At 41.5% G+C, this 72,089-nt stretch overlaps 1 protein-coding gene across 1 annotated transcript; it reads left to right on the forward strand.

Annotated features, from left to right (window-relative positions):
- Nucleotides 1-15,626: 15,626 nt before the first annotated feature.
- Nucleotides 15,627-40,652, forward strand: LOC147460456 (uncharacterized). Its single transcript, XM_086498617.1, has 7 exons — nt 15,627-15,699; nt 19,289-19,295; nt 34,788-34,854; nt 35,619-35,683; nt 35,960-36,032; nt 40,488-40,518; nt 40,597-40,652. The coding sequence occupies exons 1-7, from the start codon at nt 15,627-15,629 to the stop codon at nt 40,650-40,652; spliced, it is 372 nt and encodes a 123-aa protein (XP_086354743.1).
- The last annotated feature ends 31,437 nt before the right edge of the window (nt 40,653-72,089 follow it).

Genomic DNA, 72,089 nt, shown 5'->3' on the forward strand with positions numbered 1-72,089 from the left:
TAGTTTTTCAAGCTCGCACAAAGCACATTGAGGTGCATTACCACTATGTCAGGGAGAGGCTCTCAATAGGAGAGATCAGCTTGGCTTATGTGCCAACACAGGACAACCTTGCAGATCTTTTCACAAAGGCATTGTCTCGTGAGAAGCTTGAAGCTTTCCGCAAAGCTTTGGGCTTACTCCCCTTTGTGGACTGATCCTGTCCTCAGGGCATGGCACTTCCCTTTACTCATGTGCTAGCTCTCGTTCACCGCATCACTCCATGGGGGATTTGTTACCATATACATGTGGTAGTGATGTGTGTGAACACAGTAGGACCGCCGGGGCATTTTTTCCCTCTTTAGGAGGTTTTTTCCCTCGTGCATTGTATATACGCCATCACTCTAGGGCTATCCATCTTTCCATTGCACACTAAGTAACACACTCTCTATTGTGTGCCTTGAGCATCCTTTGTCTTCTCCAAGCTGTGTGTGTTTCTCTGCAACCCTAATTCCAACACACCAAACTGAGATTTGATCATATGGCATGGTTCCTGACATTGTGGGGAACACATTGACGTGTTCTGTGCTTGAAAAAGTTTTGTCATGATGCCTCTAAGGGCCCTTGACCTGTTCGACTCAATCCGACTTTGATTTGATCCATTCGCCCGTTTGTGCAATGATCCGCGCTTGCATGCGTAATAGAATTGATCTTTACTTGATAAGGAACATACCTGTGAAATCTGGTATGAAATGCTGGCTCCGAACGTGCGTATGGGGTGGAAATGTGGCAGCTCGCTCTAGGTCAAGAAGCTCTCTTCTTCTCTCTCAACATGTGAAAATGATCAATGAGCTAGAATTTGGCCTACCTGACCCATATCTTCCCGAGGTTTTCGTGACATAGGTATTATTTTCATTACCTTTGATCCCGATATAATCTACATATCATCTGTGGGTCGAACTGTTTGTCATTCTGGCGTCGTATGACCATTTGATGTGATTCTGGCGAAATGTGGTCATGATCATTAAGGCTGAAATTCGACATCTTTAGATTAGCTTCATATCTTCCATGCTTGATAACCCTATCATGATACTTTGGCGTTTGCTTCCAGAACTTGATTCCGACACTGTGGGCGATATTTTTTAATTTTTGGAAGATTATTAACAAAAATCAAACAAAATAAATTGAAAATACTAATTAACTTTCAAAAAATTAGCCAAAAATTATTATACTGACCCCTAAGCATATATTTTCACTAGAAGCATCCCAATGCTCCAGATTTTGTCATTACAGCTTATTATTATGTTGGTTGAATGATAAAAACGCTAAAAAATGCCAGATTTTGATCAAATTTGTTCGAAATTGAACTCTAAAAAATGAAAAAAACATAAAACACACACATTTTGTACATATATACACGTTGGACCCCTTAATGGTCCTGACTGCTGCTAGATTCAACAGTTACTCCCCCCTTCCTAAACTGAGTCGGCCAAGACGAAGGTTGTGTGCATGTGCATGGGTTTTGAAATCTGTGTCTATGCACGGCCGTGTAATGTGGCCCTATCCTCATGTTTGAGACAATGCATTGAAAAACAAAGTGCTGTGCAAGATGCGGGGACTGAATGTAATATTCAGTGGCTTTGGATGGCGAGGCTAGCTGTTTATGGAACAGAAGAGCTTGCAGTGTAATTGCTCTCTCCTTGATTGTTGGTTTTTTGATGGCAACTATTTTTGGAACCCATTTGTATTCAATTTTTTTTCATATTTGCCAATTTTAATGTAGGTTCCTGAATTTTCTTAGGTTTCCATTGCCATTTTGTGAGTTCAGGCTTTCTGTGTTGACTTTTTGGTCTCCGTTCGATTTTTGTCGCTGAATTTTTGGTTGTCTCCAACTTTGGTTGCCATTTCCACTCTGGATTAGCTCCTGAAGGTCTTTGATATGGTGTTGCTTTCGTCAGGATTTGTGCCTTGGGTAGCCATATTTGAATCTTTTTGTTCTTCATGACGGTTTTCTTTATCCATACTTTCCGAACAGCCGTTTTCGGTGTTTCTGGCTGATGAGCTGATTTCTTTTTGTCGATGGGGATAATCGGCCACCAGTGATCTGTTTTGGCGAATGGAGTCATGTACGTGTTAGAGTTGTGTGTGTACATCAACGCATGTTCTGACCATTCGGTAACTGCATTGTACGTTGTCATCCATGGAACTCCCAAACATAGTGATTCTCTGATTTCTCCATCTTTCATTACGAAAAATTGATGAGGACAACTATTTCCATCAATATTGATTGGTAAGTTTAATATCCCCAATTTTGGCATTGTTGCCCCGTTTACGGCTTGTAAATCTCGTGTGGATTGCACTAGAGGTTCGTTGGTAAGCATCTTGTAAGTGGAGAAGTTGACCACATTGACTCTTGCCCCTGTGTCAATCAATGCTCGTTGATATCTGCCATTCGAAAGTTTGACATTAATGCGAACATCGATTCCTATCTCCCATTGCTCGTCAGTGTGAATTATAGAAAGAGAAATTTGAGCCGTATCTGCTGGTTGAGTAAGTCTTTGTTGTTGTAATTTCTATTTCCGCTTTAAAATTCTGATTCTAGCTTCCTCCTGTGCTTGAGCCTTTGTCTCATTTGCTTTGTTCTTGCGCTCCTTCACAGCGTGGATTCTGGCAAGCATCTCTGAGGTTAGTGGTAGGTTGTACTTCTTTAATCTGCAGCCACTAATCCAATTAGGCATCTCCTCTCCCTCTTATGTCGCAAGCTTAATGGCACCACTAGATGATATGTCATGAATCACGTAGGGTCCATTGCCTTGCTTTTTGAGTTTCCGGGAATGTTGTTTCAGGGTATACATTAAGACGTAATCCCCCGTAGCAAATTCCTTGCTGATAACATGTTGGTCAAAGAATGATTTTATGTTTCATTTTTGCACATAGATTGATGCAACTACTCTCAATCTAGTTTCATCCAGTTTTTCTAGGATATCTATTTGATTGGATAAATCAAGGCCCCTCCATTCTAATTCTTTAGCTACCCAAAGTGTGGGGATAAGATATTCAAGTGGCAAAATCGCTGAAATTCCATAAACCATGTTGAATGGAGTCATTCTGATTGAGGTTTTGTACGCTACTCTATACGCCCATAAAGCTGAATGCAGCTTCTGATCCCAGTCGGCTCTCGATTCACTAACAATTTTTGTGAGAATTGTCACCAAAATCTTGTTTTTACTTTCTGCTTGGCTGTTAGCTTGTGGATGATAGGGAGCTGACTTCTTGTGAATTACCATGAATTCATCCAATAGGAATTCGATCACTTCATTGACGAAATGAGTCCCTCTATCACTCACTATCTCTATTGCTAAGCCCATACCTGGTGAAAATGTACTCATACAAAAACTGTGCTATCGTTTTTGCATAATTTTTGGTTGTTGCTTTCGCTTCAACCCACTTTGTTAGATAATCTGTTTCCACAATAATGTATTGAACGTGTGTTTTATATCCAGGAGGCGCAATCGGTCCTACAAAATCTATTCCCCATCTTGCAAACGCTCTTGCCCCCATCATTGGCCTCAAGGGCATGTCATCTTGTGCTTTAGGAATCTTTGTCCTCTGGCAATCGTCACATTGTTTCACAAACTCTTCGGCATCCATGAATAGTGTGGGCCACCATATGCCAGCAATAAGAATTGCTTTGGCCGTTTTGTCAGCTGAGAAATGTCCTCCAGCTTGTCCGCCATGTGCTTGCTCTAAGATACGAACGTATTCCTCTTCCATCACACACATTCTCAATTGATTGTCTTTTCCCCTCTTGTAAAGATTGTCCTCAATCAATACATAGTTTTCTGCCTCTTTCGTGATCGTTTTGATATGTGATCTTCTCATCCCTTCAGGCAGTATTCCGGGTGAGGTATTCTACAATGTAGTTACTCCATCTCGGTGCTACAGATAATTTGAATAGAGTCGCGTGTTTTATCGGCTTTTGAAAAGTGCAGATATCACATGATTTGATATGCACATGAACACTTTGTTGCATTTTCGGCCAATATACACCCATTCTCATCAATCTTTGATACGTCTGTGCATGCCCATTGTGAATCCCCATTGTTTGTACATGAGCCTGGTTTCGATACAAGTCCTATTCACTTTGTTCAACAAAAAGCCTAAGGATTTGATCCGATCCCTGTTTGTATAGCCTGCCAGCCAGCATTACCAATGATCTAGATGGTGCAATGGTAGATGGTTTTCTTGTCAAATTCAATGACCCAATAGTCAACAAAGGAATGACATCCTCGCTCCATCTTGGAACCATTTCTATGTTGAAGAGATATGCAAATGGCAAATCATCATCAAATCCTACAGGGTTTTCTCCATGCACCATTCTAGATAAATGATCCACTCTTTGGTGTGTAGTTCCTTTTTTGACTACAACCGTGAAGTCAAACTCAAGCAGTATGATGAACAATCGTACAATCCGCCCCATAATGCAGGGTTTGTTTACCAAGTACAACAGTGTTTGGTGATCAATGAAGAACACAAATTTATTGGAAAGTAGGTAATGTCTAAACTTTTTCACAGCATAGATCATACCCAAACCCTCCCTTTCATTTGTGGTGTAATTCTTCTCTGCACTGTTTAGTTGTCTACTGGAGTAACTGATTGGAAAATCCATGTTGTTTTCTCCAGGTTGTGCAAATATGCATCCTATAGCATATGCTGATGCATCTATGTGGACATGGAATATCTTTTCCCAATCCGGAGCCTTCAAAATTGGAGCGGATATCAATTTTTGCTCAAAGTTTGAAAAGCTTTCTCGCACTCATCTGTCCACTCAAATTTAGTTATCAATGCGTAAAGTGGTTTTGCAATTATAGCGTATGAGTAGATAAATCTGCGATAATATCCACAATGGCCCATAAATGCCTGTACCTCCTTTACCTTTACTGGTCGTGGTAGATCAACAATTACGCTGATCTTCTCCATGTCTGTCAAAATACCATTTTTGGACACTATATGTCCCAATATTTTACCTTGTCTCACCATGAAGACACATTTCTCTGGATTCATGCAAATTCGATACAGTTTGCATTTTTTGAACACTTTGGTCAAGTGCTCTATGTGCTCCAATCTTACGAGAGAGTGAACGCACAAGTCATCCATGTAAATTTCTAAGAACTGTCTTAGATATTCTTTAAAAGCATGACCCATCAGACTCTGAAATGTGGCTGGTGCATTCGTTAAGCCAAAAGCCATTACCCTGAATGCAAAAATGCCCCATTCAGTTGCAAAAGCCGTCTTGTGATGATCCTTTGGCTTTATTGCGAGTTGGTTGTAGCCTGAAAAGCCATCTAAGAAACTGTAAGCTTCTTTTCCTGCCACTCTTTCTATAACATGATCAGTAATGGGGAGGGGATACTTGTCCCGAATTGTAGCAGCACTTACTTTCTTGAGATTGACGCACACTCTCAACTTTCCATTTTTCTTTGGGACCACCACAATCGGTGAAACCCAGTCAGTGTGCTCAATTTCGTAAATAAACTCTACCTCTTTCAGCTTATCTATCTCCTCCTTGATCTTCCTTTTGCAAACGTCTCATTGTAAGTATAAGGACGTTGTCTGCTTGGTTTAGCGTCATTCTTAAGGGGTATTGTGTGTTGACAGATACTTGGATCCACCCCCTTAAGATCTTTGTATGACCATGCAAACACATCTCTATACTTTTATAGAGTAGCTATCAAAAGCTTTTCCTCTTCTTCAGTAAGATTCGTGGCAATATATGCAGGTTTTGGATCTTCTCCTGGCTCCGCTAGATCTATTTTTGGCTTTTTCAGGACCGTCGTATGATGTACTAGGTTCCTTCAATTCTCTCATCGGTTGTTGCACTATGATTTGTCTATCTTGTATGGTATACTTCTTATAATGGGATGGCACATCCATCTTGTTAGAATTCGTGTCCTCATCTTTTTCCATTTCAGTTGTCCATATGTCTTTGAGGGGTCCGTTTGAGCTTATTGTACTCCGTTTTCCTCTCTGTTTTGGTCATTCTAGACCCTGTTTCCCCCTCCTTATGTGTCTCAGTCGTTTGCTTTTCACGCTTGTTCTTGTTGTTGTTTTTCCATGGTTTAATTTTCATAAACAGGCCAGTGACCTTGTCTTTGACACAATCGTCAGCTTTTACAAGCCTTGGATATCCCGTTTTGTCATTGACAAGAGGCATGGGTTTATGCTTATTCGCTCTTGATTTCCTTGTTCTCTTTGATCTATACTGCTTTTGTCGACTAGGTTTTGGTTAGGAAACTCGTAAAACCTGTCCGGTCTTGACATATACTTCCTATTCGCCACTTGATCTTTCGTCATCAGTATCTATCATTTGGATTTCATCACCCAGTGATGGAAGGTCATTGCTTAGTGAATCTGTGAATTCCTCTTCTGTTCAATTCCTATCGTCCACCACAGATATCTCATCAACTATTCTTTTACACTCAGTCTCACGTTGTGGTTCTTCTCGTTTCTCGCTATCTGATCTTGACTCAAGGATGATGCTAGCCATTTGCAACGTTACTAGGTCGTATCCTTCATTGTCACAAAATTTTGTAGGCGTGCATTCGTTAACACATACATCCAAGATTGACAATATTTGAGTCCACCCAAATGGCTCAAATAAGTGTTCAGGGAAAGGTTCGGGGAGATAAGATTCGTCTTCTACGGACCTTTCCAACACACATTCCTCTTTGATTAAGTCTCCACATTCAGATGCTCCACACATCCAGAGATGCGCTTTCATTTGTAACCACGCAGGTATTTCTTTTCCGTTCATAGTGGTTGAATCAAATTCTTGCACTGGTGTTTTTGCAATGTCTCTATAGCTGTGATCCTTCATGTTGATTTTCGCTATTAGCTCCTCATGCCTTAGGTAAATTTGGTCGTACCCCCAATCTTGTATCATTTTGAGTTGACGCATAAAAGGTCGCCCCAAAATAATATCAAAGTTGTTCGTTTTTCCAAAATCTACCACGACAAAGGTGTGCTCATAGTTAATTCCACACGAAGTTACAACTATTTGGTCCAGGATTCCCAATGGTCTCTCTACATACCCATCTGCTAGTTGCAGTTTCATTCTCGTCTTTCTGAGAGCTGGACGACCCCATTTCTCCCAGATTTCTTTGTAGCAATCGCAACTCCCGCTCTACTGTCTAGGATAGCTATCGTCTTTATATCCTGATATTCGATAGGTAAGGTTGTATTACCTTCCTCACCTTCACAATAATCTCTGACCTTGTTTATGGGCACAGGTTGGGCTTTGGGTTGACCTTCCCGTTTGTTTTCTTCTACTGTAGGGTTTGTCTGAAGAGGAATATTTATTCCTTTGTTCTCCAAATGTTTTCCCATGTCTTCCCATAAGTGTGGTCTGACTCTCAAGAGTTCTGACAGTTTAATTGTGCATGTTACAGGTGTCGATAGCATCTCTTGAAGACTTTTTGAGTCAATCATTTGTGGAATAGCTCTCATCTGGGATGGAACTAATCTTATCTCCGATTGTGCCTCGTGTTCACCTATAAATGAAGGCAGGGTTTTCAGGGATTGAGCTTTGCTTTCCATTGAAGCCTTCGTTCCTACGTCTCCATACAGCGATTGTATATCTCCTGGATAAAATTCGTTGTCAATGTTAACCTCAGGAATTGGTGCAGACTGTAATGTAGTGCTTCCGTTCTTTCTATTTCTAATGGTTTCCCATAAGTGTTGCGGCCATGGTTCTTCCACTTCTGGAATTGGCATTATAGTCATTGACTTAGCATCATCAGTGGTGTTCGGCACTACTCGGTGATCCAATGACAATATCGTTTCAGGCCTGGGTCCATTTACATGTTTGGATTCATTGATCTTCAGTTTTTCTCACTCTTTGTGAATCAATACTTCTTGTTCTGGGGTTCTAATCGCATTAGGTTCCATCAATGCCTGGTCTGTTTCAATAAGGTGTTTACACATTTCCAAACGCTTCCTTTCCACTTCTGGTTGAGGATAAGTCAACCATCTCTGCTCTAAGGTTTGGTTTGTTTTTAGCCTTGCTTCATAGGCTTGTAATAGAGCATCTAAAGGCTCTAGCACTTTCTCGACCAAGACTGATCCCCCTGAGGATGCTTTCCTGGGCTTGTTATTGCCCTCAGTAGTTTTACTATCTCTCTCTTGTTTCAGTTGCTCTTTCGTTTCATGTAATTCATTTTGCATGGCAATTTGGGTTTTAATCCTTCTTGCTTTCATTCTATCTCGCTTTGCCTTCCAGGATTTCCGCTTTGTTCTCACAGATAAACTCTCTTTTTTAGTGGGTATTGGCAACTCGACCTTTTCTTCCAATGGCTTATTTTTCTCTAAGTCCTTGGCTTGGGATCTGGTTACCGCATTGATCTGGATCATGGGTTCGGTTTCTGATCCATTGCTTGCACTTGGTAACACCCCCATAATATTCATAGTTGCTTTTCCCTTGTTGTCCGGATTCCTTGGGCAATCACAACCGTCACAAAACCCAAAAATTTTTACTCTTTCGCCCTTGAAAGGACAACTACGCTCCCAATGATCTGAACTTCCACAGTTATAGCACGGTCCAATTGGTGGTTGATTTTGAGGAGGTGGTTCCATAGGTTGTCTCGCCCTATTAGGATATCCTCTTGGTTTGTAGTTCTGGTTCGCAATGAACATTAGCGTTCTTTCGTCGACCAAATATTGATCCCTTGAAGGTTGTGCTACATACGTTGGTGGTGCCATACCCTCGTTATTTCCCCATGGTTGATAGGCTTTGTCTGCGTACATCTGTGGTTCAGGTTCAGTTATATAAGGCTCATTCGGTTCCTCGTAATAAGAAATTTGAGGTGTGTTATTTGTTCCTAGTGATGCTTCGTAAGGTTGAGCATACCTAATCATGGCCCTATTTTCCAGTGGTAATGGAGGTTGTTGACCCAACACAAGTTGAGGTCTGTCTGTTCCTGCTACCATATTCACATTTGGCCCAACTTGATATCTTGGAGGAGGTGGTTGGGGTGGTCCTGCTGGAGGTCCATACGGCCTTTCCTTCACATAGTTTTTGTTGTAAAAACACTCATCCGTGCCATGGTTCGTCCATTTTTTATCTATGGCGCACCATTTCAGTACTCGTCCATTCGCAACTGGTGCTCTCGGCTATTGTGTGCACCACGGCATCGGGCGATCCCCCACACATATGTCACATTTCCTCGTCTGAGACTGTCTCATCACCGGATATGATCTCATATGTTGCTGCATTCTCTTCGTTACTTCCTCTATCATTTGGTCAGCTATCGACATCAAGGAAGCCTGAGCATCTTTCTTGGTAGCGGGTTCACTCTTAATAGATGAAGAGCCACTGGTTACTGAATCAATATCCTCTGACACTTTCCCATATGCTTTGTAGTTATCAACAAGATATAACGCTTCCCTTATAACCTGTTCAAATGTGCTACAGGCTTTCAAGTGAAGGTCCTTTTTCAAGGTTTCATTTCTAAGTCCTTCAATGAAGAGCACAGACAATATCTCATCCTGCGGTAATTCTCTCCCTGGGCACCTCTCGATGTATTGCTTGAATCTCAAGGATGCTTCCTTCACTTTTTCGTTCTCCTTTTGTTTAAATGCATATATCTGTGATACAGTATTATGCTTTATACCCCGTTTTGAGAATTTTTCAACGAACTCCCGCAATACATGTTCAATATTTGGACAAGTTTCAGGGTTCAAAGGTTGAAACCATGTTAAGGCCGTCCCTTCAAAGGTCAGCCCGAATCCCTCATCTTGAGTATGGAAATCAATGATCTGCTCTGCTCTTAAGACTTGCTTGAAGAGCGAAACATGGGCATATGGATCCCCTGATCCACTATACTTCTTTGGCATGCACTTCGCTACCTGGGATGGCCTCATCCGTTTATGGTCTGCGACCAACCTCAATGCTCCCGCGTCTCGACTTAATCGTTCTCGTACATCATGGATGTCGTGGGTTGCTCTCGTTGGCTCCCCTGTCAAATCTACTACTAGGAGGCAAATGTGATGGTGTGGCTGCAAATGTCAGACCTACTATGGTATGTGTAGAGATAGGAACCGCACTACCCCGATTTGTAGCCATTGATTCTCTGGAACGTAATTTTCCCATGGGGCTTGGCATAGAATACTGAGGTCGACTGAAAGAATCAGCTACATGATTCCTCTCTCCTTCTGTTGTCATCGGGTCTGGCATGATAGTTGTAGGTGCTGGTCTCAGTGGGCTTGGAGTGACATAATAATGGTGGAGTGGTCCCCCAAAGTACATATATCCTTCCAACTCCTTTTTATCTATTGCTGCGTATCGTCTTCCATATTTGTCGTATGCGATGATTTTCGTTTCTGATCCCTCTGTGTAGAAAGTCTTTTCCGCTCTGTCAACTCATCAACATAGGGTTCCTCACATCTATAATAGAGATCTTCCTCTCCATTATTATACTTGTATAACCCCACGTAGACGTTGTCTATGTTGACTCTGAAAGTTTCATTTTCTTGCCTTAACCTCGCATTAGGGAAGCTCATTGTTGGTGCTTTCTCCTCAGGTTCCTCATCTACCTTGGCTTTCGTGCCCATTAATCCCCACTTGTCCACAATGTTAGGATTCAGGACTACCAAGTACATAATACCTTCGTCGTCTAGGTACCTATTTCCGCTATAGCTCACAGGCACTAAGTCCTTGAACTCACTTGGTCTATCTTCTATTTTCAAGTACATAATACCTTCGTCATCTAGGTACCTATCTCCGCTATAGCTCACATGCACTAAGTCCTTGAACTCACTTGGTCTATCTTCTATTTTCACACAGTAGCGGTCCATACCATCTTTGTAGATCTTGGCACCTTGCTTGTTGTCATACTGACACTTGATGAACAATAGCTTCATTGTGGCCGAAGGATTTGATGGTCCTGCTACTATGTTTTCTCTTTCGTTTAGTTTTAAATGTCCCAAGTGTTCCGTGAAATACTCGTAAGATCTCTTTGAAGAAGTATTGGAAATACTTTCCTTAAGGATCGGCTCTAATGGTCGTACTACACCTTGGTTTACACTCTCCTCCGTTGATAAAACACTTACTTGATCAGCTAAATTTCGGTGTTGGTTGTTGATTTGTTTTCCCGATCTCAAAAACATGAAGAAAGTGGAATTTACCGATTGAATCCAAACCTCTTACCTGGAGATGGAGCGATCTTCCAAACCTCAAGACTGCATGGTTTGTTACTTGATCGGTCTCTGCAAATGAATACACTTGATGGCTATGAGATCACTGTTTCATTCCAACTGTCAGCAGATTCAACAATTTCACAATGACTTCAACACAATTTTGCTTGCAGATTATTGACAGTATGTCCAATTTGGGTTTTGACAACTCCTGATATCTTAAAGAGACTAGGTCTATGAACATGCCAAAAATGAGTCAAATCTGGCACAAAGGTACACCGATCGTGATCGTAGTACAGTGCCCAAATTTGATGAAACTTCACTAGCTTGTTTACTAGGCTATTTTAAGGCTACCCACCAAATACTTTTGTATTCAAACCCCAAAAAGTCAAGCTTTTACCAGTTCTTGGTTGGAAGTGTCTGTTTCACCAATTTTATCAGGTTTGATTGATTTTGATGTTCGTTTTGGGATTTGAGAGATACCTAGGCTTGTCCTATGCACGGCCTATTCCCCTGCATAGTTTCTTCCCAGTTTTGATGTGTTTTGGTCTACTGAAAGTCAATGTCTATGCCAGTATATCAATTTTTGACTTGAATCAATACTCGGATGATTTGACAGGTATTTTGAGGTTTTTGGCTCTTGGTCCTGTATACTTTTATGTTTATATACACATGAGGATCTCACAGATGAAATATGGTCAAAATTTGGCACTTAGGCACACCGATCGCGATCGTAGTACAATGTCCAAATTAGACCAAATTTGGTGTGCTTGTTGGCAAAGGTGTTCTAAGGCTATTTCCCCATTCACTTAGCATTTGGATCACTAAAAGCCAAGATTTTGCACTTTTTGGGTTTGTTAGGCTAGTTTTGCTCAAGTAGCCTGATTTTCTTGATTTTTGATGTTTCTGGGTGTGGTTGCTTTAGACAAACTTGTTACTTCGTTAGCATAGTGGAGATTTTCAGGTCTCTCCCCTCCCATTCACCCACGTGGCAGCTATTTCCAGCGCTAGTAAAAAAGCTGCGCTTTTGATTCTAGCGCTAAAAAAAAAAACTGCGCCGTCAAAACCTAATAACGAAGTACTAAAAAACAGCTACATCGAGTACGCTAAGGATTGACGACGCGCGGGTCCCTTCAGAGTTCGCAGCCAGGCTCAGGTTCTCTCTCAGCTTCAGGTTCTCTCTCTCTCTCTCTATCTCTCCTCTCCCTTATGCACAGTTTTACAGAGTAGCATGGGTCTCTGGTTCTTTTTGCTACCTGCTTTGTCTGATGGTGTTTGTTTACTCACCACTTTATTCCTTGGATTCAATCGGTTGAAAAGGTCTCAGGTTCTCTCTCTCTCTCTCTCTCTCTCTCTCTCTCTCTCTCTCTCTCTCTCTATACTTGCCTTCCAACTTTGTCTGGGCTGTACGAAGCATCTTTCATGCCGAGCCTGCTAGAACCTAGACATCTACTTGAACCGTGGGAGGTCGCAGGAGAAGGGTTGGGGGAAGCGATGCCGGCAGCACGTCCCTTGGCAATGGAAGCGCCGGCGGCAGCAACATGCTACATTTCTACACAGACGACGCCCTTGGCTTCAAGATGAACCCCACCTTCGTCCTCGGCATGAGCGTCTTCTTCATTGCAGCTGTCGCACTCATCCACGCTGTAGGCAAGATCTATGCATATCGATCTGCTGCTTAGCTATTAAGGCCTCTTTTCTTGGTTTGAGTCATAATTTTTTAAGGTTGTAAGGATCTGTATGGTTGCGAAATTGACTGCCTACAAGTCTGTTGTAAAATCTCTTGAGCAATTTTGCATTGCATACATCTGATTCATCACGAGACGTCGTCGTTTTTGACAAGGTTGGGTATGGTTGGATGCTTGTGAGTCTTTGTGCATACAATAATGTATATGTGCATACATTAACGTACAACGTATTTGTCTGGGATGTGCGAAGCATCTTTCATGCCGAGCCTGCTAGAACCTAGACATCTACTAGAACCTAGACTTCTACTTGAACTGTGGGAGCTCGCAGGAGAAGGGTTGGGGGAAGCGGTGCCGGCAGCACGTCCCTTGGCAATGGAAGCGCCGGCGGCAGCAACATGCTGCGTTTCTACACAGACGACGCCCTTGGCTTCAAGATGAACACCACCTTTGTCCTCGGCATGAGAGTCTTCTTCATTGCAGCTATCGCACTCGTCCACGCTGTAGGCAAGATCTATGCATATCGATCTGCTGCTTAGATATTAAGCCTCTTTTCTTGGTTTTAGTCATAATTTTGTAAGGTTGTAAGGATCTGTAAGGTTGCAAAATTGACTGCCTACAAGTCTGTTGTAAAATCTCTTGAGCATTTTGCATTGCATACATCTGATTCATCACGAGACGTCGTTGTTTTTGACAAGTTTGGGTATGGCTAGATGCTTGGGAGTCTTTGTGCATACAATAACGTATATGTATGCAAGTTCCAAAGTATGTATGTGTGTTGCTTTTCTGAGATTTAATGTTGGTCTCTGTTGCTCAAATGTGGAAAGTTAAGTCACACCACTTCACTTATGCTCGTGAGTGACTCTGATCGGCCTTAACATGAACTCCCAGTGTGCTGCTATGTATTTGCGAGATCGATTTTCTCAGCAGCTATGGGTAATTTGTTTGTCTGAGGCAATCATCATATATCAAATGCAAGATGTTTGCTGATCTCGTTGCCACATACATGGAAAATACCACTATTGATACGATGCAGTCAGAGGTGAATCGCCTCTTTTTTGAGTGCACGTGGTTCTGTAGATATGGTGCTTGAATGTCAGAACCTGAGGATTTCCCCTCAGTGAGAACTCAGCATGTCCACTGTACTCGTCGCTCATGATGTGATTATGATGCAAATATGGAGTGATGGCAGAAGAGTTGAAAATCTTGCAGGAAGCAGATCTTCCAAGTCTTGTGCTCTACAGACATTGTCGATGGCGATGCATACAGATGCTCCTGATGTTTGTAGAGTTTCCAACCTTTCTTTCAATTTTCCTTTCCCCGCCAGCACACTTTGGAAGTATGTGGCTTGACCTCCTAATTGCCACAACAGGGATGATTGCGTCTCTCTGATCCCCATACTATCAGGGCTTTCATTCACAAATTCCACATGTGCCACATGATTCAATGCACATTGCGATTGTTGCATCTCTTCTAAAATGTGAGCCAAGAGCGTCTCTTTGCCGAGCCCACCTTCACCCACTATACCCACTAGACAGAGCCGTGGTGCCCTAAAACTCAATGCTCCAGAGTTTGTGGAGATGATGCAGGGTGTGGTAGTAGCATTGGGGCAATACGGTATACTGCATGTTGTCCGTAAGAGTAGTTGGAGGACCTTGAGGGCCATGGACTACACAGATGGCGTTAGCAGACCAAGGCTAGTCACAGCGCACAACACTACTACCAAATCCCTCTTATCAACTCTAATTGTTTGGTTGGTGATTCCTCGTTTCACAATGTTGCCAATTGTCCTGTAGATCTTCATTACTTGCTAGTGCATCTTACATGGATAACTAATTTGATGTTTTGAGACCACGTCCACCTTGTGCAACGTCTAGGAGGGGAGAGTTATTATGCACAGGTAGAGGGTGTCCATGCTGATGATAAAGGGGTCTCACTAGAAATTATAGAAGCTATGTGTGTATGTCCACCTTCAACTAACTTACTTAGCTCGTTTCTGCAGGTGCAACTACTTATGGCCTAACTCTACCGTGTTTCATTGCAGACTGATCAAGAGAAACTTGGACGCAACTCCTCTACATTTGCAACGGCGACATATTCCAACGTGCGGTGAGTACAAAGTGCCACATTTTAATCTTCAACACTGAGGACACAGTAAAAAGGAACACACCGAAAATTGCATGCTGCCGCGGGAATGGCACGTTCCCTCGTATTATAAAAATTGAGGAGGACTGTGCAAATTCCCCCTGTGCAGGGACACCGACACATTTTCTTTTTTTTCTATAACATAAGAGATAAAGTACACATACAAATAATGAGATTACTCTCAGAACCTTAAACATTGTGCTATTACTTTTCTAACACTTCGTACTTATTCTTTGCAAGGGACATTCAAGAAATCAGCTACCGCTTGCCTCTTCTCACTCCGAAACCGCACAACAGCGCAATCCAGCACCAGGTACATAGTTGTTTCAAACGCTTGAACTATCCGTTGCTTAGCCGTGACTAGTAACTAAATATCACAAGGTTCTGATCGCATTGAACCATTAAGATTGAGTCCGACTGAAGCCTTCAATGGACCATCACCGAAAGCGTAGGATACATCATATATCAAATGCAAAATGTTTGCTGATCTCATTGCCACGTACATGGAAAATACCTCTATTGATACGATGGAGTCAGAGGTGAATCGCCTCTTTTTTGAGTGCACGTGGCTCTGCAGATATGGTGCTTGAATGTCAAAACCTGAGGATTTCTCCTCATTGAGAACTCAGCATGTCCACTGTACTCGTCGCTCATGATGTGATTATGATGCAAATATGGAGTGATGGCAGAAGAGTTGAAAATTGTTGAGCCAGCAGAGGATCACACCCGTATTTTTGCTCACACCCATCATTTTGTAACCATTGATTGTAATAAATGTCTTTCCGACATTTAATTTTGATTTGAGCCATTCATTAAGTAACGGGACTCAATTGAGTTTCCAGCTTGTAATCCCGACGTAATTTCACCTGCTGATGTAAATAATTAGAGATGTTTTCACCTCCAAGGCTGAGGTATATAAGCCAAAGTTTTGTAACCTAAGGGAGGATTCAATTATTAATCAAGGGGAGTTTTTGAGCGTCGTGACTGTGTCAGAGAGAGAGAGAGAGAGAGAGAGAGAGAGAGAGAGAGAGAGAGAGAGAGAGAGAGAGAGAGAGTCTTATCTCCTTGCTACGCGAGCTACGCGACCGCCATTGGAGAAGCGACACCACCATTGCGTTAGCAACGGTGAGAGCTACGCACAGATACCAAGAGTGCGCGCTATCGGCTTCTACGTGTGGTAAGTTCCTACGAGCTTCGGTGTGAGTTTTCTTCCAACTCGTGTGTCGGAATAGAGCGTGCAGCATATCTATAGAACCACAACGAGTAGAGCTACACATTAGTACCATCGGGGTCAAGTTTCGGTCACCTGTAATTTTCGGCCTGTCTTCATACGCGTTTACCGCACGGAGTGATTATAGGTTGATTTCGCAGTTCAAGTCTTTAGGGTGTTGTTCTTACCTAGTGTATAGACTTCCCCTTGAGTTTGAGATCAATTCGATGATTCTAGATCCTGTTTCGTATAGCATTCGTTCGTAGTACGGATTTCAGTCACTTGCGTATTTTAGAACTTAGATTTGATTTCCTTAGTAGTGATTGTCATTAGAAGGTCGAGTAGGTGATTTGACACCCACCTAGTTGTTTCCATGCGCCTGCGGGTCAAGCTTCGTCCTCGTCTGACAAATTCTGTTGTTGGTTGAGTTCTCGCTATTTAGCTTCCGCTAGCGGCGTAACCGCCTTAACATTTGGCACCGCTGCCGGGGACGAGAGCCCTAAGTAGGTGACCTTAGACTAATCCTACGAGGTGAGTCGTATAAACTACTTTGTATACTTTAGTTAGAAAAGATCTAGGAGTGGTGGACTCCGAAGGTCTCGAGAGATACTAGGAAGTGGGGTATTCCTGGGTCTTCCGTGTTGACAGTATTTTTAGTCTAGCTTAGATTAGATTGTTTTTTGATGGTGTTTAAGTGGTTGTTGACATAAAAAGCATTTGCTACTCCTTGTGTGGTAGTAAATCTCTTTATATTTTCAATTGCAAAAAAATCCATTTTATGATTAGAAGTAGCTTAGGTAGGGCCTGATTTGATCCTGATCTAGAGCTATGAATTGGTGTTCTATTTGCTTGATGTGTTTGATTGCATGTTAGATCACTGAAAAAAGTCGCTTTGGTAGTGAAATATGCAATACACAAGTTCAGAAAAATTTTCTGTGTAACTGATTGTTGCTGAGCACTTAAAAGAGCTATTGGAAGAGTTCTGTGCTGAAAAACTGGAAATCTGCAACTTTAGACATCATACGCGTATGATGTCTTAGGACCTAAACAGAGACTAAAATTGAAAATTTGACATTGCCAGAGTGTTTAGAAGGGGGGTTTTACCCTAAGATCAACTTAAAACAAGAGCATTAACACTCAAAGAAACCCAAAAAGACAAGTCGGAGTCCAAGAAACGCAAAGAATAGGAAATTTTGGATTCAAATCTTGTTTTTACATTCAGACCTGACTAAAACACTTGAAACTCAATTATAAACATTGGAGAAGGCTTAAAACCAAAAATAGTCAAAATCTGTGAAAAAAGACATCATACGCGTATAATGTCTTTTGGCACTTCCACTACTTATTTTTGAAATCTGACCTGATAAGATTGTCACAAACACTGTTGAAAGCATAAATATCAAGTTTGGACCCAAATTGATGAAAAAGACATCATACGCGTATGATGTCTTTGACCTAATTTTGGACATATTTTGATACTTTGCTAACACAGATCCATTGTAATAGCTGTCTAGAGGTTATATTTCAAGTTTCATCCCATTTTGATCACAATTGACCCAAAAAACAAGTCAAAAGCAGAAAATTGCCAAGAAAAGCCTGAACTAGCCATAGCTTGCTCAAACAGAGTTCAAACTAAATTTTGTGAGTGAACAGAGCATAAAGGGGCCATTGAGAGTGAGCATAACCAAAATAGTCAAAATCTGTGAAAAAAGACATCATAAGCGTATAATGTCTTTTTCAGCATAACAATAACAAAATTTTCACTTGATGAAACAGAAGTTGTCCAACTGACAAGATTAAACAATTGACCAAGTATCAGTCAGTTTGGATCAATTCTGACCACAAAAACTTGGGGAAAACAAATTGCCGAGACGGAAAAGTTACAGTCCTTTAGGGGAATTGATGAATTTGAGATCGGGCAGGAATCTCCGGAATAATCAACCAAAACAAGGGGAACCATCAAGTGTCATATCAACCGAGGGAAGTGTAAACCAAAGTTGGGTGCAACCATTAGAGCCGATCTTTGAAGGAAGTGTCTCTGATACTTCTTCGGAGAGATCTTACGAGATTTTCACTGGAAACTTGGAACACTCGAAAAGGAACAACAGAGAAAATATGGCAGCAGGATCATCAAACCCTTTCGCCACAATGAAGCTACTGTTCATAAAATACCAGTACGACAATGAGCAAGGTGCCAAGATCTACAAAGATGGAATGGACCGCTATTGTGTAAAGATAGAAGATAGACCTAGTGAGTTCAAGGACTTAGTGCCTGTGAGCTATAGCGGAGATAGATATCTAGATGACGAGGGCACCATGTATTTGGTAGTCCTAAACCCTAACATTGTGGACAAGTGGGGATTGATGGGCACCAAAGCCAAAATAGATGAAGAACTCGAGGAGAAAGCACCAATAATGAACTTCCCTAATGCGAGGTTAAGAAGAGAGAATGAAACTATAAGGATCAACATTGATAACATCTATGTGGGGCTGTACAAATATAATAATGGGGAGCAAGATCTCTATTATAGATGTGAAGAACCCTACGCCGGAGAGTTGACAGACCAAAAAAGACTTTATGTCTTTACCTACACAGAGGGATCGGAAGTGAAAATTGCCGCTTACGATAAGTATGGCAGGCAATACTCAACAATGGGCAAGAAAGAATTAGAAGGATATATATACTTTGGGGGACCACTACATCAGTATTATGTTACTTCTAACTCACATAGACCAGCACCAACAACTGGAGTGCAAAACTCAATGACAACAGGAGGACAAAGAACTCAGGTTGCTGACTCTTTCAGTCAACCTCAGTACTCGAAGCCCGGACCAATGGGATCATTACATTCCAGAGAGTCAATGGAGACGAATCGAGGTAGTGCAGTTCCAATCCCCACCTATACCACGCCAGGTCCAAGGTTTGAAGCGGAACCATCACATTTACCTCCCAGTAGTAGATTCAGGGCAGAGGAACCGACAAGGGTAACCCATGAAGTCCATGGTGCTAGAGAAAGCTTTAGCCGAGACACAGGAGCAATGAGATTGGTAGCAGATCATAGACGTATGAGACCATCTCAAGTAGCCAAGTGTGTGCAAAAGAAGTATGGTGGTTCAGGAGATCCGTATGCACATGTGTCACTCTTTAAGCAAGTCTTAAGAGCTGAGCAGATAACAGATTTCCATACACAATACGAGGGATTTGGTCTTACTCTAGAAGGTACCGCATTGACATGGTTTCAACCAATGAACATAGAGGGATTCCATGACATTGACCATTTGCTAAGAGAGTTTGCTGAGGAATTCTCAAAACGAGGGATTAAGCACAATACGGTCTCACAAATATATGCTTTTAAACAGAGAGAACACGAAAAAGTGAAGGAAGCTTCACTTCGCTTCAAACAATACATTGAGAGATGTCCAGTACGTGAACGACCACAAGATGACAGACTATCTGTTCTCTTTATTGAGGGACTGAGGAACGACACTCTCAAGAAGGACTTGCACTTGAAAGCTTGTACAAGTTTCGAGCAAGTAACGAGAGAGGCATTGTACTTAGTGGATAACTGTACGGTTTATGGAGAGGTGTCAGCGGATACAGATTTTTCATCCAGTAGCTCCTCATCCATAGCGAGCGAGACTACCACTAAAAAGAATGTTCAAACAACAACCATGCCAAATGTAGAGCAAATGATAGAAGATGCTCTAAAAAGGATGGCACCATACCAAAAACCATTGCCAAAACCCCTGAAATGGTGTGCGATTGAGAAAAAATGGACAAATCATCCAACAGAGGAGTGTTATTACAACAAAGGGTATGTAAGGGAGCGCCAGTATGCACCTCCAGCTCAATTAGCACCACCTCAAGTACATCCAGTACCTCGATACCCAACGGGAAATGTACCAGGACCTATGGGGATAGAAAGACCGCAACCGGTATTGGGACAACAACCACCTTTACCAGGAGCAAGACCAGTGGGCATTAGATATGCACCAACCTTAGAGAATCAGGAAGAACAAGCCTTAGTGCCTGTTCAAGCCTATTATGAAGAATCGGGTGCACACATGTCTCCGACAGTGTATTACCCACCAGAAGAACCAAAACAACCAGAACCATGGGGCATGATGGGGAATGTTGGAATACCAACAGTTACAAGTGCTTCTGATGAAGAGAGATACAATTTGGACGCAAGAACCTTAATGTTCATAGCTCATGGAGGGTTAACAAGACAAAGACCATCCTATCCACAAAGGATGAATCAAGCGGGACCAAGACCAGCACTAGGACCCTGTTACAAGTGTGGAGGTGACCATCTGATGAATGTTTGCCCACATACGGAAATCATTAGAATTAACGCTTATTGCACTGAGTGTGGGGTTACTCACTTCATTGAGGATTGTTCAAAGAATCCAAACAAAGTGCAAAAGACGACATTGAATATGCTAGAAACTATTCCTACCAGTAGTGGGTCTGAAAATGAAACTCTGATACCAACGCAAGTTGTTACTAGAGCTCAAGCTAAGAAAACCACTAGAGAACCTGAGAATAGAAAGTTAGCGACTGAAGTGGTTAGTCAAGGACCGCGGAGTCAGAAAAACACATGGAAAGCTAGAAAAGCACGCATGAAGTTGAGAAAAGAACGTGAAGACGCTATTCTAGCTGAGGAACTAAAGCAAACTAAAGCTAGATTAGAAAAACTTGAGAGTCAAAACGGGAAACGAGAGATGAGCCCGGAAAGAACGAAACAAAAGAGTATCAAAGAAACAACGAGCTTAAGCTCCGGGGGATCAGTGCTAGTCGACAAGGTACACGAACCATTGGATGCACTGATGAGAGCTTACGAAGCTAGGTTAAGGAACAACCAAACACAAGAACAGAGGTGGATAACATACCCAAACGCGGAATTGGAAAAGCAGAGACTTGAAATGTGCCAAAGAATGATCGAGACTGCACAAGCCTTATTAGAACCACTAAAAGAAACAATGGATTGTGGAAAGGAAAACCCAATTCAGCAAGAGACTATCGTTTCACGGGTAGCTGAAAAGACTCCCAGTGCACAAAAGCCTGAAAATACACAAAAGGATGACCGCATAGTGTTGAACACAACCGATCAAGAGATAGAGAGTTTTCATCCAGTCATACAGAGGATTTACGGAAAAGATGAGGATTACAATGAATTTTGGAAACAAGTGAGAGAGGCAAACTTTGCAAACGAGCTAAGTTGCCAAGCTAATCAGACAAATTGGGAAAAGGACATCAGGAATCCTCCCATAGTGGAATTTGAGGCAGGATCTCAAGTGGACTTGGATCTGCAATCTTACTGGGGAGATGGGGGATCTGTTAGAACAATGGAGAGCAAACCTCATTCACTGAAAACTTTACCTTCATACTTAGGAGAGTATGAAGCAAAATCCGAGATTAGAGCACTTCCCTCACGAAAAATCTCATCAGAAAAAGTCATGGACTCGCAAGGATTGATAGAGATTTTGTCAACACCAGTGACATGCACTATCACTCTAGCTGAGCTTTTGAGGCTAAGACCACATATGTGGACCACTGTAGGAAAATGCTTGGAGAAATTCGGGATAAAAGATCCAACATCGAGATTGCAAGAGAGCATAGAGGAGCTGAGCAAGCCACAAAAGAACGCTAAGCCTGTACCCTTAAACAAGGTCGGAGAGTATTGCGAAGGTGAAGAGGGGAATACAACCTTACCAGTTGAATTCCAAGGAGTGAAGACGATGGCAATACTAGACAGCGGAGCTGGGGTAGCCATTGCTACAAAAGAAATCTGGAAAAAATGGGGGAAACCAGCAATAAGGAAGACTAGGTTGAAACTCCAATTAGCAGATGGACACATGGAGAAACCTATGGGGTTATTAGAGAAAGTTGTAGTGACTTCTTGCGGCATTGAATACGAACATACTTTTGCTATTGTCGATTTTGGCAAGGAGAATAACTATGATATCATACTGGGAAGACCATTCATGAGACAATTGAAAATGGTCCAAGATTGGGGCTACGATCACATATACTTGAGAAATATGGAAACCACTACACGTGTGAACCTGAAAGACCATAGCTACAAAGATGTGAACCGAACACCGGTGGAGGAGTTTGATTCAGCTACTTTGGCGGGATCCGAATTTCCAGCTTGGTTAGGTAAACCCAAGGAGTTATGGATGTGTGGAGCTTCGAAATGTGGAAGTCTGAAACGAGAAGAATGTGTTTTAGAAAGGGCTATCGAAGACGAAACTTATGTAAGAGAACCCTTTCCAGAGGACACGTTTGAACCATTAGAATGGACACACATTCTAGCAACCCTAGATGTTTGTGCAATTCCGGATGGTCCCACAACGAAATTTTGCGACAAGGACGGGTACGACGTGGTTCCGTATTTCATGTTGAGAACTGTACTCAAAAAAGAAACTGAAAAGAACGATACACTGGAAAAGGAAGATGAAGAAGAGGTGTTTCACGACATTCCCAATCATCCAGAGTGGGGAAATGAAGCAGACAACGAGTCAACGGACAATTCAAGCGGAAACGAAGAAACTATAATGGATGTCCGATTTTATGATTTTCCGAACCAAACTAAACAACGCCAGAAACACTATAGAGCAAAGAAGAAAACAAAAGGGGTTAGAACCAATCCGATGCCTAGAATAAGAGGAAAAAATCAATTCCTAATGCTAGTAAAGGCTGAAGATTGTGTTAAGGATAAGATTTCTGAAGAATGAGAGGCAGTGATCAAAAGAGCTTACGAAAAGACAAAAGAGGCTCAAGAAATCAAGTTCAAAAGAATGGAACGAAAACTGAAACAGAAAAATCAGAAAAGAACAAGCGCAACAGAGAATACACGGAGTCCAAGTTAGAACGTAGAAACAAGTACAGAGAGCTCAAGAAAACTCTGAAGGAAGTTTGGACGACAGAAATTGAGAGTGGAGAGGACGAAAACGTCAAAATCAAGGAAAACATGGATGTTCCCTCTCACTATAGGAAATTCACAATAGAGGATAGGAAGGTGATATTAACCCCACCTATTCGAGAGAGGAAGGAGAACGAATCTTATGACGGACCGGAGGATGCAAAAAAAGTTGATTTAGCAGCTCCAGGTGAGACGCCTAGACCGGTGTACATAGCCACAGATTTGTCTCCAAGCGAGGAAGAGAGACTTTTGAGTCTTCTCAGAGAGTATAGGGATGTGTTTGCATGGTCTTATAAGGACTTAAAGGGAGTTGACCCATCGATATGCCAACACACAATCCCACTGAAACAAGACGCAAAGCCTAGCAGACAGAGACCATACACATATAATGATACGTTTGCTAAGCGAATCAAAGAGAGATAGATAAGCTAATGGAAGCTGAATTCATATACGAGATTGAACACACTGATTGGGTATCTCCGATTGTGGTAGTACCTAAGAAGAACGGAAAACTCCGAGTGTGTGTCAACTTAAAGAAAGTGAATGCTGCAACAATCAGGGACAATTATCCCCTGCCGATAACTGATCATGTTCTAGAGCGTGTATCAGGGAAAACAACATACTCCTTTCTTGATGGTTTTTCAGGATATAACCAGCTAGCCATAGCACTGGAAGATCAACATAAAACAGCTTTTGCAACGGAGTGGGGAATTTATGCTTATCGGGTTATGCCTTTTGGTCTAACCAATGCTCCCGCAACCTTCCAGAGGCTGATGACGCATGCTTTCAAAGAATACTTAAGGCTGTTTCTCGAAATTTACATGGATGACTTATGTGTACATTCTCTACTGAGAGATGAGCATCTAGAACACCTAAGAAAAGTATTTGAGAAATGTAGGACATATCGCATTTGTCTCAATCCTGAGAAATGTGTGTTTATGGTCCGACAGGGCAGAATTCTGGGACATATTGTCTCACAAAACGGAATATCCACGGATTTAGAGAAGATAAAAGTTATAGTGGATATGCCTAGACCAACCAATGCGAAACAAGTACAGAGCTTTATGGGACATTGTGGATATTATAGACGATTCATTTACATGTACGCTATAATAGGCCAACCACTTTACAGGCTAATAGTGAACTTTGAATGGACAGAGGAGTGTGAGGAATCGTTCAAGAAATTGAAAGAGGCACTCATTACTGCTCCAGTCTTGAAATCACCAGATTGGGAGAAGATATTCCATGTGCACATAGATGCTTCGGCATATGCAATAGGATGCATTCTGGCTCAGCCAGAAGAAGGAAACATGGATTTTCCTATCTGTTACGCCAGTCGACAGCTCAACCATGCAGAGAAGAATTACACCACAACAGAGCGAGAAGGATTAGGAATGATATATGCTGTGAAGAAATTTCGGCATTATCTTCTAGCCAACAAGTTTGTGTTTTTTACGGATCACCAAGCCTTGCTCTACCTAGTGAATAAACCATGCAATACCGGGAGAATAGTGAGATGGTTCATTATCTTACTGGAATTCGACTTCACGGTAGTAGTAAAGAAAGGAAAAACACATCTTAGAGCTGATCATCTTTCGCGATTGACGAATGGAGAAGACCCTATAGGAGTAGATGACGACATGCCAGACGCGTACTTGTTCAACATAGAAATGATACCGAAGTGGTCTCAAAATGTCGTTGACCTATTAACCTATGGAGGAGAGTTTGATAGAAGAGAATACAACCTGAAACATATTGCTATTCAGCAATCCAAGAATCTTCAATTGATTGCAGGAAGGTTGTATCAATTGGGAAATGATCATGTTTTACGACTATGCATCAATCCTGAGGAATATAATATATATCTGCGCGAAGCACATGTTCAGGAATGTGCATTTCATTGTTCAAGAAGGAACACATATAGGAATTTGTTACAATTGGGAGTCTATTGGCCAGGAATGAAAGAAAGCGTACATGAATATGTCACTGTATGTATTGTATGTTCATCAAAACCGCCAGCCGAGTATTCAACATTATATCAGATAATGATCGCTCCAGAATGGAGTCAGTATATTGTTGAATATCTCACAAATAGAACTTTCCCAGAAGGAACGTCAAAAGCTCGTCAGAAATCTGTAGAGACAGAAGCTAGAGATTACGCTTTAATAGGAGATCAACTCTATAAGAGAGGTAAAGACAACCAGCTTAGGATTTGCGCATCAGAGTCTGAGTATGTGATAATCCTGGAGCAAGCTCATGGAGGAGTAGGTGGAGGCCATTTCTCAGGTGATAAGACAGCAAAACTTGTCTTAGCCGCAGGAATATGGTGGCCAACATTACATATGGACGCTGAGGAATACGTTAAAAGGTGTGATGACTGTCAGCGGACCAAAGTACCACTTAAAAGAGATGATATGCCGCTTAGACCAATGATGGGGGCAAGAGCTTTTGCAAAATGGGGGATTGATTATGTCGGACCCATTTCACCTCCTGCATATAAGACTCATGCACAATACATCGTTGTGGCTACAGACTATCTAACAAAGTGGGTCGAAGCAAAGGCAACTCAAAAAGCAGATGCCAGGACCACGGCACAATTTCTGTATGAATACGTCTTTGTACGATATGGATTGCCAATAGAAATTGTGAGTGATCGAGGCACACATTTCATAAATGAAGTGATAGAGATCCTTCTAGATGAATTCATGGTAATCCATAGGAAATCAGCCCCGTATCATCCACAAGCAAACGGACAAGCTGAAGCAACAAACAAAACCATATGCACGGTCCTCACGAAGATTGTATCTAAGTCGAGAACTGACTGGGACCAAAAGTTGCATTCAACATTATGGGCATATAGGGTGCATATAAAACATCAATAGGAACGACCCCATATAACATGGTTTTTGGGCTAAATGCTATCTTACCAATAGAATTCTTGATTTCAACCTTAAGGGTGGCTAAGGATCTAGAGTGGACAGGGCACGAGCTCTCTGATAGAATAGATGACCTGGAAAAGCTAGATGAGCTTCGCCTAAAAGCAGTAGCTTCCATCTACGCTCAAAAAAGGCGACAAAAGGAATTTTTTGATAAGCATGTGCGGACTAAAGAGTTTAAAGTTGGGGACTATGTCCTAGTTTACACTCTGAAACAGCATGCTAAGAAGCTTAAAAAGCGAGGGATGGGACCTCTGGTGATTAAAGATCTATCACCAAGTGGAGCCGTCAAGCTTGCTACATTAGACGGAGAAGAAATGCCCAATTGGATTAGTGGATGCAGAGTGAAAAAGTATCTGTTGCCGCTAACACAAGACATGCTTCTCAAAATACATCAAGAAAAGCTGCGTGTCCAGAAAAAGAAAAAGATTGTGGAGGAAGCGCAAGCCGAGGCGAAGGAAAGAATGGAGAAAAGAAGACTACTGCGTCAGAAACAGCGCAATGAAGGAGCAATACGAATAAACGCAGTTAGTATAACAGAAATGGATAATGACAAAGAAGAACCCATCATTGAATGCAAAGTAGGAACCAACCAAATCAAAGCCAGAGCACTATTGGATTCAGGAGCTCAAGCTAACCTACTTTCACTCAGTTTGTATAGACAATTGACAAATGACACTAAACTAAAACTGCCAAGCAAGAGTTAAAGAGTTACTCTGAGAATTCAATCAAAACTGTCGGATGCACAGTTTTACATATACAGATTAACCAATATGTGTATCCTCATATGTTTTACGTGGTTGAAGACCAAGCTACACAACATCCATTATTGCTAGGACAACCATGGCAGAAGCAATACAATGCAATGATTGACTGGAGTTCTAAATCAGTGCTTATCAAATACGAAGGTGAAAGTCAATCAGTTAAGTTCACCAAAGGAGCAGAGCCAACTCCAAAGGAAGAATCCACGGACAAGGGCAAACAACAAACAGAGAAAAGAAGAAGCAATGGCAACCAAAAGTTTCTATACAACCGGATTACTCTTCGACGAGGAATTCTCAACAGTGGATAAGGAAGACAAGCAATAATATAACAGCTCAACCTTGGAAAAAAAGGAGTCAAAGTTGGTATGGAGACCAAAAAAGGTTGTGCCAGAGAACAAAAGGTGGAAAACAGAGTCTTCAATACCAGACAACAGAGTGATCCCAGACAATCAAGGACAGTGAAACAGATCTGGATTCCAAAGAAGTTCATGACGGCACAAAGCTACAGCAAGCAAATTTGGATCCCAAAGATTTGTAAACAGGAACTCCCTTCAATACAATCAACGGAAACTCCTAGGTATTTCAAGGCGAGGAAATCAACACACAGAACAAAGCAGGTTTGGGTCGCAAAGAGTTTGTGGCAAGCACAAGCAAAGCGGAAGCAGATTTGGATTGTAAAAAAAGACAACAAGGTAACGAAGAATCCATCTACTGATTCTACTACCGAAGTGCCAAAACCAACCCAAAACCCGACCACCAATCCTTCAATCAAACAAAGAGCAGCTTTATTGGAAAGACTGTTGTATCATCGCTCTACAATTGCATTGGGAACTGATGACCAAAACAACTACAATGCTTCACCCACAGACACTTCATAGTCGTCCGGGAGGACTCAGACTAGGAGGGGGGGAGGTATACAGGAGCTACAAAGCAGCTACAAGCGGAAAAAAACAAAGAAAAACAAAAATTATATTACAAGGGCAGTGTCTTACATGATTTTGCAATTTTTTATGTTTGATTGCGGATATTGATAATATTTATGCCCTTATATACCTTGTTTTGCAACAAGAAGAGATCAAATGATGAATTTGGGTCTCTAGATGTGTAAATATCACTAAATAAAAGTGTTTTTGGAGCTACAAAGTGGAAAAAAGTGGTAATCCAAGTCCAAAAATCACAAAGAAGTGTATATTCTTATACACAGGGTTACCAGCTATTTATCGTGTATGTTTGTAAATTTTTTGGCTTCAATTTGCTATTTTCCTTTATTTTTTATGATTTTCTTAATAAAAATAAAAGAAAAATAAAAAAGCAGGTGAAATGAGATCGGAAAAAAGAAAAGAATAGACGGTGATGGTCCTAATGACAAGGGCAACCCAGGATAAAAATTGGGTACAATTCTGAAAAAGTTGCGGAAAGCCCGAAATGACAATATTTTGGCAAAGTGGACAGATTTCTCAGAAACAGGTCAAAAGGAGTCCAAATTGAGAAATTTCAAATCCTAAAGTGCATTTCACGACGAGATAGGAGCACATGTCAAATTTGGTAACAAGTGATCCGGGAAGCCGAAGTTAAGTATTTTTCACTTCACTATCAAGCTCATTTCCACTATTACCTTCTTGGAGAGAGCAAAGAGCACACAGGAGCATCCGACCTTCTACCGCCTTCTACGACTGCTACGAGAGCTCAGAGGACACCAGACATGAGAGGTAGACTCGTTGCCATAAGCTTTTGATGCTTATCGTTAACTTTTGTCGCGAAAACTCACCAAAACCAAGAAACAAGAGCAGACGGGGAATGGGGAAGAACGCTAGGTAGGGGCACAACCGCCTAACCAAACTTTGCAAGAACTTAGAGGTGGGTTACCCTAACATAGAAGATGAGTTTCTAGCACTCAAAGCTCGAGAAAGAACGACTGGAAAAACCCTAGGTCAACAGAGCCTGCAAGAGGCAAACAGAAAAAAGTTGTCGGAACGACACAAAACTTCTCAGGAAGCTTAACAACATCGAGGGCAATGCAACCATGGAGTATCTCCAGGTTTGGATCACCAAAAGTAGGTCGGAACAACCGATTCGGCTGCGGACACACAAAGCGTCATTTTGGCATAACGGCTAAAATTGACGACCAAATGACATGAAACTTCACAAGCAGTTTCAACTATACATGGATGACTTATGTTTGCAAGCAAAACCCAAAAGAAAGCTGATTCACTTACCGATGGTGAAAAAGACGCTTTCGGGCAACCAAATGGATAAAGATGGAGAACGGGGAGCCAAAGTCAAGTCCAACCAACTGGATGGCTTCACAACATATCCAATGAGCTGAAATGCAACTCTCAAGAAGAAAAGTTGAAGAAATTCAACTCCAAGGCAAAAAGACGACTTCGGAGACTGAAATGCCTATAAGGGGGCTTTTTAGCTAAACTGATGACTTTTTAAGTTGAAAACTAGTTAGCAGGGCTTAGGGCACTAGCACAAAGCATTCTTTGCACAAAAAGACCAACATTTCAAGAAAAGACATCATACGCGTATGATGTCTCACAGCATGATTTTCACATCCATTTCAACATTTGAGTGCATAGCCTCATTCCACATGTTAATCACATCCTATGAACCAAGTATCATGAGAATTGGAGTTAGAAAACCCAAGGAAAACCAAAAAGACGCAAAGTAGGCCATAAAATTGATTTTTGGTCCTAATTTTGTCAAAATAACTCCAAACTCATTGAAACTTTGTAGGATTGTTGATTAACACATCTACAAGCTATCTGGAACCAAAAAGCACCATTTTGACACAAAAGACATCATACGCGTATGATGTCTATTTGCACTTACAGAGCCAAAAATGCTCATTTGTCATCATACATCCATTATATATATCTAATACATGCTACATATGAAGTTTGGAACCATTTGGTCAAGTGGATCACCCCATTAGCCCAATTAAGAGAAAATCCTCCATACAAAGCCTATTTTTGTCCCAATTCCAACATATTCAAGTCCAAACCCAGATTTGAGTATAAACAGTCCTTCACTAGCACATGGAGAGTCCACAAACCAATCCCATAAAAAATTGATGAAAAAGACATCATACGCGTATGATGTCCCCAGAGCCATTTTTGGTCCAAATTCTACCAAACTTGATAAATCCACTGAATAAGCCTATCTAAAGCCAAATCCAAGCTTATAGAGAAAATTGGTCCAAAAATGCACTAAAAGACATCATACGCGTATGATGTCTCACTATGTGATTTTGGCACCTCAGGGCTTCAACCACCAAACAGAAGTGTTCTACATGCCATTTGAAAGTAATCCACCAAGTTTTATCCAATTTGGATCATAAAATCCATTTCCCTTTCAAAATTTTGCCAAGAGCCTGAATGGACTAAACTGGCCAAAACTTGACCAAATGGGATCCAAACTCAAATCCAAGCATATGATACTCATGTATACACTATCAGCTACAAGCACAACCAATATGAAGTCATTCTGACACAAAAGACATCATACGCGTATGATGTCTCAAGCATGTTTTTGAGCCCAGTTTGCATATTTTTTCACCTACATTGCATCCTTAGGCCCTGAATAGCTCATGTTTCAATTTTCAAGTCATTTGAATAGTTAAAAGCTTCATTTTGGCTTTCAGTACTAAAAAGACGCTAACTTCTGTAATTGGAGTTACAGGATCCATGGATTCCGCTAAGTCATCGGCAACTAAGAGAAAAAGACCAACCATCAAGGATGCTCTTGCAGAAGCAGAACCTTTTGATATTCCAACAGAAACCCTCAAGCCAACCAAGACTTGGATGGAGGAAGCAGTACTAGAAAAAGAGGGAATAAAGATCTACCAGGGGACTTTCAGAGATCCTCAAGGGCAATCGGTCGATGTACCTATGATCCCACGAGAATTAGTGGATTATAGCAGATCAGAGAACATAAGCAGATACCTGGAAAAGGCTGACTTACACAGGTTCTTCACCTCGAGACCATCAGGTGTAGACACAAAAAGAGTGTATGAGTTGGCAACATCCATTCAGAAGGATGGGAAAGCCACGTTGACAGCCATGGATGGAGAAACAGTGGAAGTACAGATCACTCCACAGCTCATTGCAGATGCATTGAAGCTGCACAACAAAGGGAGTTCTGTCAGAGAAAGAAGGGAGGCCATAGAGGTCTATGGATCAAAGAAACAAAATACAACCTACGGAGATATGGCAGATCAACGAGCGGCAACCCTTTGCCGATTATACAACCAGTTTTTCCATGTGTGCAGCAAAAGACCGCAGAAGTATACTACACCACCCCATGCCATTGCCACAACCATCACATGGGCACTGAAGAGCAACGTGCCAAAAGAGGTGAATTATGCTCAATACATCCACGAGCAAGTAATCGCCATGCACAACCAGAAACCAAAGTACATAGGAGGAGGAGAAATCCTAACAAGAATCGCTTATGAAGCTATTGGAGCTAGGGATCAAGGGCCACAAATTCCCTCCCAGAATGAGTGGCTTAGAGAAGCCGATTAGGAGGAAGAACAGCAAGAAGTGTCCAAGAGGGCGTCCACAAGAGCACGCCGAAAATTAGAAATAGTTTCAGAACCTGAAGAGGCTGTGGACGAGCCGCTCAAGAAGAAAGTGAAGAAGAAGGCCGATCCCAAGCAGACCAAAAGTCAAAAAGCCGCAAGAATGGAAAGGCTGGTGGAGCAGTTTAGAGCGGAAAGAGCTCTAAAGGGGGACTTCGAAGAAATGTGGGTGCCAGACCCCAGTAAAGTCGGAACCAGCTCAGCCAGGCCACATGTTGATCAATATGATCAATATATTAGAGCTTATGAGGAGTCGGAGGCCATATTGGAGCAGAATCCTGTCGAGCCTTATACTGAAGAGGAAGTACAGCTTTTAAAAGCTGAGCTGCAAAAGGACGACAAGGGGAAGAAGAAAGTAGAGGAGTCTACTGATCCTCAAGAGAAAGACGGGCAAGCAAACAAAGGGAAAGCCAAGATGACTGAGGACAATCAGCCCTCTTTTACTGTTGTACCAAGCCAGAAGAAGATGGAAATTATTGTGGAGGAAACCACAATAGAAATAAAAACAGAAGTTATGGAAAAGTCGGAGGCCGGGACCAAGGAAAAGAAGATAGATCCAGTTCAGCAAAAGAAAGATGATTACGAGGATCTGGTAGCGATCGGATACAGTGAAGAAGAGGCCCTGGAGGCAGTTTATGGGATATCCCTACGGAAACAAGATGATCGGAAAGGGACGAAAGAAAAGACAAAGAGTACAATGGAGAGTGAAGAAAAAATGGACGAGCCGAAGCCATTGGAGGTGGTGGCAGAAAGAGCTGTCAAGTTGACAGATGAAGATGAAAAAGACATGCACATGGTGCATGAACTGCTCAGCAAGATTAAAGAAAGATCCAGAGCAAAGGGAGTAGCACTTGAGACAGCAAAACAAAAGGAAGCAGAGTTGCAGAAGAAGTTAGAGAATGCTATGACTGAATCTGAAAGTCATAAAGCATCACTCTACGACGCAGAAAACGAGAGAGACGGCTTGATACTCCAACTAGCCGAAGCTTCAAGAGAGGTAACAAGCTCACAGGAAGCAAAGGAGCGAATAGAAGATGAGCTGGAGGCAGCCAAGGATGAGCTCATTGAGCTAAGGGAAAGAGTCGAACTTCAAGAAAGGACAATCATGAGACTCAGGACCACCCCTAGAGCTAGCAGAGCAAGAACAGAACAAGAGGGAGCCCTCGTACCAGCTCTGGAGGAGCAGGTAAGAAGTCTGCAAAGAGAGCTGAGGTTAGAGCAAGTGCAAAGATTGCACATGGCAGAGGGATCATTGGCTGCAGAGGAGAGGCTCACATGAGAAAACCAAACACTAAGGACAGAAAATGAGGCCCTCCGCAAACAGCTCCAAGACCTCCAAGAGCAACAAAGAAGAGAAACAGAGACACCACAAGAAGAAGCAGGGGGAGCAGCCATAGAGCTACCAGAAACCGGAGAGGCAACCACATTCGAAAATCCAGCCCCAGTTCAAGAAGTGGCCTCGACTTAAGAAATCTCTGAAGAAGAAGAACAAAGGCTCCAGGACCAGATAGAAAAGTCAACAGAGGAAAGTGCCAAGGCGGAAATGGAATGGGAAAGGAGACTTCTCATCTCCATTAGACTTCAAGGGTTAGACACAAAAGTGCTCCATGAAGAGTGGATGCAACCCAGCCTGCCTTTCCCTCTGATGAAATTTGAAGTGATAAAGACGAAAAAGAGAATAGAGGAGGAGCAGTATGTCGCTCTTTATGAAGGCGACATCACAAAGGATGAACAATCAAAGAAGATTGTAGATTCTCAACCTAGATGGAGGAAAGGTTGGCTGAACAAATACCCAGCCTACCTCATCTACTTGGTAGAGGCTCCAAAGGAGATTCGGGAGGATGCAACCTTCTGCCCGGTGCCGAGAGTCAGAAACTGGAAAGAGCATGGCAGGATTGCAGAAAAGAAGCCAAATTGGCTTAATTATCCCAGGATGCCAGGACGAAAGGAAGGAGAGAGAATAGGTAAAGCCTACATGGTGAAAACCCTAACGGGCACCATCAAACTCTTTACTGGCTCTCCTGACCTTTCGTGTCAGATGCTAAAGAAAATCTGCAGGACTCTCTTAGCATGCATTGAAGTGTTCGCGCCAGATAAAGCCACGACCTCGAGTCTACTATCGACGGCCGACACAGTGACGGATATGATGTATGATCTTTCATTGCAGCCATCACCAAAGGTGTTACATCTCTTGTACCAAAGAATTATGTTTTTGCCTAGCTTCCACATGCAAACATTCGAAGAAGCTTTCTACACCGGCTTTTTCACTCACGAAAGCAAAATATTCGGCCCAACCTTGACCATCGGCAACCTACGCTACGAATCACATTTGCAGATGCTCAAGACGACAGGACTCTATTGACCAAGCCTAAAAGTCATGTCAGGGACGACATGAACGCGGAGGGGGGGAGTGTTGAGCCAGCAGAGGATCACACCCGTATTTTTGCTCACACCCATCATTTTGTAACCATTGATTGTAATAAATGTCTTTCCGACATTTAATTTTGATTTGAGCCATTCATTAAGTAACGGGACTCAATTGAGTTTCCAGCTTGTAATCCCGACGTAATTTCACCTGCTGATGTAAATAATTAGAGATGTTTTCACCTCCAAGGCTGAGGTATATAAGCCAAAGTTTTGTAACCTAAGGGAGGATTCAATTATTAATCAAGGGGAGTTTTTGAGCGTCGTGACTGTGTCAGAGAGAGAGAGAGAGAGAGAGAGAGAGTCTTATCTCCTTGCTACGTGAGCTACGGGACCGCCATTGGAGAAGCGACACCACCATTGCGTTAGCAACGGTGAGAGCTACGCACAGATACCAAGAGTGCGCGCTATCGGCTTCTACGTGTGGTAAGTTCCTACGAGCTTCGGTGTGAGTTTTCTTCCAACTCGTGTGTCGGAATAGAGCGTGCAGCATATCTATAGAACCACAACGAGTAGAGCTACACATTAGTACCATCGGGGTCAAGTTTCGGTCACCTGTAATTTTCGGCCTGTCTTCATACGCGTTTACCGCACGGAGTGATTATAGGTTGATTTCGCAGTTCAAGTCTTTAGGGTGTTGTTCTTACCTAGTGTATAGACTTCCCCTTGAGTTTGAGATCGATTCGATGATTCTAGATCCTGTTTCGTATAGCATTCGTTCGTAGTACGGATTTTAGTCACTTGCGTATTTTAGAACTTAGATTTGATTTCCTTAGTAGTGATTGTCATTAGAAGGTCGAGTAGGTGATTTGACACCCACCTAGTTGTTTCCATGCGCCTGCAGGTCAAGCTTCGTCCTCGTCTGACAAATTCTGTTGTTGGTTGAGTTCTCGCTATTTAGCTTCCGCTAGCGGCGTAACCGCCTTAACAAAAATCTTGCAAGAAGCAAATCTTCCAAGTCTTGTGCTCTACAGACATTGTTGATGGCGTTGCATACAGATGCTCCTGATGTTTGTAGAGTTTCCAACCTTTCTTTCAATTTTCCTTTCCCAGCCAGCACACTTTGGAAGTATGTGGCTTGACCTCCTAATTGCCACAACAGGGATGATTGCGTCTCTCTGATCCCCATACTATCAGGGCTTTCATTCACAAATTCCACATGTGCCACATGATTCAATGCACATTGCGATTGTTGCATCTCTTCTAAAATGTGAGCCAAGAGCGTCTCTTTGTCGAGCCCACCTTCGCCCACTATACCCACTAGACAGAGCCGTGGTGCCCTAAAACTCAATGCTCCAGGGTTTGTGGCGATGATGCAGGGTGTGGTAGTAGCATTGGGGCAATACGGTATACTGTATGTTGTCCGTAAGAGTAGTTGGAGGACCGTGAGGGCCATGGAGTACACAGATGGCGTTATCAGACCAAGGCTAGTCACAGCGCACAACACTACTACCAAATCCCTCTTATCAACTCTAATTGTTTGGTTGGTGATTCCTCGTTTCACAATCCTGCCAATTGTCTTGTAGATCTTCATTACTTGCTAGTGCATCTTGCATGGATAACTAATTTGATGTTTTGAGACCCCGTCCACCTTGTGCAACGTCTAGGAGGGGAGAGTTATTATGCACAGGTACGGGGTGTCCATGCTGATGATAAAGGGGTCTCACTAGAAATTATAGATGCTATGTGTGTATGTCCACCTTCAACTACCTTACTCAGCTCGTTTCTGCAGGCGCAACTACTTATGGCCTAACTCTACCGTGTTTCATTGCAGACAGATCAAGAGAAACTTGGACGCAACTCCTCTACATTTGCAACGGCGACATATTCCAACGTGCGGTGAGTACAAAGTGCCACATTTTAATCTTCAACACTGAGGACACAGTAAAAAGGAACACACCAAAAATTGCATGCTGCCGTGGGAATGGCACGTTCCCTCGTATTATAAAAATTGGGGAGGACTGTGAAAACTCCCCCGTGTGGGGACACTAGCACGTTTTCTTTTTTTTTCTATAACATAAGAGATAAAGAACATATACAAATAATGAGATTACTCTCAGAACCTTAAACATTGTGCTATTACTTTTCTAACACTTCGTACTTATTCTTTTCAAGGGACATTCAAGAAATCAGCTACCGCTTGCCTCTTCTCAGTCCGAAACCCCACAACAGCGCAATCCAGCATGAGGTACATAGTTGTTTCAAATGCTTGAACTATCCGTTGCTTAGCCGTGACTAGTAACTAAATATCACAAGGTTCTGATCGCATTGAACCATTAAGATTGAGTGCGACTGAAGCCTTCAATGGATCATCACCGAAAGCGTAGGATACACCTCAGCAGATCAAAAGTGAGACATTGCACTTCAATGAAGAAGAAGGCTAGATTTCTACCATGCTCACAATCATGGATTGATATCGTCAATTTAGTACACCGATGGAGTTCAGAAATAGCAACGACATTCAGACCTTTAAGCATATGCTTTGTTTGTGCTGTAGTTGTCATCCAAAGAAGTGCCTCTTTTCATTGTACTCAAGCTCCAGATGAGACATCGGTTGCAATGTTTTCTAGCAGTCTACTGGTATTCAGCTTAGAGGCTACACAAATAGAAACACAATGGGTGGAGTGCTCCACTTGTGAGAAATCAAGTGCATGTCGCAGATATTGTGTGCCGTTACTTCCAGACTACACAAGAAGAATACCGAACGAAAATCAGCTTCACATACAGCTACTGAGTGTCATTGACATATCTATCAACGCCATCTCAACAGTGACAACAATAGCACGTGGTACACTAGACAGACGTTCAATATTAGATAACCCTCTGCTATCATGGAGTAAAGAGCATAGAACAACCTTCACAGAGCAAGACCTAGCTACATCACAAGTGGCAGACATACTTGCATTCAATCTTGAGAACAACTTTGTACTACAGAAGTACATGTCGATGGCTGAACGACCGAATAAGAAGCTTGGCCTCTGCATACTAAGCCAAGATAGTGTGAGCAAGATCATTTAACACCAACAAGACAACACACCATTTGCACTGATGGCGCAGCTTGACACGAGTATGATGTTTGGTATCATCGAAAACATCGTCGAACCAGCCAGGAGAAGAGCATTCACCGCTAGCGATACTTACGAATTTGCTTCTCTGCAGCTCCGTGGCCGTCAACAATTGCTTGAGAGAACAGTTACTTTCAAGCCCAACGGCATGCCTGCCGCATCAAGCTCCGTGAACGACATAACAATAGAGACAACAATGTTTCCATTCCTGTTTCCTTTCGGGAAAGGCCAATATGATGGTAAAATCAACTTCAGTATATATGTAAAGGTACGTGCATCGACTTTGTTCTCCGTTTACACCCTGTACAAGCCATACCTTCTCATAATGTACCAAGTAAAGCAGGCTCTTATGTTGGCTAACAATACACACACGAGCTTGTTGCAAAGGGACATTGACAACTACAAGAAGGCCAATCGTACAGCAACTGACGAGGACACTGTGAGACATGTGCTTTGGTACAACACCCCTTCCAGCATGCCAGGCTCCTGCTTGTGGCACCGCAAGAACCTAAAGGACTTGATAGCAATGGTGGACGAATGGGGAATGCCTGATTTCTTCTTGACTTTCACTGCCAATGGTCACAGACACAAGATGGCCTGAGATTGACACGATCGAGCTAATTGCACGTCATTTGAACGCCTCCTTCACTTGGACAGACTGCCCGGTCGAATGCGCCCTCACCTTCCACACTAAATTCCAAATGCTTATGTCCAAATATATACTTGCGAAAGGTGTGTTGGGCCGTGTGCAACACCACTCGGTTAGATATGAGGTCCAAAATAGAGGATCACTGCATGCTCATGTCATACTGTGGATGCATGAAGAAGACAAAGAGAAACTATCTGCTGAGATAACTGCATACATCCCGCCAGAAACCAGCACTGTGGTTTTGCTAGAAGTGAGCCGCCTCTGACAACTCGTGCTCAGGAAACAACTTCACAAGTGTCGTACAAGTTGTTACCACGGTCAAAGAGATGGAGTATGTAAACACGGTTTTCCATTTCATGCACAGCCAAATCCAAACCCAGTCTTCAATGAACAAAATCACAGATGGAAATACTTCAGGCCCCGACATGAAGACAGAAATGTCGTACCATACCACCCTACACTGCTTCTGCTACGGGGTGCACATATGAATATACTGCGGGTCACCAATTCATCATTGTCCTATTACCTCCTGAAGTATGCACTCAAAACTGAACCAATGGGCCATCTCAACATCCGCTTAGAAGATGCAGAGCGCTTAGGCCTAGGTGGCCTTGACACTGTGAAATTGAAGCTGATCTCAGCCTCTTTACTGTCGAAGCCTATCTCAGAAATAGAAGTGGCATTAAATTGTTTGCAAATCCCAATCATTTCAAAGAGTGACACCGTCCAATACGTCGACACATCACCCCCGGCACTACGACAACGTGTCGTTTCTCACAACAATGATGTCGTGCTGCACCCTGTCGATCTGTACTGCGCACGACCACAAAGTCTGGAGAATCTTACGTTCTACGACTTCCACAAGAATTACATAGTGACGAAGGGAAGAAAAGAAAAAAAAAGTATTTCGGAGGCGAACACCTACGGCCAATCGCTGGAGCGGCAACACCGACTGGTCTGTTTCACAGACTTCCACCCAGGGTATCATCCAGAGGCTTTCTTTTACAACGTGCTGCTCAAGAGCATCACCTTTAGAAACGAATCCCAACTGCTCTCACTGGAGAACCCGTCCAGGTCATACTATCTTGAGTGCAAACTTAGAAATTTGATACTGACAGATGAGGACCTTGAGATGTACATCACAGAGTATACACAACGAAATATGCTCACGACAGATCAAACACACCAATTTCACAACATGATACTACAGAAGACATCCTCAACAAAGGCTACCTCATTTCAATCTCCAGATTTGCAAACAGACTACGAGCAATAGGACACGACCTCTCGTATCTTTGCGCTTCTAAACGAGCTTCAAAACGTCCAGAACGCGTCACTGACATCTGAACAAGCAGAGATCTACAAGAAGCTCACAGCAGCAAAGGGTGGTCTGCATGTGATCACAGGCACTCCTGGCAGTGGCAAAAGCTTCCTCATAAGATATATCACAAGCCAACTCATAATGCAAGGGAAAACTGTCACACTCGCTGCTTCGACTGGTGCAGCGGCCATGAGGTTAAGCAGCATCGCAACAATTGTCCATTACCAATTCAAGATACTAGTGCGCACACAGCAGTATCCCCTGTCAATCTCCGAAACTGATGACAGATACGTTAGTATCAAAGAAGCAGACACGATTATCATAGACGAGATTTCTATGTTGACAAAGCAAACTTTTGATCTCATAGTACGACAAATTGTGAATGTCACCAACGGCACACTACTAGACCCATTCAAAAATAAAAAGCTCTTCTTGTTCGGTGATTTGGCACAGTGGCCGCCGGTATGCAGGCATCAAACTGATCATTGCTACTCATGCCACATCACAAGCTCCACTTATTGGTCCACTGCTACTACGTACATTATGTCTTGCTCAGTGTGCCATGCAAAAGATATCTCTTTCATAGAGTTCCTCAATACAATAAGAGTCAGGCTCCCCACAAAGAAAGAGATCCACGATACACTCGGTGACCGCATCATAACGCAGGATCAAATAGATGAACACATGGATAGGAATATGACAATCATTTGCACACACAAGAGTGACGCTCGATATTATAATAGCCTTCTCTTGGAACGCTTCCATCGGCATAGTCACATCATCCAAATCGGCCTCAAGACAAACGCACACAACGTCCCTGAGCACCAAGCATGGCTTGAAGATCCTGACTTCCACGCAATTGACAGAATAGCAGAAGGAGCAAAGGCGCTAATAACAGAGAACATAGAATTAACAATTGGAGCAGCCAATGGATCACTATGTCGCGTAGACGAAATCCTCCAAGATGAAGAAGGAGGCGTCAAAGCAATCAAAGTCACACTCGACACATCCAAACAGGAACTTACACTTCGACGATCAAAGCATAGCAGACTGACATTCAATGGGCACTGGTACCATAAATCCACATTCCCACCAGCTCTCGCCTACGCTATGACTGGACACAAGTCCCAAGGCGCAACAATCAACTCCAACGTCTTGCTCATTGTAAAAGAAATTTTCGCCCTTGGCCTTCTATACGTGATGCTATCACGCGTCACTGAGCGAACCCGGCTACATTTACTAGAGCTACCTACGCCAGAGATGTTCACACCATCTAGATTTTTGAACTTCTAGCCGGGAATGTTTCCTACGCCCTCATCAGTATCAATTCCTGTTTCTATTAAACAGATGAAATCACCTTGTAACTGCCTTCTATATAAAGCATGAATTTTTGTTTAACTGCTTGTCTTCTCTTCTGTGGACTTCTCATGTTCAATATGTTGCACTGCTGAGACACCTTCCCTATCACCCCTGCTCACTCTGATCCACCTTTTGCAAATTTATTGTTCTTCCCTTTTTCACTTCATTCATTTTTGTTTAAACGTTTGTCAGATCTTATGCTTCACAAATACTACAAGAGGTCATCAAAATAAATTTTTTTACGTGCAGGAAACCGAATCAAACAATGGATCACAACACGGTACATTTTGCACGCTTCTTTGATCTTGCATCTGCCTGTGCGTACACATGCAAATCAATCACTCATTTTACTGTGCAGCTCTTCAAGCAATACACGAACAACGCAAAGGAAATGCAACCAGCGATACAACCTAAGAGATTTTACCTCACGACTAAGCAGATGAGATTGGCAAACTCAGCTGGCGAGAAACCCCATGTGTATATTGAGGGGTTCCATACTTTTCAAGAACGTCGCAACTTCATGAATAAGTGCGACGCAAGATATAAAGCTCCAGACCAAACGATGGCCACACCAAACACAGAAAGGATGACAACAGGTACTATTAGAAAAGGAAAATATAATGCCTTATATGTGTCGTGCTAACAAGCTTGCTCCTACATCCTGCAGGTCTCATGAAGCAAATACTTGAAGAGCTTGATATCCAGTACGAGGATGATGAGAGTATGTTGCGTAATGTTGAAGCACAACAACTCCTTGACACAAAAACTGAAGGAATTACATTGTACGCGATGGAGCAGCTACGGTTTGGTTACAACATTGACTTGGTTGAACTTTCAAAAGGTACTCAAGAAAAATGTGCCGCTATCTTGACAAATTTCATGACTTCGGCAAACCACACACGACGCAACTAATCCACCTATCACAATCCAGAAGGTAGCCTCGAACTACAGCAAACACAAGGCAATAAATTATGGACAACCAGCCTCCCCATACGAGCCAGTTGCAACAGACCAAGGCAAGTATGGATAACAAGTATCGCTAGCTTCCATTCACTTCTCCGTAGCAATGTCATTTTTTTATTGACCTAACCAATCTAGATGTACTGCAGATTTAGACACGCATCAACAACCAGAGACAAGCATCGGCCTTCCACCCCAGAAAAAGCAGCGTCGTGGGAAGAATACATAGTCTACAGTATAGGCTGCACGAAGAACGATAGGAGATATATCGGAGTTATGAATAACATCCATAAACGCATTGTCCAGCACAAGCACAATCCTTCGAAGAGAATGCGAGCGGACATGCAGACACACATTCCATTCGAGGACAATTTTGAAATTACCACTTTAGCAACCAATACCAATATTCATGAAGCTAGAAACTTAGAATTTTTCTATATTAAACAACACAAGACAACAACTGCATTAGGTTATAACGTTTGTTCTGGACATCCACCAAGGTTGAGAAAATATTACTTTTTGAAAAAAAACACGAAGGTATAGCTGTGAACTTTTGTCGTCTTCATTTCATTGTTTTGTTCACTGTCTTTGTCACATAATTTTGATCATTGCCTACAACAATGTCTTTTTGTTTCCATTCAAACTATGGCAGACATGACAACTTATCAACTGTTTTGATTTAAATGCCTTTTCTTTTCAGTTTAGAATGGGTAGGCCAATTCCAGCTGATCTGATTGAGCAGCAGCCAGAATTTGAGACTGCAATGTACAAGTTCCAATACTGTCTTTACCCACATTTGCAAGAGCGGGTGCTCAAACACTACATGCATAAATGGAGCGAGTTCATTCCATGGCCAGTTCAACCACCTACCCCATGGCATCCACATTACATCACTTGGGATACACTCAGTCGACAAATCACGATCGACATCGCCGTGCTGGCTAGTTGCTCCACAAAACACCATTGTATGTTGTTCGTGCAGATTGCAGACGTGCTCGGCCTACTCGAACTATAGAATTAAATTACTCTAACGTGGTCCCCAGCCACCTTCACTCAGCTAAACAATTCGTTTCGCGCTATTTTGCTGTCAACCGGTTTCCCACACGCGCAACTCTGAACAACATCTTACCGATATAGTCCTCCTCCTCTTCTCCACATAAGATTTTTCCATTTCATTGTAAAGAAATCATTGCATGCTACATACAATGTTCCGTTCATAATTCCTCAATTTTTTGTCATACTATTTTCATCAAATCGTTTCAATCACTTACACTCACTTGGCGTAAGAAAGTTTGTGCAAAACAAATAATACGTGCTCTCTCTCTTTCTCTCTCTCTCTCTCTCTCTCTCACCTTTCATTTCGACAATCTTCTTTACGGATCTATACTCTTGTTCGATGCTTGCTCTCTCTAATTGAAATCGCCTTGAAGGCTTGTACCTGTATACCATTTTGTTCTTCTCCTCTACAGCATACCAGTTGTTCCGGTTATACAGGCTGACGAAGCACTCTAGTTTAGAATCTTATCAGGAAGGCACATGTCAAATCTTGTACCATTCTGACACAGAGGTACACCGATCGCGATCGTAGTACCTGGGCCAGATCTGATGAAATTTAGTCTGCTCCCTCTGTCAAGTGTTTTACAGTGTTTTGTGCTACCACTTTGTGATTTGAATCAATATCAACCCTGTTTGGTCATATTTTCTAAATTTCAGAGTCTTATGGTCCTTTTGCCAAAGTTATGGTTTCTTGGTTTCTCGACTCTAACTTTTGCCCCAAATCTGACTGGAATGTGAATTATATAACCTACTCCTAAGTACAGAAATGAAAGAACATAAAGAAATGAATCAAACAAAACAAACAAGACGGATTTGGGTGAGATTTCAGTACTCAATCGAATTAGAGAAATTGAAGAGAAAAAATGCTTTGAACACTCTCACTCACAGCTCCCTAAATCTCCTAAGAGAGGATCTAGCCGATCACTGACTCTAGACTCCACTAAGCTCTAAACCCCTGTCTAGCAGCCTAAATGAGGTGTAAAATAAATTTGTGGATTGATCTTCTTTTAAGAAAGTTAACTGCACACTCGGTCACTCATCACCTAAGATGCATTCCCCGAAAACGGCGCCAATGTTTGCGGGTCGCCGCGACGGACGTCCATAGCATAGCTCTCACGCATCAACATAAAATATCAATACAAGGGAAGCAACCAGGATGAGGCATGTAAGCTCACTAGGGTGTCATTCCTAATGAAGTGAACTTGATGAGATGCAACTACTATCTCTGCAAGCAAATCATGCGCACTAAAGCCAAGTAATCTGCCTATGACCTTCTACACAGCTCTACAGTCAGCATGCCCGTTTACCATGCAAATCATGTCGGATTCACACGAAACTTGAAGGGAATCTACATGGGACTATCATGAGGATATCCTATCACTGTCATAGCATTCTGGAGAGGTACAGAGATCGCGATCGTTCATCCCAAAGTCAACAAAAACATCAAACAAGTGATCCTAAAGGGTTGTTTTAGGGTCCCTAAAGCCTCTCCTAGGATCAAAACAATATAAAATATGCATTTAAACACTCATAACAACGATTTAAGGTCTCAAACTCGTAGTTAAAAACGTACACCGAATCTTGAATGATTACACTTGAATGGAAGAGCAAAGTAAGATGAACACAATGCAATAAACAAATCTAAATTTGGATTATCGTAGCCACAGTAGCAAAGATTACAAGTTGGAGCAAGAAGAAGCTCTCAAACGTACGCTGTCTTCTCAGTTTGTGATAAAAGAAGATTGTGTTCAAACTTACAAAATTGACCTTTATAGTTTAGGTCTTTACAAATGGCTTGTCCGGCCAAAAGCTCCTAAACTTCTAACTGGCTCTCTAATATACAATTGCTCCCAGAAAAATAATCATAAATTCTTTTACAAGTTTTTGGCTTAGAGATGCTCTCTTACAAAATAATTTTACAAGGGTTTCCCACAAAAATGTGACCCCTTCTCTGGAAACCGCAGCTTCGTCCGCCAAACAAAGAGCTCCCTCTCCTTCTCCTAACAAGTAGAGGTTGAGAGCCTACACCAACACTCTTGGCTATGGAGTGCAAATCCAACCAAGAGCCATGCTTCAATGCTTAAGCTTTCCATCTCCTTCTTCTTCATTACTATGCTATTATGTATGCTAGCAAGAAGAGTTATGATAAGTGAGGAACTAATTCTTTCTCCTACGAAATGTTTCTTCTTCCTCTTCCCTACCCTCATACCCTGCTAGCTCTCTCCACCTTCAAAGGTGTTTGAGGTCTTGGGACTGAGGCTTGGGATAGTTAAAGCTTTCTTCAAGTTTATGTTATGCTTGTGATGCATGAAGCTTTCCATCTTCATCGCATCACCTAGGTCACAAGGAGCACAAAGATTGTATTGTAGCAAGTCTCTCTTAACAGGAGAAATCATAATACAAATGCCTATTGGAGGGGGGACCGGCTCCACATAAATCCGGTCCTCAATTATTGTCATGTTCTCTAAATTCTCTCTCTTGCAAAAGTATTGTTCATGCCAAGTTAACTAATTGCTATGATTATATTGCTATCTTCAATTATGTTCACCCGCTATGCTCACAAAGTCATTTCTCAAAAGTACTCTCATTAATTTCCGCTACTCTCAAGTTAAATAGGCCAATTCCATTACATAAGACAACATTACCAGTAAGATCATGGGAGAGTACCTTGCCACCCTTGTAACTTGATGAAGCACCTAGGGTGGTGGAAAACTATTGGCGAAAGTCTTCACCCATTATAGCTTGGAACAATTGGTTTCAAAAGGTGACAACAACCTTCCAAAAAGTATGATCTACCCAAGGAAGGGGGGAGTGTTTATAGAAATTCATCATTTGTGTTACCATATACATGTGGTAGTGATGTGTGTGAACACACTTAGGACCGTTGGGGCATTTTTTCCCTCACTAGGAGGTTTTCCCCCCCGTGTATTATATATACGCCCATCATTCTAGGGCTATCTATCTTTCCATTGCACACTAAGTAATACACTCTTTGTTGTGTGCCTTGAGCTTCCTTTGTCTTCTCCAAGCTGTGTGTGTTTTCCTGCAACCCTAATTCCAACAATTGGTAGTAGAGCAAGATGCATCCTCCCGAGCTTATTCGCCAACAGCTCCAGCACACTCCTACTTACTTTCTCCAATTTTTGTGTGCTTTGGTGAGCATTCGCAGGTTGAAAAATGTTTTGGGTAAGCTCAAAGAGCCTAGTCTGCTCAAATTTTTTATTTGGGATCATTTCGGCCTTGATTTCCACTGCAGGCAGTACTGCAAAGGTTATTTTGTCATTTTGTGTATAATTTTTGTCAGTGTCATTTTTTCATAACAAATCCCTTATAGTCTTCTATGGTTTGTGCTATATAGAACGTGTTGTTCCTGCTTCTCCTCTTTTCGGATAGTTTTCACATCAGGTGCAGGCATTTGCCATGGTTGACAGCAAAACAGATGTGTTCAGGATGTTTGCCAATGAGGATAGATTGGATAGGGATAATAACCCTATGTGAGCTTACATGATGTAACATGTCCTTGTATCGAAGTGCATTTGGAACATTGTGCAAGGCATTGATGTACGTCCTGGTTTTGAGGATGTAGGCGATGTTGAGGATGTTGAAGGTTTTGGTGGTAGGATTGCTACTGCCAGAGCTATTTTAGGCTATAACAGAGCAAGATCATTGGGATGTAAAGGATGTGCATTCCAACTGAGCAAGCTCGTTGGGATGTAAAGGATGTGCATTCTCATACATTGATTGCATTGTTTGTGAAGTGCACGATTACTCCTCACATTAGTTCAGTGAAATCTGTAAAACATGCTTGGGATATTCTGGCTGGTTTTTATGCAAATCGCAATGAGGCTAACATTGCATTGCTGCTTAAAGAGCTAGAATCAAAGATTATGCATGAGGAAGATGATATGGACACTTTTCTTGCTTGTGTCAAGGATATCAATGAACAAATTATCTCTATAGGTGGTCATTTCAAACAGTTCCCTTGTGCAAACTGTTCTTGATGCCTTGTCAGATTCTTACCAGACTTTTGCTTGCACTTGGAGACTTATGACCCAAGGAAATCCTAAAGTTGTCAAGTGTGATGCATTATGCACATTGCTGTGACAAGAGTCACTTTCCAAAAAAAAACAGGAGTACTAACATCGTGCGTTGAATAGGCCTTTATTGCTGCTCAAAGAAAAGGTGGTAACAACAATGCAGCCACTTCATATGATTCTTTTGTGAGTGGAAAATCACATGTTCCTAATGCTTATGGTGGCAACAATTCGTCTGGAAATTATGGTGATAAGGAAAAAAATAGATATGTTGCAAGTATTGTAAAGCTAATGATCACTTGATCAAGTAGTGTCCTAAGTTGAAGGCCAAAGAGACTAAGAAGAAAGAGTCTGGTTCCACTACTAATGCTTTATAGTGTTGAGTCTTCTGTGAAAGGAGTCTGTGATACTGATGTTGATGCAGAATGGGCTTTTAGTGAAGAGTGAACTTATAATCCTTCTGTCCATGATGCATGCATGTCAATTGCTACAGATTTACATGTGTGGTATTTTGACAGTGGTGCTACAAAGCACATTACCTCACACCGTGATTTGTTTACCTCTCTTGAGTCTGTCCATCATGGTGGGAATTCAGTTACTTATGCCAACAATGCCTCTTTTCAGGTTCATGGAGTTGGAAAGATTTTTCTTACTATTGCAAATGGTAGTTCTTTCACACTTGCTGATGCACTTCATGTACCTAGGATAAAGAAGAATCTTTTGTATGTATTTGCACTTGCTAGACTTGGTCTTGTAATCAAATTTGTGGATGACAGATGTACAGTACATGATCTCAATTTGGTGATGAAATTTTTGCATCTGGATTTTATGCCGTGGACTGTATAATCTCACTTTGTATAACAAATGTGAGCAGAATTTACCAAATGCAGTTGTGGATTCTAAGGCTTTTTTAGATGCAAAACTTGCCATGCACGTTTTGGACATTTAAATTTTGCCAGTTTGTTGTGTTTGCAAAAATATGATGTGGTTGCTTCTTTGTTGCCTCTTGAAGCACTTCTCAAACATGTTTGTGGAGGCTGTGTTTTGGGTAAGATGTAGCATTCAATGTTTCCAAACGATGGTTCAGTTAGAGCCACATGCAAGTTGCAGCTTGTGATGTTTGTGGGCCCATGCAAACTCCGTCCTTGGGCAATTACCTTTACTTCGTGACTTTCATTGATGGTTACTCTAGGCATGCATGTGCATTTTTGCTTAAAGAAAAGTTTAAAATATTTATGTGCTTCAAACAATTTTTGGCTATGGCTGAAAATGTCTCGAAATTTACTATGGGCACCCTCCATTCCGATTGAGGGGGAGAGTAAATGTGTCATGAATTCAATGCATTTCTGGCTAGTGATGGGATAAAACACCAATGTATAGTTCCCTATACACCCCAACAAAATGGTGTTGCTGAAAGGAAAAACAGGCCACTTATGAAAATGACACAATGTATGGTAAAAAATAGGTCACTCACAAAAATGGCACGATGTATGGTCAAAAGTCAAGCTTTGCCACATTCGTTTTGGCTTGAGGCCATCATGTGTGCCACGTATGTACTTAACAGGTGTCCTATGAAAGCTTTGTAGTCTATTACTCCATATGAAGCATGACATGATAGAAAGCTGTTAGCAGTGGCTAACACATGCTACACCGAATATGCATCAAGTGGGAGATGTGCTATGGATGTGCAAAATATTTCTTACTCACTTTTATAAGGTCTTGGGCTCATTGGGAGTTTCAAAGTTGTATATGCTAGCTAGAGGGCTCAAACTTAAACCCATAGTAGAAGGGATTGTGGTGAAAGCCTTTATAAGGAAGCCTTTATGCAAGGAGACATCATTCTTGAGTATCCACTCTTGAGGATCCACTTTCGAGAGCTCTCTCTTTTGAGTGTTCACTCTATGGATGGCCTAACCTTGAGCTTAATGCTCATGCTTAAGAGGATAGTGCTAATCCATTGTAATTAGAGAAGCATTCTTAATCCAATCTCTACTTTTTTCATTAGTCTCAATTCTTCTATTCCATTATGTCATGAAGTAGTTTCACCTTTCTCATTATTTTAGATTTGAGTGTGTGTGATGACTTCTTACTTATTAACCACTTTATCCTTCTATGAGCATTCGATTTGCGATATTTAACATCTCTAATTAGGTCGATTAATTTGGTTCTTAATCTTGTAACTAGTGTATGTGTCTTATTGTTTGCTTGTGTGTGGATGAGTTTTATGAAATTCTAGCACCATTTACCTTGTGTGTGTAGCTTTTGATGAAGTGCCTTGATTGACATGTGGTGATTGGAGAGGCCAACACCAATGCAATTGGTGTGTGCTTATCATAAGTGTGTTGTGAGATTCTATTCTATCATAAGTCAGACTTCGGTGGGCTTAATGTGTGGCTTGATTGATGATGTGATTAGAGTTAGTGATTAATGAATAATCTCTATTGCATTGGATGAGCATACTCTTGAATCCTCTCATTTGATACTTTCCATGCTCGTGCTTCCATATCCTAGCCGCGTTGCATATCCTAGTATTGTAATTTTGCTCGTCTTGGGTTGGTTAGGCTATGTGTTAACCCTCACGGCTCACGGACACCCTATCACCTACGATGGACGTTCTAACCTACGGCGGACATTGTATTATTTATTTGGTAGAGTTAGGTACCGGGCTTGTCGGTCCAATAGGAAAAGGGTAAGAGTGATCGCTGATGAGAGGCGCACTCTAACTGGAACATTCAAGGGATTAGTTGGCTAAGCATGGGCGCCCAAGTGTGAATGGGGCGACCTCATATAAAAGTCAACTAAACTTAAAATTCACTTGTCATAAAATCTAATATCTAACTAACCCAAATGATTTTCTCATATTAAATTGATCACTTAATGTGGGAGAATAAACGGGAACAAGTGTTAAGATATAGGTATGTGCTTATAGATCTATCTCAACACGGGGCCAATGGTAAAGGGGCCCAAAAGGGAGATGGTCTATCAAAGAGCAAGGCTAACCAATGGAGCATAAGACCTTAGGGTTAGCTTCATTGAAGACCTCCAATAAATGTGTGTAAAAGTCCTTTGACCTTAAGTAAGCTAGGGCTGAGCTGGAGGTGGGAACCCGGCCCAAGCTCGAGGTGCTTGTCATGCTTGAGGTGTTTTTCATGCTTGAGGTGCTTGATTAAGATGCTTGAGGTGCTTGACTGGCTCCATGCTTGAGGTGCTTGACTTGCTGCATGATTAAAGTACTTGAGGTGCCTTGAGAAGCTTGCCTGAGATGCTTGTGGGAACACCCCCTAGTTCAAGTGCTTTGTCATGCTTGGTGAGTAAGGTGCTTGATCACCTAAAAGTCAAAAGCATTCCTACAAGAGGGGGGGCGAGCCCTTTTCCTAGGGGCTAGAGAGAGAACACCCACTCACACACACAAGGGAAGCCCAACTTGAAGAGGCAGCAAGGACACATGTCAGGCCCCTACCCATGTTACCTTCATGTGTTGCTTGAAGCCTATTGGCTAGGCTTCAAAGGGGTCCAATGATAAATTACATGAATTATCTAATTGTTTTAGCATTTATCAAGTCCTCTCTCTCAAAGGGGAAAGGGGGACACTTGTCCCAAGGCTACCCATGTTGCTTGTAATGGCTCTTGCTTGTGATTGGCTAGGCCTGGAGGGGTCCAATGAGCTTCAGGCATGAGCTACAAGGGGGGGTCGACCCAAGCAAGCTAGGGGGGTGCCTAGGGGGTATACTCACCCACACACACTCACAAGCACTCTCATTGTGTGATATGAAAAGTGCAAGAGCTCCCTCTCCAAGCAAGTAGAGGTTGAGAGCCTACACCAACACTCTTGGCTATGGAGTGCAAATCCAACCAAGAGCCATGCTTCAATGCTTAAGCTTGCCATATCCTTCTTCTTCATTACTATGATATTATGTATGCTAGCAACAAGAGTATGATAAGTGAGGAACTAATTCTTTCTCCTACGAAATGTTTCTTCTTCCTCTTCCCTACCCTCATTCCCTGCTAGCTCTCTCCACCTTCGAAGGTGTTTGAGGTCTTGGGACTGAGGCTTGGGATAGTTAAAGCTTTCTTCAAGTTTATGTTATGTTTGTGGTGCATGAAGCCTTCCATCTTCATGGCATCACCTAGGTCACAGGAACACAAAGACTGTATTGTAACAAGTCTCTCTTTATGGGAGAAATCATAATACAACTGCCTATTGGAGGGGGGACCGGCTCCACATAAATCCGGTCCTCAATTGTTGTCATGTTCTCTAAACTCTCTCTCTTGCAAAAGTATTGTCTATGCCAAGTTAACTAATTGCTATGATTATGTTGCTATCTTCAATTATGTCTACCCGCTATGCTCACAAAATCATTTCTTGAAAGTACTCTCGTTAAATTCCGCTATTCTCAAATTGAATAGGCAAATTCCATTACACACTCATTCTCTCATTTGTGCAATTGAAGAGTGCTCTTGCTCCATCTCCTTCTTCTTCTTCTTCATCTCTTTGTGTGTGTGTGTGAGAGAGAGAGAGTGAGAGAGGGAGTGTGTGGGCGATCGAGCATTACGAAGGCACGACGGCGGTGAAGCGGTTGAGCGCGGCGTAGCGGCGTCTCCTTCTTCTTCGCGGTGAGGAATCCTCCACGAAGCAAGCGTAGAGCGGTGAGTGACACGCCATCGCCTTCTTCGAGCTTACGAGTTTAAGCTTGTTGTGTGATTGGAGCCATTTGTGGCTCGCACACGGTGTATCAGAAAGTTCCTTGCATTGACACATGCGACATACGTGCACATTTTTGGCGCCGTTGCCGGGGAATGCCATACATGAAGCTCGAGTAGCACTGTGTGCTTCTCCGTGGTGCAATTTCTATTGTGGGAAAGGTAAGGAAGGAGAGTATGTGTGTTGAGAAGAGGGATTTGGTGTTATACTGTGTGTTTTTTTATTAATGGAGTTTTCAAAGGTTCTGTGTTTATTCTCTGTGTATTAAGGTAGTTAGTTTTCTTGTTAATAGAGATTTCAAAGGTTCTGTGTTTATTCTCTTTGTATTAAGGTAGTTAGTTTTCTGTGTACAGTAAGTAGGAAGTAGATTAGTGAGAGTTAATAGAGTGTGTTAGTGTGTAAGAGTAGGTATATTAGTTAGAAGTAGGTAGATAGAGTGTGTGTGTGCTCTCGCGCAGGCCACAGCGACCTTATCCTTTAAAAAAAAAAAATAAAAAAAAAATAAAAAAATTAAAGGTAGAACCGGGATCGGGAATATCTCCCAGACCCAAGCCTAGACCCAAGCCCAGGCTCATGCTCAGGCCTAGGCCTCAGTCGCCTTTTAAAAAAACGAATTTTAGCTTTACACGTAGCTAAAAATCGATTTTTTGAGGACCAACGGAACGTCAGATGCCCGAAAATTGTGCTGTAAAGCACACAACGACCCTCTAAGTGATATGCTCGTTTCGAGCTATCACACACTTTAATAAAAAAAATCAAACATTAAAAAACATTAAAAAAACATCAAAAATAAGAAAAAATCAAGTAGAAAACGGGGTGCAAAACACCCACAAAACAAAGCTAGTAACCTTTAAAGGTACTTGACGACACTTGTAGGGCACACAAAGCACATGTATCTACACTCTGGTCGTGTGCTAGAGTCCGAACAACTAGCTAGTGCTTCGATTTACGGGGGTACTCACTATCCTTCCACGCTAGGGTCTACGCCCTTGGCGGGGACCCAAGGTAGTGCAACCCAAGAACCAAATATAGCGGCTAACGACTCTTCCTCTGACTACGATATTATGGAAGAGCATCTTACACAAAGTCCCGGGGGAACAAATGAAACCATGCCTAGCTGGGCCCAACAACCTGGAACTAGTGTTTTTAGCCGTTTGAGGGAAACTTTTAGTAGAGCTACACGCTCTGAACCTACGGCTAGTGAAGTAAACGAAGGGGGTGGGGAAGTAGAATCACCATTCACATCTCTTGTAGACCCCACACTCCCTCAAAGTTTCCACGTGGACATTCTACCTACCTCATTTAATGAGGGCTCTACCGAGCTACCACCTTCCAAAGTCGCCTCTAAGGTAGCGGTGACTAAAAGCAAAACACGGGAACCAACAGTGCATCCACCTCAAAAAAACCCTCTAGTACACCAAGTTTGTACGGGGTATTTCTCAATGAAAATTGGGAATATGACCTACACACGGAGACTTTGACCGACCTATACATGGGCTACACATACCATGTGGGTTGGTTAGAAGTTGTACAATCCACATCTAGTGCCACTAGTCTAGAGGAACAACAACACATGATCTGCAATGTCATCCATAGGATTATCCAGTCTGAGAGGCAAAATCGAGGAATAAACATACCTTCGACGGGTCTTAGGAGACTGTTCTTAAAAGAATACAGACGAGAGGGAGTGCTTTGGGGTGTAGCCTCTCAGCTCCAGAAAGCCCAACGAGAGGAAGGAGAGTGGGTGAGAGACTTTATAAGTCGCTTGAAGCATTTAAATTCTCGTTGTAATCCAAATGAGCGCTTCAACAATAACCAATTTCTTGATAGATTCATTAGGGGATTACGACATGAGGATATCTACAATGGCCTAGTCATTAGAGGTATCACCACTTGGGAAGTAGTCACCACCAATGCGATCCAATTGGAGGATAATTTAATGATTCAAGGAGAAAGAGTGTCTGTTGAGACTAAATCTATTAGCTCGCAAGCATCGGGGCATCAGCCAATGACCCTAAAGCCTAGTGCTAAGGAGCCAAAGATATCTGAGATGACTTTAGCAGATCTCACCAAGGCTATTCAAGAGAGTCTTAGAGACAATCATGCTCCACAAAACAATCATATGTATCCAAGAAGGGAGCATCAATGGTGCTCAGTATGCTATGGACCGCATAGTACTAGTGAATGACCTACTTTTAGAGTAAAATTCAATGGGAATTGCAATGCATGTGGGAGGTATGGTCATCAAGCTAAGGATTGCATAGTATTTAAGCGTGCGATGGCCAATAGACCAACCTTAGCATGGACAGACACACCTCGAGTGCCTGCATTGATGCCGCCCCCACCTCTTGAACAAACAGCACAACACATGGTCCCTAGGGCCCAAGATGTTGTTCAAACAACACCCTTACCACCTCCAATGCTAGGACTGCAATCACCACATCCGAGAATCACTTCTGTGAATCAAGTGGGTTGTGAGTCATCTATTTCTTGTTTGGAAGGCTATGAGGAAGATATAGATGCTAATATCGCCTATGGGATGGATGTGCTTGAAGAAAGTCCACAATACTACATGGAGGACTATTGGGGACAATTCAAACCTGTATATCAAGTAGCTGCTCTTGCGGCAAGAGGCCAAAATATCAACTACATTGCTAAGAGACCACCTCTTCAATGGTATGAGTGTGGAGGTCCACATCGTGTAGCCGAGTGTCCTATTAGGCTACAAAAGAACGCCACACTAATGCAAACCAATCAAGCGAGCACGTCTACAATGCCGTTACTCATGTGTAATCGATGTGGCATAGATCATTTGATTGCCCAATGTCCAAATAATCCAAATGCACCGAAGATCACACCATTAAACTTGATTGAAGTTACCGAGGAGCCATCACCAAGTACACCTGTGGTACCAGTAAACGTCCTCACACGATCGATGCTCCAAAAACAAAATTATATTCTTGAGGAAAGAGACACGGCATCAATTGCCGAATCTCAGAAAAAGAAGAAAACAGGAAGAAAGAGATTGCAAAAAGCAGCGAAGTCAGACCCCAGTTCAAAGACCAACATAGGGACTGGTGATGACCCCGTATATATGAACGACGTTGAAGAAGATTCTGATTCAGGTGAAACCATGGAGACCAAAACGACTACTAACATAGAAACCAACACGGAAGATCTTCATGAGCCACAATGGTCAGGATCCAAAAAGAAGATAGGAACTTACCCAAACCCTACAGAGGAGATTGAGCGAGTCAATCAATTAAGGAGTTTGGTAGAAGATACCCAAAGGGATCTAGAACCAACACCTAGGAAGATCCAGATTACAGACACCGTGTTCCCTACGCAACAACAACCTCACCAAGTCCATAGACCGTTGGACACACCTAGTTTCATCCAAGAAGAAAGTGACTTAAAGTCATGGGAAAGTGGGCGTACTCACTTCTTGATGGAAAGAATGTTTACAGAGGGACTACCTGATACTATCAAAGAAATGGAGATCCCATCTTCGCCACGTCAAGGGACTCAAGGCCAAAAGGTGTCGTTAAACATTGCCAAATTGATGGATTTCATGTCTTCAGAAGTTAGAACCACCATCATGTCCAAACTATATAAAGACCCCGAGCTAGTCTCAGCTCTTCGAGCCTTCCTCAATGGAGAACTGAAGTTTGGGCTACCACAATTTGCACAGATGGATGGAGCTGGGGAGATGCCAATAGAGGAGGAATACATAGATCCACAACCCAACCTAGATGAGAACCTTGTTATAGAAATACCTGTTAACAAGTTGGGACAATACTTTGAGGGTGATGAATCCAATGCGACCATACCAATCACTACTAAGGGATTAACTGTGAAGGGAATCCTTGATGGTGGCGCTGGGGTTAGCATTGTGACTAAAAATTGCTGGGAAACTATGGGAAGACCTCACCTTGTGACCACAACCATAGTAGTGAAGATGGCCGATGGGTCTATTGTTAAACCTATTGGGATGCTAGAAGATCTCAAGATCAAGGTCTTTGGATATAAAATACGAGTTACCTTCATTGTTATGGATTTCTCCAAACACACTATGGCATCAGAGATGATCTTAGGACGTCCTTTCATGAGGGAAGCAAAAATGGTGCATGTCTGGTCTAAAAACCATGTCTACTTGCAGTTCCAAGATTCTGTCATTTGAGTGGATCTTGTGACTGGTCGAGCACATCCTCTAGGAAACATGTTTATAATTGATCATAGATCTGACACCACAGTTCACTCGGCCCCATTGCAGTATTGTTACACATATAAAGCAGACACTGATGTTGGGGAAGATTCTCCTTATATGGATGTACTACCTGGGATGACTGAGTCGAACAATGTGAATTGGTTCCACCTAGCAGCAACCATAGACACTTGGGGGAATAGGGGGACGACATGGGTAACAACTGAGGGGGTGTACCTTTAAATATGCTAGAAGCAATGCATATAGCTTCTGACAAAACTCATCCTAATATAACAAAGAAAACATACAAGTGGGTCCCTAAATCTTCTTTAGCGACCATGGCTGATGCTAAAAAATAGAAGCCTTGTAAGAAACGTACCACTCGCTCCAAGAAAAGTAAGAAAACGTGGTGTTGGATTCCTAAACGACTATTGGAAGCCCAAGGCTACTATCAAGGAAATAATCAAATCTGGGTGCCAAAACGTAGATTGTGTTCTTACTTGTCACTTGACCCATGCGAGCCCAACCCTGTAGCTCCAAAACGAATCAACGATCACGAAAAGAAAGAAATCATAGAATACTACACACCCGTTCCAGAGCTAATTTGGGTACCGAAGAAAGAACAATTTCTTCCACCTAGCTCAGGCAGGGGGGAGTCCCATGAAGCTTCTAGCTCCTCATGTAATGAATCCATATAGGTAAAAGATTCTCCACAACCTCCACCTACAATAGTGGACCTCCATGAAGCTACAAAGGAATCCACACCTCCCTGTGTTCAAGAATCACCTGATGAACCACTTCAAGTTCGATCCTGGGAGAGTACCTTACCACCCTTGCAACTTGACGAGGCACCTAAGGTAAGAGAAAACTACTGGCAAAAATCCTCACCTATTACCAACTGGAACGATTGGTTTCAAAGGGTGACAAGCTCATTTCAAACGATATGATCTACCCAAGGAAGGGGGGAGTGTTTGCTGACAATCATCATTCACTCATTTCCCTCTCAACCTTCCTCCTTGACCTCTCAATCTCCCAATCTTAGGGAATGTACATATAAAGCTTTATACTCACAAAAAACAAAAATAATAAAGAGCAAGAGCAATTAGCAAACGACTATGCACAATAAAAGTCAAAACATTGACTCAGACCTACACATTCACATCCGGTACATTGAAACAGAAACCTATGTCATAAAATACCTTTGATCCCCATCACTCGAGTGATGGAGGGTAGGTAGGATTAATACAATAGGAGTGTTTCTGTTTTAGAGTTGAGTGATTAGCAAAGTTCCTTTTTCCCACTGATGTGCCTCCTAGAGGTATTCTTTGTGTTTCTTAGTGTGTACAGGAACGTGTTGCTGTGGTTAGGATTTGGACCTTCATGGAATCTTTCTCTCATCCACTTGAAATCAAGCGCGACCATCAACACAAACAGGTGTTTCTTGTCCATTAGCATTGCCCCTTATTTTTTTCGCATCCATGTTTGTGTGCTTTGATTGTGATTGGTAGCATAATATCCAGCACATTTGCTTAGTATCAAACATTTAATTCAATGTAATTTTTTTGTCATAATCACTTGTCTAGGTTTAAAAATCAAGCAGTCTGACTAAGCTAGTTTGACCAAGTTAGGTGTTAGAGATCTTCTCTTAATACCATGGGGAATGCCTTCCTAATGATCAATGGTTACTTAGGTTCTTAATCCGATTTAGGCAGCATTGTGTGAAATGTACTAGGGATTTCTAGTGGGCTTGACCCTATTGACCTTTAGCTTAAGTATTATAAAGGGAGTTTACTAATGTGATGAGCCTGAGGAGGGTAACAGTACTATATGACCCCCCAAAGTTACAAAATTAAAATACTGAAAATGAACAAACAAAAAATCAAAGTGCCACATTGTAAAATCTTAAGCTGGAAGAGAAATCTCAGCTTGATTGGGTACTTCACTCACATGTATTGCCTATGGTACTAGAGCCCTAGAGGTTCCCAGTGTGGGCGCTTTTCCTTGAAAAGCAAAAAACCCAAGGCATACAAAATAAGCACACACATCAAAATTGAATCACTGTGAAAAGACTTTGGGGGGTCAAAAAAAAGGTAATCACTCAAGCGATGATTTCATGAGAAATTCCTTTTATCGTAGCTTAACTACAAGGTCTTCTAGGTATAGCCTCTAGTCAGCCCTCGAACATGAAATACTTGGCTCTCGCGATTAAACAACTTAATTGACCAGAGAAAATTAAGAAGCTTACCCATGGTATTAATAGTCGCTCTCTAGTGCCTTTCGATCGTTAAATTAGCGACCCCAGACTTGTTTAATTTTTTACCTTTACATCTGTTTATGCATTTGATTACATTGCAATTTAATGTTTATTGCTGACAAATGGTTTAAAATTCTATTACAATCACTTTGTCTGCCTAAAACTACATATGCTTTTTAATTGCTTATGAGAATGCAATTACTGTGCCAATGTTGTTTGATTTTGCAGTGACTGAAGAAGGCTACGGACATTCATCTCAAATGCTCTTCCACCTCGATGAACGAGCTTCAAATCAATAGCTTCCAAGGACGGATCTACATCAGGAAGGGGGGCATGTTAACCCTCACGGCTCACGGACACCCTATCACCTACAATGGACGTTCTAACCTACAACGGACATTGTATTATTTATTTGGTAGAGTTAGGTACCGGGCTTGTCGGTCCAATAGGAAAAGGGTAAGAGTGATCTCCGATGAGAGGCACACTCTAGCTGGAACATTCAAGGGATTAGTTGGCTAAGCATGGGCGCCCAAGTGTGAATGGGGCGAGCTCATATAAAAGTCAACTAAACCTAAAATTCACTCATTCTCTCATTTGTGCAATTGAAGAGTGCTCTTGCTCCATCTCCTTCTTCTTCTTCTTCATCTCTTTGTGTGTGAGAGAGAGAGAGAGAGAGTGAGAGAGGGATAGAGAGGGAGTGTGTGGACGATCGAGCATTACGAAGGCACGACCACGGTGAAGAGGTTGAGCGCGGCGTAGTGGCGTCTCCTTATTCTTCGCGGCGAGGAATTATCCAGGAAGCAAGCGTAGAGCGGTGAGTGACACACCATCGCCTTCTTTGAGCTTACTAGTTTAGGCTTGTTGTGTGCTTGGAGCCATTTGTGGCTCGTACGCGGTGTATTGGCAAGTTCCTTGCATTGACACGTGCCACATACGCGCACATTATGCTACGATTTCCCCCAACTTTTGGCACCGCTGCTGGGGATCGATAACCTAAGCTAGTGAGTATAGGATGTTTAGAATAGAGTGATTTTACTACTAATTTCATTGGTTTTGAGTGTGTATAACTCAATTTTGGTTTGATTTGATGATGTTGTGCAAGTAATCAAAGATAATTTTTGAGTTATGAATATCCCAAACACCCAATTCTACCCCCAATTTCACTAATTTCATACTAACCCTTACTAATTTTGCTTCATTTCCATGCTAATTGTACTAATTTCATGCTAATTTTTAATAATTTTTGACTAGCTTAACCTAACCCCTAACATTTGATGTGTAATTTATGATTAATCCCCTTGTAAGAGGTGGACTCATCACTCTAATCAAGTTAATTGTGCTAATTTATGCCCAATTTGATGATTTGAGTGTTTGATTTTTGGCCTACAATGGTCAATTTTGGAGCCGATTTGATGGTGCACACACTTGTGTGTGCAGTAATGTGTCTTCGTGTGGAGCAAAGGAATAGCTTGGAGTGTGATTATGATGTAAGTGCACTCACTTGCTCATGTCAATTCTTGATTGATTAATGTGGTTCAATGTGTGCTAATTAATTGCTAAAATTAGGTGTGTAAATCAATTTACCTACACTTTGCACCTAATTTGATTGTTTTGGAATGAAATTGATGGTCAATTTTGACTAATGAATGCTGTTTGTGTCAAGATAATGCTTAATTCTCATCAAGAATTCATGTGTGTGCATAAAAATCATTGTGTGTATAATGCACCAAAGAGGAAAAAAAAAAGCCAAAAAATTCAAGTGTGTGTGCACCTAATCTTGAGTGTGTGCATGGATAGAAATTGAAAAAATTGATGATAGATGAGTATGCAATCATGTAATTGATGTGTACGTTAGGTTAATTCAATCAGTGGATAAGCCTAAATGCCAAAATATTTGGGCAAAATTTGAGTGTGTGCGTCCGTCCAAGACCACTTGATTTTCAATGATTGATGTTGGGACACCCCGATGCTTTTTGATTGTGAAATGTGCATGAAAAGTGTGTGCAATCATGAGGTATAAGCTTAAATGTATTGCCAACAATTGAGCCAAATTTGAACTTTTGTGCTTAATTTTTTAGTGTGTGCATTGCTTGATTGGGACAAAATAATGTTAATTTTCAAAAAATTGAGCATGCATGCATTTACTTATGCTTGATTCAGTTTGCAATCTGAGCATTGAAATGTGCAATTGATGTACTTTTTGCATACAATTTTGGTCTAAATTTGGGTATGTGTGCCTACTCAATGGCATTTGATGTCCAAATTGGGGGTTGCTGTGTGCATCATAAATCGATTTGGATTTGAATCGAATGACTCAATTTGTGCATAATTGGGGATGATTGAGGTGCTATGACACTACCATATGTGCTACATAAATTGGATATAGAATGGCTATGAGTTGATCATGTAGCTTTGCAAACCTAAATGACAAGACTCATTGGGCTTGAATGATATGGGATATTGGAATTGAGCAACCCAAGTTGCAATGATGATAATTGGGAAGGGTTTTGCAAAAGAGATGAACATGGCAAAGATGTGTTAACATGTGTGTAATTGTATCCAAAATTCATTCATGTGAAGCATTGCAAACCTAATGACAAATCCAATTGGTTTTGGATGATGAGGGTTATTTGATATGAGAAAGTGATTTTGCGATGATTGTTAATTGTGTTAAAAAGGCCAATGCCAATTGGATCACTTGTTTGTGTATGCACTAACCAAAGGATGGATTTGAAATAAAATTGGTGCATGGAGTTTCTCAAATCAAAGAAAGAATGCCAAGATGAGCACAAAATGAATCAATTTTGTACATGTATTGAGCCTAAATGAAATATTTTGAGAAAAAGTTTCGGTGTAACATTCTATCTTTGAAATGTCTACAATGGTTGTTCAAATTGAAATAGATCAATGGTTTATAAAGACCAAATCTATGAAGCTCAGGGTGTTACCATTGAGATACACACAATTATCCATAACTTTCTCTTTTGATCTTGGCCATAGCCTCATACAGACTCATAATAACACAAATCACTTATCTGCTTGTGTTGCAAAGCTCACCTACACAAAGGTGCTTGGTGCTGTCATATATTGCTTGCTTTGAACTCAAGCTCGCAACACGCATCAATTTTTCATGGGAACATCCTCTTGGAAGGAGTTTCCAAGAAAACTTAAAAAATAAAATAAAATGAAAAAAACAAACCCACACACACTCAGCCTCAATGTTGGCAGATATCCGTTTGACTTGACTCACACACACACACACACACGTGCTCGCTCGCAATCTTTGGCCCGCCACCTTTGGCTCTACTCACACACACAGGCATTCGCTGCTTGCCAATTGCCTGGCTTGACTCAAACACACATACACTCCGACTCTTGAGTCCCCAACTCTCTCCGACTTTCTCTCTACCAGCTTTCCAATATCCATCGCTCAGGCTCACCACACAAACACACACACAAAATGTTTTCCAAAAATTCCAAATCACCCATGTTCTATCTACACACACACACACACACACACACACACACACACACACACACACACACACACACACACACACACACACACACACACACACACACACACACACGTTGTCGTGCTATGACACGTACATAGTGGGAACGAATGCTACAAGATCTATCTTGCAACTTTTTAGATACATAAGTATATTTCCTATAATGTACATATGCATAGCTAAGTATAATAATAATCTTTCTATCTCATCCTATTATTTATCTCAAGGGTAACATATTCTTACTTTACCATTAGAAAGTACTATGGAGAAAAGAGTCAATAGCTCCACCTCTTTAACTTGGGGCAAAAGGCATTGCTTCTTTCTTTCCACTATTTCATTATTATCTCACACCCTAGCTAGATCCTCTATCTAGGGTAACTTCCCATATATATATATATATATATATATATATATATATATTCTATGTATTTTTCATATATTTCTTTTTAATAACTACTAGGAAGGAATCATATCCTAGTGGGACACTAGGTGTCATGATTTTCAAAGATACACCTATTTTAATGCATTATTGCAAGGGTGATTACAAACCTTTGTCAAGGAGCAATGTCATGTTTTTGTATTGCATGAGGTGTCCTTTGGAATCAAATGAAAGTGTAGGCCAAGGGGACCACAAAAAGACTTTTGATGCTAAAACTGTACCTTATTTTGATGATTGTTTTACACAAGGTTCAAATCCAAATTGGAAAACGTATATAAAATGGGAGTCGTAGCGTATGAGCTGAATTTTTTGTCCATATTTTTACTTTTGTATTTGGAGCCATGGTTGAGGAGATATGATGAAAATACTAGACCCCGGTCTGCCCACATCATGCAAGGACAACTCATTTCAGATTTTTCCATTTCTGTTCACACTGGCTCTTCTCTTCTTGTGTAAACCCTTGGGGGTTCCCTTCGCTTATAAAAGGAGACCTATTCTTCCTTGGAAACCGTTCAAGCCATTCAAGCAATTCAAGCCATTCATTAGATGAATTCATGAGGGAGGGAGAGTAGTAGTGCCTAATTGTACTTAGCCATAAACATAAGCATAAGCTTACACTTGCTCCTAGAGGAAGCCTAGCCAAACTTGTAAGCTATCCTTGGAAGATAAGCTCTAATCAATGAAGGACTTGAACTTGGTGCATCAATCAAGGCTTGAAGTCTTCCCTGTTCTTCTCTCTCCATAAAAAATGGTGAATAACTCCGGAGTGGTTTGTCAAATAAGATGTATTCTACTTTGATATTTTGTTGATTTCTTGTTGTTTTATTTTTTACCTCTAATCCAACATATATCTCTAATCTCATCTCAACTCTCTAGCCAAACCTATCTCTTTCACTCTTAGAAATTCATTCTCTCTACAAATTCTGGGTTCTCCTTGCTACAGGTACATCTCTCCCTGTAGTATACTTATTGCCTATGTGCAAGAATAGGGCTTGGGAGGGAACTTCTATTCTCTTCTCTTCTCTCATATCTATATTTTGCACATACTAGAGTTATCCTAGATGAATAATCCACATGATGAGAATTTCTATCGCTTCCACTCTGTACGATCTGTTAGAATTAACGTATGGATTAGCCGTAAAATAAACTTTCAACACCTATAGTATTTCTCTTTGGCCCAAAAAGGCTCAATGAAACACTTCTTTCACTGGATCCCATCATACTACCTCTTATAGACTATACCATTTTTTTTGACGTAGGTGTAGTTATCTTACTACGAACCAAGAGGATTTGTACACACAATTAATCCAAATCACTAGACAAAACATATATATTATGGTAAGCACAAAACTACAATTTCAAAGAAAAATTTGTAGCTTGTTTGGTCGGCAAAGATTGAATGCCATTAACTCATCGATTAACCCTTTCATATTACCCATGATATGATAATATGACCATAGCCTTGATGTTTTTTTCTTTGTGTTGTTTTGAAATTCTCTTTTGTGTTCTTTCTTTGTGTGTGTGTGTGTGAGTGCAAGAGAGAAAGAGTGGGGCTTCTTTGATTGCACTTCCTTCCAAACCCTAGACTTCTTGGCATCTATGGTTTAACTTCTTCATATAGTTTTTCTTGAGTTCTCTCACAAAATCCCATAGCCAAAAGCCCGCTGGCAAGACCGCAAATTTCTTGACATATTTTTGGTGAACTTGACGCGAATCTGGCAGGGTGAGAGTTTTTGGGTAACCATGGGTAATCATGTTGAGCAACAGGGTACACATTTTGACCCAGCAACAATGCAAATGTTTCAAGCATTTGCAATATTCTTGCATCTACAACATACCACTCAAAGAAGGGAGATTTCAGCAACCAAGGCTATACAAGCGGTCGTCAACAAAATGGATCAGTTCAATGGCAAAGATGTAACCAAGTACGTACGCGAGTATGTGAAGGAGATGGAGCTGCATCGCGTTTCAAAAGGTGAGATTATTCAAAGCTTTGAGTTAGTTGTTGCTCCAAAAATTAGGGAACATGTTAGGGGAATTAAAGATGGGTATGGGAGAAACTGGGAAGAACTCAAAGTAGATTTAAAGGAGGAATATTTCATGGAGGATTCTAAGAGAGTGACCAAAAGGACATTCTTAGAATGGGTAGTCAAGCCAAAGAAAGGACTATCAATAACAGAGCTACTTAGGGATTGAGTGGCGCTATGTACAACTCAACAGGACAGAAAGGCACACTAGATGCAAAGAAGACAAATCTTTTCTGACAAGCTGCAGGTAAAGAGTTTCAAGAAAATTTAAAGCTTTTTCTTGAAGATAAAGATGCTAAGTAAGGACTAAAGAACGACTGGAATGAAGTTGAGGGTGATGTCTCACTGCTTGCCAAACAACAAAGAAGAAGGGACAAGATGGTGGTAAACACTACAAGTTCTTCCACCTCAACTTCTGACAAAATGGTAAAGCCTACTTTTATAGCTCCTAAGTTTGACGAGTCCATGCTAGATGAGCTTGTGAAGGAAATGCGTGACTTGAAGGTGGAAGCTTGCAAAGCTTGAAGAAAAAGGCCAACCATCAAGGCCAGTTCTTAGGCAAAGACAACAGCCCAAAGAAGGTTTTGTTAATAGATGTATATGGTGTGATAGTACAGACCATGTAAGAAGGGATTGTGATAGTTTCAGTGATGCTTTGACAAAAGATGTTGTCTTTTTAAAAAATTGTAAAATCCACTTAAGAGAGATAGGTTTACCCTCAAGAACTAACTTTGAGAAGGGAAGAATGCAAACCTTAGTTGAAGATATGGCAACTAACCATGCCACCTCTTCAGTTGAGGCATCTACTTACGGAGTAAAAATTGAGCATCTTAGTGATGAAGAGGTGAGTGACCATCATGGTCAAATTTGGCCAAATGTCATGCAATTAGCTAAAAAGGGAAAGCTTACAAAAGAGATTCAACATGAAGCAGGTGATTGCATACGTCTAAAAACAGGATGGAATGATCCAATGGACTCATTGTCAGTGCATGCCTACTTTACAAAATGCCAACAAAATGAGGCTATTGTAGAAGAGAAGAACAGACGTGAGAATGCTGATGAAGGACCATCAAAAAGAGCTTCTAGAACTGGGGGAAGAAGCAAATCAATGCCTTCCCAAACGCCCCTGACACAAGGAGCGTCTCCACCTGAAGTACTCATGGAGGAGTCTACAACAGGAAAGAAGAAAGAGCCAACAAAAGGTAAGACAAAAGGCCCAACTTATAAACTACAATATGATATTGAGGTTGCTACAGATTTAAAGAAAGTCTTGGAGGAAAGGATTTTGAATAGCAAGATTGAGTTCACTCTGGGAGAAGTCCTTGGCATTGCAAAGCGTGAATTCCACAAGGAGATCATTGACATCATCAAGAGAAAGAGGCAAACTCTTGCTGAGGTTGCTTGTCCACAAGTTGACGAAGAAACCTTGAAGACACAAGGGATGCAATTGTGAGATAAGTAGGATGATGGAGATGTGGTGGGATGCTACCAATCTAGTGGGATAGTGAAGCAAGTGCATTTCTCAAATGATGATATAGCTATTCCTAAGAGCTACTATTCACGAATCACTGGGCAAGGGCTACTGTAGAAACTTTGGTCAAGGTAGGTGATCTTGAAGAGCCATTTGTTGCCTTGATTGACCATAGTTCAAAAATAAACATAATGTCAAAGAGTCTCTACAACAAGTGTAAATGACTGATGGACATAGATCATGGTTAAAAGGTGAAAGTGGAAAACAATTCATGCGGTGAATTATATGCAGCATGTCTAGGGGTGAAGTTGACAATAGGTGATGTAAAAATTGACCAAAACTTCTTTGTACATGATACATCTTCATATCATTTCATCCTTGGACAGCCCTACATTGTGGGAGTTCGAATGGAAACAAAGGTAATGGACGATGGTTCAACATATACCAGGATACGAAGCAAAGATGGTAAACGTGCTGTCCAATTTCTCACAGTTTGTGTAAACCATGAAAAAAAGCGTGACAAGCTGAGAGATCATCCTCTACCAAAGGTATGCAAAGAGTTTCATGACCATAGGGAAATGATGGGTTTTGGCCAAGTACTATTGTAAAGTGGGATTGCAGTGGTATAGAAAGAAAAAGGGTCTTGCCTGATTCAAAAATAGATGAAACTTTCTCAATGGGCTCCTTGGTAACAAGGAATGGATTAGTATGTTTTACAAAACTTGAAGATTTGAAGAGATGTGAGAGGAAATATGTACATAATTTACAAATAGGCATGAAAAAGAGTGGGTTGCTAGAGCCTACTGAAAATGTTTTGGGTTTGTGTGAACAAGTTTCTTCTGTAGATAATATGGGTGAGCTTGATGCTATAATGGAGTCTAGTTTGCATCTTGAAAATAAAGTTGTGGAAGTTTGCTGTATGAAAATGTATCAAGTAATAGAAGCCTTTAAAGAAAACCAGACAGTTGGCCTAGAAGTCCATGTTGAAACTAAATACAAGAGTGTACAAAGAAGGTGAAACTAGTAGCTTCACCCTTACCACCCAATAACAGAGAAAAGATTGAGCAAGCTTCTTTGCAACCAAGTTTAAAGAATCCTAACAAGATTGGGCATACCTTCACAAAGGAGTCTTTTCAAGAGTTGTAGATTGGCTGTGAGGAGTTTCTAACACATGAGGAGACAATAGAAATGCTTTCAAAGCATGGTAAGGCTTTTGCATTTGAGCCACATGAGATAGGATGTGTTGATCCTTCTATTGTAGCTCCCATGGTAATTTTTACAATACCTCATGTGTGGCCTATTTTGGTTCCAAAGGCTCATTTGCCCAAGTTAGTAGAGCTATTGAATGAAAAGATCAAAATGGGGATTTTGGAGCCTTCTTGTGCTCCATTCTCAAACAGGTGGTTCACAATTTCAAAGAAGAATGGTGCTCTAAGCTTCATCCAAGATATGCAACCAGTGAACAAGGTGACAATTAGAAATATAGGTACAGGACCGATCGTCGATGAGTTTGCAGAGGCGTTTGCAGGGAGGGCAATCTACTCAATGTGGGATCTTTACTCAGAGTATGATCAATTTTAGCTTGCGATTGAAAGCAAAGACTTGACAACCATGAGGACACCTTCGGTTTGGTAAGGATGTGTACCTTGCCGGAGGGAGCAACCAACTCCGTTGCACATATGATGAATGGGATGAATAAGGTCATACGTGACTTTATTCCTCAAATCACAATGCCTTTCATTTATGATTTGCCTATCAAAGAATGTGAAGAAAGTGAGAAAGATGAAGCATTGGATCTCAGGGGATGTCGCAGGTTTGTAGTAAATCACATTGTATGATTGTGATAAAATTTTGTCTAGGCTGAAAGAAGTGAATCTTACTTTGTCAGGGGAAAAGTCTATGTTTGGTGTCAATGAAGTGCTCATTGTGGGGCACATGTGCGGGCCATATGGTAGGAAACCTTGTCCAAAAAAGGTAGATGCTATCCAAAGAATGAAGAAACATGCATTCGCATCACTAAAGTTAGAAGGTTTCTGGGAGCATGTATCTTTTATGTTATTTGGATTCCACATTATGCACATGTAGTTGATTCTTTTTATTAGTTGCTTAGAAAGTCCAAAATGGATAGAAGCACATGTAAAAGCCATGAAAAAGCTAAAAGAGTTGCTCCAGTCAGCACCAACTTTGAGAAAGGTAGACTATGAGTGTCAAAGGCCAGTAATGGTGCCAGTAGACACCAGTCCTACAAGGATTGGATGGGCAATAGGGCAAGATGATGAAGAAGGACACAGGTATGTGGTGAGATTTGAAGCAAAGGTACTAAGTGCTCACCAAAGAAACTATCCATAGATAAAGAGAGAGTTATGGGGTATGGGTACAGCCTTGAAAAATGGAAAAGAGTACCTAATTGGTGCATGTGTGGTTGTAGAAATAGATTGTCTACCACTTCTTGGGATGATTACAAGCTGCTCAACACCAGACATTGCTATGTTGCGGTGGATTGCTACATTAAGTCCTTAAATCCCGAGTTAAAGCATATTACAGGTAAAGACAATACAATGGCATATATGCTATCAAGGGCAAGGTATGAAGATGAGTCACAGATGATTGACGAGGGAGATGATGTAGGCACAAAGTTCTATTCCATCTCTCATGTGAAAGGTAATAATGTCTACATGACCAATCCACTTGAATTGTTCTTGAAAGATCTTTATGAAGGTGATTGTCTTCTTATTGAAAGCTATTTGAGTACTCTAGCAAAACAGGATGATTGGTCTGAACAAGAATTTAGGAGGATACTCAGGAAAGCATATGGGTACTTTTTGAGGGATGGTTACTTGTGGAAGCATCCTAAACAAAAGGGTGCTGCACCACAATGGGTTATATGTAAAAAAGAGACTCAAGTAAAGGTCATGGAAGAGTTTCAGGGAGTCTATGGGCTGGACACAGGGGTGTGTGGGCAACCTTTTCCAAGTTGAAAGAAAAATACTGGTGGAAGGGTATGTATAAAGATGTATCTCAATTTGTAGAGTTGTGCGTAGCTTGTCAAATGTATTCAAATGTTGTTTGGCGGATAAGTCAACAATGGCCAAACGGACCAGTCAAAGATACTATTTACTATTTTTAGTAAATACTAACGAGGCCAGATGATGCGGATGTGAAGTAAAGATGAAGATGAAGCAACACAAGCTACAGATGCAGAGAAGAATCGGAATTAACAACTATCCATGAAGTTACGGTCACAAGTGACGGTCACTTAAGTTTTAGGATTTTCCGACAAATGACCGCAAATGCGGATTGTAATCATGTTTTGGGCTCATTAAGAGTTCCAAGTTGTAAACATTGAGCTATATTTAGATCCTAGGCAGTGCAGATAGCAGATTAAGTGAGTCTGGCCATTTGGGCGCCCGACCACTTCTAAAAAGTCTAGTGAGTATATAACTCAAAATGCACAATCTGAAAGGGGGATTCGGACTCACTTGAGATAAGCTTTGTGAAGAAGGAGATGGCTATGGAGTCCTTGAGCTCTCTACGCACGCACATGGACGAATCGGCTACATTCCAATAGCTAAACTCTAACCTCTTCTCTCTCATTTGCTCTTGGTGTAATCAATGCCTCGATTAATCAAAGATTAGTGGCTGATTTTGTGATTAATATCTCTCTTTTTCATGTTTTCCTCTTGATTAAGCATGCTACTAAGTGTGTGTAGGATTGTGTAGAGTGTTGGTGCCCGGTATGGTCATTCTATGCTAATCTATGCTCATGGTTTGTTTGATTAGAGTTGGATTAGTGGTTGATTAGAGAGTAGTACGTGATTAAGCTTGTGTGTGAGAGATTAGGCCGAATGGTAGAGTTAGTAGTGTGCTCACTCCTCGTAGCATCATCACACCCGCTCCGTAGCTTTCTTTGTGTGTAGGTCTCACCTCCTAATCCTCCGTTTGGCACGCACAACGCCACTTGTGTGTTTCCATGCCCTAGCCGGATCGTGCTTCTTGGATTGACATTATGTTGATCTTCCCCCTATGCTAGGATGACGACCCAACATTGGCGCCGCTGCCGGGGATCGATTGCCTAGCTAGAGGTGCCATTGGTGTGATTAGGAGACACTAATTTCCCTAATTTTTTGTTAATTTTGTTAGTTTTTAGATTAGGTGTGTTGATTAATTGAGTGGTTTTTAGTGTGATTAGTGCTTGGGTTAGCATTGATTATGCTTAGAACATCACAAAACAACCCACACACATCATTAGTTTTTGATTTTGATCACTAATTTTGACCGTTAAATTCACTAATTTTCACTAATTTCCCCTAACTTTGATGCTAATTTCCCGTTGATTGGTAAGTGTCTTTTGTGCTACACACAAGTAGAAAGTGAGTTGGGGTGTATGGACAACATGCCTATGTGATCCACACACTCATATCCTACTCCATTTGTGCGCAAATCGTAGCCGAAATCACCTATTATTCACTAATTTCATTCACTAATTTTTCACTAATTATTTGGGCATTTTGCAAAGTGCTGATTTGTATTGATTATTTGATGCATGTCCATGATGATTATGTGTTTACATTTATGCTAAACGATGCTACACATTGATATTTTTGTTGGTTGTGTGTAGGTGATTTTACGGGATCGACACACACATACACACACACACACACACACACACACACACACTAGTGTGTTGGGCACTAATCAAGTGCTTAATCGCTGAGTTTGTGGCTAATTAAGGTGCTGAAATTAATGCTAATTCTCAGATTTTAGGTGCAGGTTTGGTTCATAAACCAAGTACATTCGTAAAATGCAAAACTAGGTGCGGTTTATGCCCGCTTGAGTGTAGGCGGAAGTGCCTAATTTGGGATAATTTGGGGCTGTTTTGGAGTCCAATTTGCTTATGCGAAGCATGTGATTTCTTATGGTTGTCAATGACTTATGGTTATGCTTTTCTAATTCCGTTGTGACGCCGAAATGCTGCCGAAATTCGGTCAAATTTGGTTATGTATGCTTATGTGCATGATTTGATGCAAAAAGCGTGTTAATGATTGATTAAATTTGAGATTTGGATGCTCGAATTGATGTTTAATTGATGCAAAATGCTGTTTTGAGGGCGATTAGTCATCGTGCAAGAGAGGGTGATTTTTGTGTTTAGTTAAGCACAGTTTCGAGATGATTTGTGTACTTAAAGAATGATGTTTGTGCGATTTTGATTAAGTAAGTGATCAATTTTGGTGATTTGATTGCTTGACTACGAATGTTTAGGTCGGTGGGCTGATCTAGAATTTTTGGGAATTTTTACTCAAATGTGCTAATTATGCTAAGAAAATTGATAAATCGCTTAATTCGGGTGGATTGTGGAGTGCCGGGGTATTTTTTTTTGTGTGTTTTTGCGTGTTAGTTTAATTTTTTTTTACATTTTTAGGTTTTCTGTTTGATAAGATTTGATTTTTTATTTTTTATTTATATTTGTGTATTTTATTATTTTTCTATGATTTTTTATTTTTGTTTGTGTTTTGTGATTGTTTTGTGTTTTTTTTAAAATTATTTTGTGTGTTTTTTATATCATTTGTGTTTTCTAGTAATTTTATGCATGTTTTGATTTTTTTGTATGTTTTTTGAATTAGTTTGTGTGTTTTTTTTATATTATTTGTGTTCATTTTTGTAATTTTGTATGTGTTTTTTTTTTTAATATTTGAGTATTTTATTGATTTATTTTGTGAGTTTTTGAATTTTTTGTGAGTCTTTTGGAATTGTTGTATTATTTTTGAAATTTTTAATGTAATTTTTGTATTTTCATGTGTTTTTGTATTTGTTTTTTTTAATTTATGTGTGTTTCTTTTTAATTTATTTGTGTGATTTTTTGTTGTTTTTTTTAATTTTTTTAATTTTATTTTTTTAAAATAAAAAATAAAAAAAATATACATATATATATATATATACTCACCTGACAGAGTCTTCCTATGCGCTCGCCCACAGAGTCTTCCTACGCGCTGCTGGCTCGAGTCCTCCTACGCATGCATGCGACGCTCCCGAGTCCTCCTACACATGCATGCGACGCTCCCGAGTCCTCCGTTTTTTTTTTTTTTTTTCTACCCCGTTGATTTCGCTGGGCTCACACAACGTGGCTTGCCTGACTTGGCCCACGAAGCCACTGATACCACTGTTGGCGCACACACACTACTCTGCAGTCTTGCTCACGGACCCCACCACGCAGCTTTGTCTCGTAGCTCACGACACACACACCTCTGACCTCGCTGTGCACTTTTGTCATGTGGCAGCCGTAAAGGTTGGGCTCGTCAGCAATATCGTCGCTTGCTTTCACTGCTTCCCACGTGACTGGTTCGCTGGTCCCGCCACGGGCATCGATTGGCCACTACTCGCTCTCAGCATTGCACCCCTCACCACACTATCACGCACGCTCTCTCTCTGTCTTTCGCACACATCGTCTCTCTCTCTCGCTTTACTTGGCCCGCCGTGAGCAGCTCACCTCCCTTGCCCGCTATGAGCGCCTACGCCCTAGGCACACGCGCACGCACTCAGTGAGGCATGAAAAAGCGCAAAAATACACACACACACTGGGTATTGGCTGCTTTGGCTCTCTCTCATCTGAGTCCCAGTTTATGATTGCTCAAAACCTGGTCCTGATCAGTTGATGCTCCTGCACCTGCCTCGGCCACTTTCAGCTCGCAATCTTCGCACTTGGCCCCTCCCATGATCTCATCACACGCAAACATGTCTCATGAGAGTGGCAAGGACTCCTCCAGAATTATGGCAAAATCCAGGCAATTCACATCTTTATGCCATTTTCGATGAAAACATTGGAAGTATGGATAATGACGATGGCCCAGAGGCAACATTGACGTGGGTAGACTCCAATTACCATCATGGAGAAATTGCTACTTGCGAATTTCTTTACGGTGAAGCTACTTTCACAAGTGTAGGAAGTCTCATATGCATGACATGTATGATCATGTACACCACTCAGTAGCTGCGGACTCTCCCGACTCTCGCCTTGGCTGATTGCTATGAGCACAAGTGAGCACGTGGCCAGAATTGAGACAAGGTGAAGCGTAGAGAGCATCACACTGAGAGTAATTGTGAGACCATATCTTGCAATTCTGTGACCTTCTACATTGAGCATACCCTCATTGCACATAGAGCAGGTGAGATAGCTTGATGACTGGGATTGTCA

This window comes from Adiantum capillus-veneris, chromosome 3 (genome assembly GCF_014529385.1).
Source record: "Adiantum capillus-veneris isolate H3 chromosome 3, ASM1452938v2, whole genome shotgun sequence".
Lineage (NCBI taxonomy): Eukaryota > Viridiplantae > Streptophyta > Polypodiopsida > Polypodiales > Pteridaceae > Adiantum > Adiantum capillus-veneris.

Excerpts from the sequence above, each read along its gene's own strand:
- LOC147460456 (XM_086498617.1), top strand. The coding sequence starts at position 15,627 with ATGTCCACTGTACTCGTCGCTCATGATGTGATTATGATGCAAATATGG. Across the intron at positions 34,855-35,618 it reads TGCATACAGATGCTCCTGAT|ACAGATCAAGAGAAACTTGG; the intron begins GTTTGTAGAGTT and ends GTTTCATTGCAG. Across the intron at positions 36,033-40,487 it reads ACAGCGCAATCCAGCATGAG|GAAACCGAATCAAACAATGG; the intron begins GTACATAGTTGT and ends TTTTACGTGCAG.